General features: G+C 43.3%; 1 protein-coding gene across 1 annotated transcript; it reads left to right on the top strand.

Moving 5' to 3' along the window:
• Positions 1–24,469: 24,469 nt before the first annotated feature.
• Positions 24,470–68,230, top strand: LOC124777729 (UDP-glucosyltransferase 2-like). Its single transcript, XM_047253227.1, has 7 exons — positions 24,470–24,582; positions 28,522–28,706; positions 36,694–36,875; positions 49,357–49,816; positions 52,036–52,258; positions 62,961–63,180; positions 67,457–68,230. The coding sequence occupies exons 2-7, from the start codon at positions 28,530–28,532 to the stop codon at positions 67,734–67,736; spliced, it is 1,542 nt and encodes a 513-aa protein (XP_047109183.1). The 5' UTR covers positions 24,470–24,582; positions 28,522–28,529; the 3' UTR covers positions 67,737–68,230.
• Positions 68,231–72,089: the final 3,859 nt, after the last annotated feature.

The raw sequence follows: 72,089 nt of genomic DNA, 5'->3' as shown, positions 1-72,089 counted from the left end.
AGCTACCCTGCACCGAACTGTCACGATAATTGGAGAAGATGTTGACTTTATTTTTTTACTGACATATACTTAACTAACATATACTTCATGAAACCTGGTAAGTTGTTGTGGTCTTCAGTCCTGAGACTGGTTTGTGCAGCTCTCCATGCTACTCTATCCTGTGCAAGCTTCTTCACCTCCCAGTACATACTGCAGCCAACATCCTTCTGAATCTGCTTAGTGTTTTCATCTCTTGGTCTCCCTCTACGATTTTTACCCTCCTCGCTGCCCTCCAGTACCAAATTGGTGATCCCTTGACGCCTCAGAACATGTCCTACCAACCGATCCCTTCTTCTAGTCAAGTTGTGCCACAAACTCCTCTTCTCCCCAATTCTATTCAATACCTCCTCATTAGTTATGTGATCTACCAATCTAATCTTCAGCATTCTTCTGTAGCACCACATTTCAAAAGCTTCTACTCTCTTCTTGTCCAAACTATTTATCGTCCATGTTTCACTTCCATGCATGGCTACACTCCATACAAATACTTTCAGAAATGACTTCCTGACACTTAAATCTATACTCGATGTTAACAAATTTCTCTTCTTCAGAAACGCTTTCCTTGTCACTGTCAGTCTACATTTTATATCCTCTCTACTTCGACCATCATCAGTTATTTTTCTCCCCAAATAGCAAAACTCCTTTACTACTTTAAGTGTCTCATTTCCTAATCTAATTCCCTCAGCATCACCCGACTTAATTGACTACATTCCATTATCCTCGTTTTGCTTTTGTTGATGTTCATCTTATACCCTTCTTTCAAGACACTGTCCATTCCGTTCAACTGCTCCTTTGCTGTCTCTGCCAGAATTACAATATCATCGGTGAACCTCCAAGTTTTTATTTCATCTCCATGGATTTTAATAATATCTACTCCCAATTCTTCTTTTGTTTCTTTTACTGCTTGCTCGATATACAGATTAAATAACATCGGAGAGAGGCTACAACCCTGTCTCACTGCCTTCCCAACCACTGCTTCCCTTTCATGTCCCTCGACTCTTATAACTGCCATCTGGTTTCTGTACAAATTGTAAATGGCCTTTCGCTCCCTGTATTTTACCCCTGCTACCTTCAGAATTTGAAAGAGAGTATTCCAGTCAACACTGGCAAAAGCTTTCTCTAAGTCTACAAATTCTAGAAACGTAGGTTTGTCTTTACTTAATCTTTCTTCTAAGATAAGTCGTAGGGTCAGTTTTGCCTCACGTGTTCCAACATTTCTACGGAATCCAAACTGATCTTCCCCAAGGTCGGCTTCTACCAGTTTTTGTATTCGTCTGTAAAGAATTCGCGTTAGTATTTTGCAGCTGTGACTTATTAAACTGATAGTTCGGTAATTTTCACATCTGTCAACACCTGCTTTCTTTGGGATTGGAATTATTATATTCTTCTTGAAGTCTGAGGGAATTTCGCCTGTCTCATACATCTTGCTCACCAGATGGTAGAGTTTTGTCAGGACTGGCTCTCCCAAGGCTGTCAGTAGTTCTAATGGAATGTTGTCTACTCCCGGCGTCTTGTTTCGACTCAGGTCTTTCAGTGCTCTGTCAAACTCTTCACGCAGTATCATATCTCCCATTTCATCTTCATCTACATCCCCTTCCATTTCCATAATATTGTCCTCAAGAACAGCGCCTCTGCATGGACCCTCTATATATTCCTTCCACCTTTCTGCTTTCCCTTCTTTGCTTAGAACTGGGTTTCCATCTGAGCTCTTGATATTCATACAAGTGGGTCTCTTTTCTCCAAAGGTCTCTTTAATTTTCCTGTAGGCAGTATCTATCTTACCCCTCGTGAGATAAGCCTCTACATCCTTACATTTGTCCTCTAGCCATCCCTGCTTAGCCATTTTGCACTGCCTATCGATCTCATTTTTGAGACGTTTGTATTCCTTTTTGCCTGCTTCACTTACTGCATTTTTGTATTTTCTCCTTTCATCAATTAAATTCAGTATCTCTTCTGTTACCCAAGGATTTCTACTAGCCCTCGTCTTTTTACCTACTTGATCCTCTGCTGCCTTCACTATTTCACTCCTCAAAGCTACCCATTCTTCTTCTCCTGTATTTCTTTCCCTCATTCCTGTCAATTGTTCTCTTACGCTCTCCCTGAAACTCTGTACAGCCTCTGGTTCTTTCAGTTTATCCAGGTCCCATCTCCTTAAATTCCCACCTTCTTGCAGTTTCTTCAGTTTTAATCTACAGTTCATAACCAATAGATTGTGGTCAGAGTCCACATCTGCCCCTGGAAATGTCTTAAAATTTAAAACCTGGTTCCTAAATCTCTGTCTTACCATTATATAATCTATTATTATATAATCTATCTGAATCCAAATTGTTTTCAACGAATAAACTCCAGCAACTTCCATTTACTGAAGCCATCCTCCACTCCATGCCTTTAGCGGGCGTGACACAACCTCCGCCATTTACAACAAAAGCAAAGGGGAGATGGTTAAGCTGTTCAAAAAGATCCCGAGGCAAATGCGACATCTTCAATAACCCCTCGACACTAGCAGAGGATGTCGCACAGGCTGGCGAGAAAATATTTCAAGAAATGTATCAAGCGAATGAATATCACCAAGATTTAAATAAGCTCCGATATGATGCATTCTTAAAGGCATCAACGAAGCCAAAACCAGACCTTGCCTCACTATCACGAACTATAGGAGCTGCACACCAGAGATTATTTACAGGTAAATTAATTTTATTAACTGTCTGTTTTTACATAATTATTTTTGCAGTAGTATTCCTTATTACTTACTGATGTTTGGTTACTTACTTACAGATACAACAATGGCTCAATAACCCCCTACTGCCGACTGAGTGGGAATGGCAGCGCTCCATCCATTGACTACCAATGACCCAGTAGCACCTGAAGCTATGCTGAAAAACATCTTTGGCCGACGTTCTGCTGGGTGTATAGATCATCATTCAATGTAAATGCGTCAGACAGGAGTGTTACAGAAAAATGTTGAACGAGTAAACGCTTGAAAAAATTAAATATCCATCGTACATCTGCTTTGAGAAATCCAGAATGTCTTTTAAATAGTGCAGGTGATGATAGCTTGGTGAGTGTCAGTTGCAGTGAAATTCTCTAGGGGTAGTGTTTACTAGGGGTAATGTTGCCATAAAAAATCGTTTGCACATGTCTGCTATCAAAACACTTCATATCCAAACCCGTTACCACAGATTATGAACATTCAGAACACTTTCGGGGAACGCATTCAGTTTAGGTACCACATTCATCTCAACATTTCGACAACAGCATCGACCTCAACATTTCGACAACAGCATCGCCTACCCACGAAACTTCCAGCATTGTTTGGCTGTCAGTGGCTAACAGTTATAATATTTGGTAAATGAAAGTCGCCAACCATCTGGGATGTGGGTACTAAGGGTTACCTCCTAATATCGTTTCCAGGCATAGCGCAGCAACTCGACATGGCAAGGACTCAACAAGCCCTTGGAAGTCTCCTGCACAAATATTGAGCCATACTGCTTTTATAACCGTCCATAATTTGAAAGTGTTGCCGGTGCATGATTTTGTGCACGAAATGACCTTTGGTTCATGTCCCATAAATGTTAGATGTGATTCATGTTGGGTAATCTGGGTGACCAAACCATTTGGTCGAACTGTCCAGAAAGTTTTTCAAACCAGTCATGGAGCATCTGTGGCCCGGTGGCTTTTTGGTAACATTGTAAGGTGGCAGAATAAATGACATTAAACATGTCATTTCAAATTACACAGTTGTCTTCAATCCTAGAATAAGTAAACCAGAAATATTGCACCTTACAACATTAAGTCCATGAATGGTTGAAAACGGTCTCCAAGTCTTCAATTGTATCAGAAGAGCCGGCTTGGACTTTCGCCGGCCAGAGTGGCCGTGTGGTTCTAGGCGCTACAGTCTGGAACCGAGCGACCGCTACGGTCGCAGGTTCGAATCCTGCCTCGGGCATGGATGTGTGTGATGTCCTTAGGTTAGTTTGGTTTAATTAGTTCTAAGCTCTAGGCGCTTGATGACCTCAGAAGTTAAGTCGCATAGTGCTCAGAGCCATTTGAACCATTTGTATCAGAAGACACATGAAAACACAGCCCACAGCCACCAGCTTTGAGCTTGGGTCCATGGCTCCGTGCGGTCAGCGCCACACTCGAAACTTACCATTGCGGCGGCGCGGTTTCTTATGTCTATTTACCTGCACTTACCTGTGAACCCCTTGCAGCAGATAGCTGGCAGGAAAACCGAGCAGAAACCTACCGGGCTGCAGCTCGCACCAGGCTACGTACAACGTAACTATTCCATTAATCGTCCATGTTTCACTTCCATACATGGCTACACTCCATACAAATACTTTCAGAAACGACTTCCTGACACGTAAATCTATACTCGATATTAACAAATTTCTCTTCTCCAGGAACGCTTTCCTTGCCATTGCCAGTCTACATTTTATATCCTCTCTACTTCGACCATCATCAGTTATTTTGCACCCCAAGTAGCAAAACTCATTTACTACTTTAAGTGTCTCATTTCCTACTCTAATTCCCTCAGCATCACCCGACTTAATTCGACTACATTCCATTATCCTCGTTTTGCTTTTGTTGATGTTCATCTTATATCCTCCTTTCAAGACACTATCCATTCCGTTCAACTGCTCTTCCAAGTCCTTTGCTGTCTCTGACAGAATTACAATGTCATCGGCGAACCTCAAAGTTTTTATTTCTTCTCCATGGATTTTAATTCCTACTCCGAATTTTTCTTTTGTTTCCTTTACTGCTTGCTCAATATACAGATTGAATAACATTGCGGATAGGCTACAACCCTGTCTTACTCCCTTCCCAATCACTGCTTCCCTTTCATGCCCCTCGACTCTTATAACTGCCATCTGGTTTCTGTTCAAATTGTAAATAGCGTTTCGCTCCCTGTATTTTACCCCTGCCACCTTCAGAATTTGAAAGAGAGTATTCCAGTCAACATTGGCAAAAGCTTTCTCTAAGTCTACAAATGCTAGAAAAGTAGGTTTTTCTTCTAAGATAAGTCGTAGGGTCAGTATTGCCTCACGTGTTCCGATATTTCTACGGAATCCAAACTGATCTTCCCCGAGGTCGGCTTCGACTAGTTTTTCCATTCGTCTGTAAAGAATTCGCGTTAGTATTTTGCAGCCGTGACTTATTAAACTGATAGTTCGGTAATTTTGAAATCTGTCAACACCTGTTATCTTTGGGATTGGAATTATTATATTCTTCTTGAAGTCTGAGGGTATTTCGCCTGTCTCATACATCTTGCTCACCAGATGGTAGAGTTTTGTCAGGACTGGCTCTCCCCTCTATAGCCGGCCGGAGTCGCCGAGCGGTTCTGGGCGCTACAGTCTGGAACCGCGCGACTGCTACGGTCGCAGGTTCGAATCCTGCCTCGGGCATGGAGGTGTGTGATGTCTTTAGGTTAGTTAGGTTTAAGTAGTTCTAAGTTCTAGGGGACTTATGACCACAGCAGTTGAGTCCCATAGTGCTCGGAGCCATCTGAACCATTTTTTTCTGCCCTCTATATACTCCTTCCACCTTTCTGCTTTCCCTTATTTGCTTAGAAATGGGTTGATATTCATACAAGTGGTTCTCCTTTCTCCAAAGGTCTCTTTAATTTTCCTTTAGGCAGTATCTGTCTTACCCTTTGTGAGATAAGCCTCTACATCCTTACATTTGCCCTCTAGCCATGCCTGCTTAGCCATTTTGCACTTCCTGTCGATCTTATTTTTGAGATGTTTGTATTCCTTTTTGCCTTCTTCATTTACTGCATTTTTATATTTTCTCCTTTCATCAATTAAATTCAATATTTCTTCTGTTACCCAAGGATTTCTACTAGCCCTCGTCCTTTTACCTACTTGATCCTCTGCTGCCTTCACTACTTCATCCATCAAAGCTACCCGTTCTTCTTCTATTATTTCTTACCCCCATTCTAGTCAATTGTTCCTTTATGCTCTCCCTGAAACTCTGTACAACCTCTGGTTCTTTCAGTTTATCCAGGTCCCATCTCCTTAAATTCCCACCTTTTTACAGTTTCTTCAGTTTTAATCTACAGTTCATAACCAATAGATTGTGGTCAGAGTCCACATCTGCCCCTGGAAATGTCTTACAATTTAAAGCCTGGTTCCTAAATCTCTGTCTTACCATTATATAATCTATCTTAAACTTGTCAGTATCTCCAGGCTTCTTCCATGTATACAATCTTCTTTTACGATTCTTGAACCAAGTGTAAGCTATGATTAAGTTGTGCTCTGTGCAAAATTCTACCAGGTGGCTTCCTCTTTGGTTTCTTAGCCCCAATCCATATTCACCTACTACATTTCCTTTGCTCCCTTTTCCTACTGACGAATTCCAGTCACCCATGACTATTAAATTTTCGTTTCCCTTAACTATCTGAATAATTTCTTTTATTTCATCATACATCTCTTCAATTTCTTCGTCATCTGCAGAGCTAGTAGGCATATAAACTTGTACTACTGTGGTAGGCGTGGGCTTCGTGTCTATCTGGGCCACAATAATGCGTTCACTACGCTGTTTGTAGCAGCTTACCCGCATTCCTATTTTCCTATTCATTATTAAACCTACTCCTGCATTCCCCCTATTTGATTTTGTGTTTATAACCCTGTAGTCACCTGACTAAAAGTCTTGTTCCTCCTGCCATCGAACTTCACTAATTGCCACTATATCTAACTTTAACCTATCCATTTCCCTATTTAAATTTTCTAACCTACCTTCCCGAGTAAGGGATCTGACATTCCACGCTCCGATGCGTAGAACGCCAGTTTTCTGTTTCCTGATAACGACATCCTCTTGAGTAGTCCCCGCCCGGAGATCCGAATGGGGGACTATTTTACCTCCGGAATATTTTACCCAAGAGGACGCGATCATCATTTAACCATACAGTAAAGCTGCATGCCCTCGGGAAAAATTACGGCTATAGTTTCCCCTTGCTTTCAGCCGTTCGCAGTACCAGCACAACAAGACTGTTTTGGTTAGTGTTACAAGGCCAGATCAGTCAATCATCCAGACTGCAACTACTGAAAAGGCTACTGCCCCTCTTCAGGAACCACACGTTTGTCTGGCCTCTCAACAGATATCCCTCCGTTGTGGTTGCACCTACGGTACGGCTATCTGTATCGCTGAGACACGCAAGTCTCCCCACCAACGGCAAGGTCCATGGTTCATGCTATATGCATTCTAAATCTCCAAGAGAAAAAACGCGAGAAGAATACTCCGTTCTGATTGGTCAGTTTTCTTTAAGGCCAATAGTAAACATTATTCTCCCGCGTTAATCAGCGCTTTTCATGACTAACCAATCAACAAATAACGCACTTTCGAACTGTACTTTTTCCCGAAATAAATAGTTTTCTAATATTTTGTTTATGCTTTACGTTATTAACTATTTTCATTTACACTCGGATTAAGTTTCCTTTTACCATAAACTTATTTACCATATTATGATACAAAATTCCCCATCGTCTGCATTCACACTGTCTTAAAATTCGTACAGCGTTCTCAGTAGAACAATGATCTACATATTTACTTTAGACCACTTCACGCATCATTCACACTACTAAAAGCGTATACAAAACTGTACAAACATAAATAAACCAAAAAAATCCTTCAAGAAATAAACAGAACAATTCACAAAAACATTCTAATGACCTGTTTCTTGAATGTCTCTGTGCATTACTGTGCTCTGGTGGATGCAAATTAGAGCTACGTACTCGACTGAACCCGCTTCAGACCATCTGTCGCTGTGGACCCATTAGTCATTCTCCCGATACACAGGCTCTAAACAGGAGCCCTGCAGAGGCGCGTCCGGAGACGTGGTGTTAGCAAAAGCACTGTCGGCGGTCGTCTGCTGCCATAGCCCATTAACGCGACATTTCGCCGCACTGTCCTACTTCGTCGTACTTCCCACATTGATTTCTGCGGTTATTTTACGCAATGTTGCTTGTCTGTTAGCACTGACAAGTCTACGCAAACGCCGCTGCTGTCGCTCGCTACATGAAGGCAGTCGGCCACAGCGTTGTCCGTGGTTAGAGGTAATGCCTTAAATTTGGTATTCTCGGCATACTCTTAACACTGTTGATATCGGAATATTGAATTCCTTATCGATATCCTAAATGGAATGTCCCCTGCGTCTAGCTCCAACTATCGTTCCGATTTCTAAGTTTAATTCCAGTCCTGCGGTCACAAAGACGTTGGAAAACTTCTCAGTGAATCTCCTGAGTATAAATGGTCCGTGCACTATCCTTTTATGCCTTGTGTACGCGATACTTCCGCCATCTGTAAATGTGCATATCACTATCCCATCACTTTCGTCATCTCAGTGTATATTGGAAAGGTATGTGTCTCCTGCTGCCTGCGATGCCGGTATTATACGCCACGAGTAATTCCGTTGCCCGAAGTGCGAGGGGCTCAGCATGAGTAAAGTGGCCAGTACACAAGTGCAGCACGAGTAGCCAACACTTCGCGACGACCGTCAGCCGTCACAATGTGGTAAGTTGGCCAGTGTTTGTAGTTCAGGCTGTAGCGTCGGCGATGACTGACATGAATACAGATTGCTACGACTTCGGCTGGCTCAGGGTTGCAGGTAAGTGTCGTGTCAGCGCCCAGAGAGATCGAGAGAACCCCGGAATTTGCTATAGCTGGAGGAGAAGTAAGCTGACTAGTAAGGCATCCGGCGAGTTGTTACCGGTGAACAAGAAAAGTCGCAGAAGCTTGTAGGCATGTCAGTTAGCGCCGACACTACAGCCTCAGCTGCAAACAGTGGCCTCTATATCTCAATGAGGTGGCTAGTGTTGACGGACGAGTTTCGTTACAGAAAACAGTGGAAAACAAAGATTTGCTTCATTATAATTCCAATGCTGGAGCACAACCTTCATTTGTTATCATTACCAACCTAATTAATTACTTGATTCCAAACAAACATTGTGTTCCAAGACGGGAATTATAATTGAGCAAAAAGTTTCCAGGATCGTTTAAAACTTTTTAGTGGCAATGTCACAACTTGCAAAACGATAAATTACTTGGAACTCTTCTCTTGTTGAAATGTAAAATTTGAGACCTCCAACGACAAACGTCCTCCTTTCTTCTGCAGGGAGACATATTTACTTATTTTTATTGAAAAATAAGTCAGTTCTTGAGGACAATATCATAGAAATGTAAGAGAATGTAGAGCAAGATGAAATAGGAGATATGATACTACATGAAGAGTTTGACAGAGCACTGAAAGACCTAAGTCGAAACAAGGCCCCCGGAGTAGACAACATTCCATTAGAACTACTGACAGCATTGGGAGAGCCAGGTCTAAGGTGGAAGGAATATATAGAGTGTCTATACAGGGGCGATGTTCTTCAGGACAATATTATGGAAATGGAAGAGGAGGTAGATGAAGATGAAATGGGAGATATGATACTGCGTGAAGAGTTTGACAGAGCACTGAAAGACCTAAGTCAAAACAAGGTCCCGGCAGTAGACAACATTCCATTAGAACTGCTGACAGCCTAGGAAGAGCCAGTCCAGACAAAACTCTACCATCTGGTGAGCAAGATGTATGAGACAGGCGAAATTCCCTCAGACTTCAAGAAGAATATAAGATTTCCAATCCCAAAGAAAACAGGTCTTAACAGATGTGAAAATTACCGAACTATCAGCTTAATAAGTCATAGCTGCAAAATACTAACGCGAATTCTTTACAGACGAATGGCAAAACTGGTAGAAGCCGACCTCGGGGAAGATCATATTGGATTCCGTAGAATTGTTGGAACATGTGAGGCAATATTGACCCTACCACTTATCTTAGAAGAAAAATTAAGGAAAGGCAAACCTACGTTTCTAGCATTTGTAGACTTAGAGAAAACTTTTGACAATGTTGACTGGAATACTCTCTTTCAAATTCTGAAGGTAGTAGGGGTAAAATACAGCGAGCGAAACGCTATTTACAATTTGTACAGAAAGCAGATGGCAGTTATAAGAGTCGAGGGGAATGAAAGGGAAGCAGTGGTTGGGAAGGGAGTGAGACAGGGTTGTAGCCTCTCCCCGATGTTATTCAATCTGTATATTGAGCAAGCAGTAAAGGAAACAAAAGAAAAATTCGGAGTAGGAATTAAAATCCATGGAGAAGAAATAAAAACTTTGAGGTTCGCCGATGACATTGTAATTCTGTCAGAGACAGCAATCGACTTGGAAGAGCAGCTGAACGGAATGGACAGTGTCTTGAAAGGAGGATATTTAGAGTAGGAAATGAGACACTTAAAGTAGTAAATGAGTTTTGCTACTTGGGGAGCAAAATAACTGATTATGGTCGAAGTAGAGAGGATATAAAATGGAGACTGGCAATGGCAAGGAAAGCGTTTCTGAAGAAGAGAAATTTGTTAACATCGAGCATAAATTTAAGTGTCAGGAGTCGTTTCTGAAAGTATTTGTATGGACTGTAGCCATGTATGGAAGTGAAAGGTGGGCGATAAATATTTTAGACAAAAAGAGAATAGCAGCTTTCGAAATGTGGTGCTACAGAAGAATGCTGAAGATTAGATGGGTAGTTCACGTAACGAATGAGGAGGTATTGAATAGAATTGGAGAGAATAGAAATTTGTGGCACAACGTGACTAGAAGAAGGTATCGGTTGGTAGGGCAAACTCTGAGGCATCAAGGGATCACCAATTTAGTTATGGAGGGCGGCGTAGAGGGTAAAAATCGTAGAGGGAGACCAAGAGATGAATACACTAAACAGATTCAGAAGGATGTAGGTTGCAGTAGGTAATGGGAGATGAAGAAGCTTGCTCAGGATACACAGGATAGAGTAGCATGGAGAGCTGCATCAAACTAGTGTCTGGACTGAAGACAACAACAACAAGTCAGTTACGTGAACGATTTTAATGGGCTGTTTTAGATAGCGCATAACGTTGCTGTACTTCAGCATTTGTACTTCTTATCTCACCCAAACCGCAGTGCAGTGTTGCCAACGACGTGCAAATGATGCAAAAGAAAGCAGTGAGTGCAAACCGCCTATTACGTACTAATGTGCACCTTCAAAACTGCTTCCTCAGGCACACACAAAAAAGTGCAATACATTAAAAACCGACATGTGCCTTTTTAAATACTTCATTGCAATGTATTGTACTGACAAAGACGCAACCATCAAAGTCTGCTTTCTACTTTACTTTGAACATACAGGCTCAACTGCATTGTGTTATATTGTTCTTGTCAACTAGCAATGTATCTTGATAGTCAAGCGGTATAACATTCCATAGGCTAATATATTTACTTTATCGTAACTGGCGAACCCGAAATGTACTGCACAGTGTGACGCGACAGCACGTGCAAAGTGGATGACTTCCAGACTCGCCCGTCACTTCAGGGTCACTGCCCAATCTAGCCGTCTGCGGCGGCGCTGCTACAGGCCGTCGGATGGAGGCCCTGCAAAGGCGCTCGGGCATACAGCTGCTGGTCCTTACGGCACTTCGTACTAGATTGAAGCGTCAAGGAAACTGGTATGGGCATGGGTATTCAAATATACACAACTGGCCATTAAAATTGCTACACCACGAAGATTACGTGCTACAGACGCGAAATTTAACCGACAGGAAGAAGATGCTGTGATATGCAAATGATTAACTTTTCAGAGCATTCATACAAGGTTGGCGCCGGTGGCGACACCAACAACGTGCTGACATGAGGAAAGTTTCCAACCGATTTCTCATGTACAAACAGCAGTTGACCGGCGTTGCCTGGTGAAACGTTGTTGTGATGCCTCGTGTAAGGAGGAGAAATGCGTACCATCACGTTTCCGACTTTGTTAAAAGTCGCATTGTAGCCCATCGCGAATGCGGTTTATCATATCGCGACATTGCTGCTCGCGTTGGCCGAGATCCAATGACTGTTAGCAGAATATGGAATCGGTGGGTTCAGGAGGGTAATACGGAACGCCGTGCTGGATCCCAACGGCCTCGTATCACTAGCAGTCGAGATGACAGGTATCTTATCCGCATGGCTGTAAAGGATCGTGCAGCCACGTCTCGATCCCTGAGTCAACAGATAGGGACGTTTACAAGACAACAACCATCTGCACGAACAGTTCGACGACGTTTGCAGCAGCATGGACTATCAGCTCGGAGACCATGGCTGCGGTTACCCTTGACGCTGCATCACAGACAGGGGCGCCTGTGATGGTGTACTTAACGACGAACCTGGGTGCACGAATGCCAAAACGTCATTTTTCGGATGAATCCAGGTTCTGTTTACATCATCATGATGGTCGCATCCGTGTTTGACGACATCGCGCTGAACGGACATCGGAAGCGTGTGTCATCGCCATACTAGCGTATCACCCGGCGTGATGGTATGGGGTGCCATTGGTTACACGTCTCGGTCACCTCTTGTTCGCACTGACGGCACTTTGAACAGCGGACTTTACATTTCAGATGTGTTATATCCAGTGGCTCTACCCTTCAATCGATACCTGCGAAATCCTACATTTCAGCACGATAATGCACGACCGCATGTTGCAGGTCCTGTACGGGCCTTTCTGGATACAGAAAATGTTCGACTGCTGCCCTGGCCAGCACATTCTCCAGATCTCTCACCAACTGAAAACGTTTGGTGAATGGTGGCCGAGCAACTGGCTCGTCACAATACGCCACTTACTACTCTTGATGAACTGTGGTAAACTGTCGTATCTTGTTGAAGCTGCATGGGCAGCAGTACCTGTACACGCCATCCAAGCTCTGTTTGACTCAATGCCCAGGCGTATCAAGGCCGTTAGTATAGCCAGAGGTGGTTGTTCTGGGTACTGATTTCTCAGGATCTATGCACCCAAATTGCGTGAAAATGTAATTACATGTCAGTTCTAGTATAATATATTTGTCCAATGAATACCCGTCTATCATCTGCATTTCTTCTTGGTGTAGCAATTTTAATGGCCAGCAGTGAAGAAATATGCAAAGCAGGCAGAATACGGCGCTGCGGTCGTTAACGCCTATATAAGATAAGTGTCTGGCGCAGTTGTTAGATCACTTACTGCTGCTACAATGGTAGGTCATCAAGATTAAGTGAGTTGAAGGTGGTGTTATAGACAGCGCACGGATGTTGCGACACAGCATCTCCGAGGTAGCAATGAAGTGGCTATTTTCACGAGTGTACCGTGAATATCAGGAATCCGGTAAAACATCAAGTATCAGACATCGCTGCGACCGGAAAAAGATAGTGCAAGAACGGGACCAACGACGACTGAAGAGAATCGTTCAAAACGATAGAAACGCAACCCTTATGCAAATTGCTGCAGATTTTAATGCTGAGCCATCAACAAGTACTAGCGTGCGAACTATTCAACGAAACATCATCGATGTGGGCTTTCGGAGCCGAAAGCCCACTCGTGTACCCTTGATGACTGCACGACAAAAAACCTTTACGCTACATCAGAGCCCGTCAGCACCGGCATTGGACTGTTGATGACGGAAACACGTTGCATGGTCGGACGAGTCTCTTTTAAAATTATATCGAGCGGATGGATGTGTACGAGAGAACCTCATGGACTCTGCATGTCAGCAGGGGACTGTTCAATCCGGAGGAGGCTCTGATGGTGTGGGGCGTGTGCAGTTGTCGTGATATGGGATCCCCAACAGCAAGTGCTGTTCAGAAGAGATGTCCGCCCCCTCATACTCTTACGGATTTATGGACAGCTCTGCAGGATTCATGGTGTCAATTCCCTCTAGCACTAATTCAGACATTGGTAGAGTCAATGCCACGTCGTTTTGCGGCACTTCTGCGTGCTCGTGGGGGCCCTAGACGATGTTACGCAGGTGTACCAGTTTCTTTGGCTCTTCAGTGTCAGAGTCGTATCTAGACGTATCAGGGGTCCCATATCACTCCAACTGCACAAGCCCTACACCATTACAGAGCTTCCACCAACCTGAACATGGTTGTAAACAACACTTGACAGGGCACGGTCAATTTCCCTCCCCATCCATCCCATCCCTAATCCAATGGAACCGGTGACCTTGCTGTTTGGTCTCCTCCCCCGAATCAGCCAACCAACCAACATATTTGGATTTAGCACGCAAATAAACAAAAGTTCTGAGGGCAACCTGTTCGTGGCACAACCCTCTTGGACCCTACCTTCATTTCATACACTACGTGATTGGTAGTAGATTTCTTTCTCTGTCTGAGTAATAGTTTATCTAAGGTAGGCTATCTTCACACATGTTACTGAGGATAGATACATTTCACACAGTCGTTGGAAAGTTATTACATCACGTCTTCGTGATGAAAGATCTAAAAGCGCATACCACACTCCAAGCTTTCGTCGTCTGCACCTAACTACCCGTATATAGTAGGGGGAACATGGACGCTAAAACGTTGTGATATCAAATGATGTGGGCGTTTTCACGAGCAAAAGCTAAGAGCAGTTCTAAAGATCAAGTGAGAGGACCGTCCTACCAACAACCAAGTCTTAGGAAGACCACATGTCAGCAGCTCAGAAGCCACCAACGTCCGACATCAGGACTACCGGTAGATGTCCACGATATGAGTGGTGCGACGTTCCCCCGCGATGTTGTTTACAACGAACTGCACTCTGGTTCGAGACCTCATGGAGCTCCAATTACGTGTGTCAGACATCAATGTTAGCGCCTCGTGAAGAAAATGCAAATCAATGCACGATCCTGAGACGAAACTGTACAAGGTTGTTAACCCTTTGACTTCCATCGGGACGTATGTGTCCCACGACAAGTTATCAGAGAACCAACTGGAATTTGTTACATGTTGTTACTATGTACCAATAGCTGAGTGGTCAGCGCGACGGAATGTCGTACCTAACGGCCCGGGTTCAATTCCCGGCTGGGTCGGAGATTTTCTCCGCTCAGGGAATGGGTGTTGTGTTGTCCTTACCATCATCATTTCGTCCCCATCGACATGCAGGTCGCCGAAGTAGCGTCAACTCGAAAGACTTGCACCAGGCGAACGGTCTACCCGACGGGAGGCCCTAACCACACGGCATTTCCACTATGTACCAATGTCCCACAGGTGAACAGACTCCTGCTAATGGTTAGCACTTCCAGGTTGTGCTGTCCTCAAGTTTCATTGTTAACCTTCGTCTCCACATATTCTCATCGAATTAGTTTGCACCTCTAGACAGGCAACTCAGTTACCAGATTCGCAAAGCGGACTGCCTTCATGGCTTCTCGGACACATCGTGTCAACGATTTGCACCTATGAATTGGCGCTTGCCACATCACAAACAATGCCCATATTGAACAACTGTAATGTGAGTTACTAACTTGGAGAAATGCCTGGTCCACTGGTGTGTGTCTGTTTTCAGTATGTCTTGTAGTTTTTGTGCAGTCGTCTCCTGAAACCTTCGAGCTGCTCATGAAGAAACCAGTATGTCGTAACCCCACACCGCCACCCAATCCCAGCGGAAAAAGGAAACGGCGGGAAATATTATTTTCGTTTTGTTAGTTCTGTCTAAGACATTAATGGAGTTGGAATAAAACTGGTAGTCGAAGGGTTAATGCTGGCGGCAAACTGTCTACATCTGTAGTGCATTTGAAGAGCAACGCCGCAGACGGCGTACATGGAAGCTTCACAAAACTCAACTACATCGACCTCTATCATCGAGTTCGCTGCATAACAGCGTAAACTTTCACGTAAAAATCGGTCAGCGCATTCACTTAAGATATACACGCAGTGTGAACTGAGTATAACATCATGTAATGGAAAACGCGTATACGAAGAAAGGAATGATGGCCGAAGGCGGCGATATTTCTAGAAGGGGCCATGCACTCTGCAGCTGAATAAAAACTTTCAAACATTAAATACTTGCAACTTTACGACCTTGATAACTCAGTTGGGAAGGTCTTCACAGCGAAGACGAGACGTAGATTCGATTATTGGCCCAGTACATTGTTCTAAGCTGTATGGATGATTCAATACTGCACTGGACACTCAAAGTAAACGACCTTTATGCAGTGGCTAGGCCGTTTTCCGTCGTATTCTCCCTGCCAGGATTGCTTCTTGAGGCAGGCATGCAAGTGAAATTTCTAAAGCGGAAGTGACGCACAGATAGAGACGCAATATTCGTGTCTGGCCGGGGAGCACGCTTGGTGACAGCATTGTCCACCATGAGCACCAGTCCGCGTTCGAGCCCCAGTGTGGAACACATTGTTAATCTATTAAGAAATTGGAATATTGTCAGTTGCGCCCACATTTGTTAACAGTTACTTAAATCGGTGTGATGTTTAAATTGAAGTCAAAGTAAGGAATACTACAGTAAACAGGTAACTAAAGAAATAATTATACAAGACAAATCCATTTTCAACTTTCCGCTGCGTAATGAATAGTCTAGCGGAAGAAGTTTTATTTGTACGGTTGCATGGCCGAAATTTAATGGAGAAATCCATTTGTTTAGCACAAAATGGGCAACTACTTGATGTCGACATATGCAAGAAAAAGGCCAGAGCTTAGAAGTTCGAGTGAGGTGTAAGGTGGGTTAACAATGTCAAGAGGCACCAAATTTCATCACAGTTTTGTCCTAGTGCCACCGTGCTCGTTTCGCACGATGGGAGGGCTGTCACACGCCTCCCCTCTTACCAGCATTTCACTCCTTTCCTTGACGCCACTGCGATGGAAGTCAGAGCTGAGGCACTCAGCGTAGAAATCATGCGTCTTTCTTATGGGTGGCCGAAGAAAACATCTGAGACACACCGCCGCTCAGAATCGATACGGAAAGTCACGACCGAGCGAGGTGGCGCAGTGGTTAGCACACTGGACTCGCATTCGGGAGGACGACGGTTCAATCCCGTCTCCGGCCATCCTGATTTAGGTTTTCCGTGATTTCCCTAAATCATTTAAGGCAAATGCCTGGATGGTTCCTTTGAAAGGGCACGGCCGATTTCCTTCCCAATCCTTCACTAACCCGAGTTTGCGCTCCGTCTCTAATGACCTCGTTGTCGACGGGACGTTAAACACTAACCACCACCACCGGAAAGTCATCAGGGGGTGGCGTAGGTAACGTCAATGGAACCACCCATGCCCTAGGAGCGTTTATTTACACTTATTTGGCAGTCGAAAATAACATTTTCCATTGGAGCGTGCAAAAGAACGATCACCTTGACAATCTTAGGCACTGCTGACTCCCTGTGGACAATTTAGGCCTCCTCTAAGGATATCGTGGGACAGCGACACCATTCAACGTGGTCTGATCCCTTTGGAGTGGAGCGCGAGCGCAATTTTTATTCTCATATACAGGAGGAATCCATAGGAAACGCTCAAAACCATTCGACGAAATTTGGATGTGATCCGAAACAGCAAAGGATGTTTATACGTTTTCATCCCCAATGTTCCTCAGAGGGACTTTTTGCTCTGCGTGCTTTTCAATGTTTCACTCCCCCGTGATCTCGCCACATGAGAGCGCGAAACGGAAGTGCTGAAAAAGCATAAAAATCCTCTGCTTCTTCGCGTCGCGTTCAAAGGTCGGCAGTGGTTCCATCCTGTACACCAGAACAAAAATTGCGGTCGCGCTCTGCTCCAAAGAGTCAGCCCACGTTCAATGCTGGAGCGGCCTCACTATTTCCTTAGAGAAAGGTTGAATCGTCCAGGACTTGTCAGCTGTGTCTAAGGTTCTGAAGAACGTCGTTCTGTTGCTCAATTAACAGCAAACTGTCGGCCGTGGAGTGTGCGTAAGTGAAAGCCCCAAGGGAATGGGCGGTTTCATTGACGCCCCCTACGCCAGTTCCTGAGACGTGTTCATGTGGATTTTGAGTAGTGCTCTGTGTGAAATATTTTCCTCAGCCACCCAGAAGAAAGCCGCGTGATTTCTACGCTGGGCGTTGTGGTTCTGACTTCCATCGCAGAGGCATCAAGAGAAGAGATGAGATATTGATAAGTGTGGGATGGGGGGACACGTCCACGGTGGTGTTACGCAAAATAGTGGTGAAATTTGGTGTCAATGCGACATCATTAACCCACCTTACAGTTCAGATGAACTTCTGAGCTCTGACCATTTTTTCGCATGTGTCGTCATCTTGCTGGTTGAAGATTCACCAAGTCCAAGGGTGATTTCTCAGGGCACCACGGTTTTGCACCATTACAGAGAAAAGTTGTAGGCAAAGGTTGTAGCCAAGTTTAGAATTCTGCGTCCCAATGGGAAAAAAAGTGATCCTTTAACTGTGTTGCCCAGTGTAGCTATGGCGAGCTCCAATATTAGGCACGTAATGGAACCCTTTAGGGAAATAGTTTTCAGGGCCAGAGAGAAATTCAACGTGCGTTTGGTGTGTCTGCCTGGAACCTCATACGAGATGTGGAAGAGGCCCTGCCTGAGGCTGTCGAGCACCGTAGCAGTCATCTGGAAGTTGTGACTCCTGTCGGCACCGAGAACGTCTGTCGCCTTGTTCTGAGGACACCCCAATCTCGTACGGCCGATTGGCGTAAGTAGTGAGGACTGCTGGCCTCGCTCGCGGTGTGCAAGCAGAGCTCACAACTTTCAGCATTGTTCCCAGAGTTGATCGGAGATTTGGAGCCGAGTGGAGAGTCTCAACCAAGGCTGTGACGGTCGCGGTTGCAGACTGCTAGACTTGCGTTATAGGATGGAGAATTTTAGCATTCCCCTTGATATGTCAGAGGTGCACTACACAAAGCAAGGACTTACTCAGGCAGCAGGCTACTTAAAGAGTAGGTTCTTTTGTCGGGTGTCGTTACTAGCCACTCGATTCCGCCGTGCCGTTTTAGTATCATTCAAAGAAAGTCTACGCTCAGCAGCGCGGAAATATCCAGAGTATGCAGTCTTAGTTGGAGGAGACTTTAACCCACTGAGTATAGTTTTGGACTCACTGCAGATGATACTCACAGACAGTCTTGTGAAGTAGGTTCGAATACGTCTTCGTAAAACTGTCTTGAGTAGCTAGTTGGGCAGCCCACACGCAATGGAAATTTGTTAGACCTTGTAGCTACAAACAGGCCTCACTTTATCCACAGTGTCAGTAAATTGAAAGGGATTAGTGGTGATGACGTCATCATGGCGACGATGGTTACTGAAATTAATAGGTCCATCAAGAGGACGAGGAGAGTACTTTTTGCTAGAAAGAACAGGTAATCAGTTGTTAGCACCCCATTTAGACAATGCATGGAAATCAGTTCCGTTATGACGGACGAAGAGGGATTATGGGCAAAGTTTAAACCGATCGGGCTCTGTAGAAGTACGTGCTGAATAAGTGGATTAAGTACGGAAGGAATTCAACATGATTTAATAACAAAATTCAGAGAATGCTGAGGAATCAGTCTGTTGCACTCTCAGTTCAAAACAGAGAGCGCAAACGACAACAGGCAAAAGTTGATAGAAATTCGAGCGTCACTAAAAAGGTCGGTGCGATATACATACTACTACAATTTACACCGTCATACCTTAGCAAAAAATCTTTTTCAGAACTCTGATCCTACTAAAATCGCTAAGCGGGTCGAGGGCTTCTATACTGTCACTCATTGAACACTCTATTGTGGCACTAGAAGAGAGCAAACTACGGGCTTAAGAAATCACACACGCAGGAGGATTGTAGTAACTCACTATCGTTTGACGGTCGTACAGATTCCCGTATGGAGGACGTGGTAATAGGCATCCTTGGCGTAAAGCAGCAACAGAAAGAGTTGAAAACAATTAAGGCGCCAGGTCCGGATGGAATCCCAACGAGTACGGTACTGGCCACTTACATAGCTTCATTTATCGCGAATTTCTCCCCCGCGCAAAGTCCCAAGCGACTAGAAAAAAGCGCAGACGATGCCTAGATATAAAAAGACTAAAACAACGATCCGCAAAATTACAGATCAATATTCTTAATATCGGTTTGCTGAAGAATTCCTTAACAAGACAATAAAGTGCCTTGAGACGGAAAAGCACGGATTTAGAAAGCATCGCGTGCGAAACTAAGACTTCTGTTTTCTCACATGATAACCAACGAACCATGAATGAAGAGCAATGGACGGATTCTGTATTCCTAGATGTCCGGAAAGAGTTTGGCACTGGGCCCCATAGCAAACTAATAAAGGAGGTCTTAGCATACGGGTTAACTTCCCAGATACGTGAGTGGCTCGAAGACTGCTTATGTAATATAATCCAGTACATTGTCTTCGCCGGCGAGTGTTCACCGGAGACAAGGGTATCGTAAGGAATGCACCACGGAAGTGTGACAGGATCACTCTTATTCAGTACATACAGAAATGATTTGACGGATATCGTGACGAGGAATCTGCAGCTGTTTGTTGATGACGTTTTGCTGTACGGGAAAATGTCGTCACTGACTGTAGGAGGATACAAGATGACTTAGACAAAACTTCTAATTGATGTGATGAATAGCAGCTTGCTCTAAACATAGAAAAAATAAGTTGATGCAGATAAGTGGGAAAAGCAATGTCCGAATACAGCATTGGTTGTATGCTGTTTGCCGGCCGCAGTGGCCGAGCGATTCTAGGCGCTTTAGTCTGGAACCGCGCGACCGCTACGGTCACAGGTTCGAATCCTGCCTCGGGCATGGATGTGTGTGATGTCCTTAGGTTAGTTATGCTTAAGTAGTTCTAAGTTCTAGGGGACTGATGACCTCAGATGGTAAGTCCCATAGTGCTCAGAGCCATTTGAACCATTTTTTGTATGCTGCTTGCCACAGTCACGTCGATGTCCAGGAATAAAGCTGCAAAGCGATATGAAATGGAACGAGCCTGTAAGAACTGTAGTATGGAAGGAGAATGATCGACTTCGGTTTCTTGGAATAATTTTAGGATAGTGTAGCTCATCTATAAATGAGACCGCGTACAGAACGTTACTGCGAACAGTTCTCGAGTACTGCCAGAGTATTTGGGATCTCCCCAGTTCGGATTAAAGAAAGACATCGAAGCAGGCTTGCAGCCAGATTTGTTACTAGAAGGTTCGATCAACACGAGAGTATTACGGAGATGCTTCGTGAACCCAGATGGGAATCCCTGTAGGTAAGGCGACGGTCTTCTCGCGAAACGTTATTGAGAAAATTTAGAGAACCAGCATTTGAGGATGACTGCAGAACGATTCTACTGCCACCAATGTACATTTTCCGAAGGTAAGAGGTATCAGCACTCGATGGAGGCATATAGACACTCGCTTTGCGCTCGCTCTATTATTTTCAAATGTAACAGGAAAGGAAATGACTAGTAGTGATATAGGTACTCTCCACCATGGATCATATGGTGGCTGGCGGGCCGGCCGAAGTGACCGTGCGGTTAAAGGCGCTGCAGTCTGGAACCGCAAGACCGCTACGGTCGCAGGTTCGAATCCTGCCTCGGGCATGGATGTTTGTGATGTCCTTAGGTTAGTTAGGTTTAACTAGTTCTTAAGTTCTAGGGGACTAATGACCTCAGCAGTTGAGTCCCATAGTGCTCAGAGCCATTTGAACCATTTTTGTGGCTGGCGGAGTATTCATGTAGACGCAGATGTACATGTATGGTACTCCACAACTTGGTTCACACCGTATTGCAGACGAAATGTACTTTCCCATCAGAGTGATTTTGAGAGTTGTTTAATTTTTTTGTAATTATTATTTTTAAAGACTTTTTTGCACCGCTTTTGCTCCAGTGTAAGATATCTCTGCTTTGAATTTCACAGTCTTGTGTCTGGGCTCATGAAAGCAGTTCCGTTTTCTTGTGTCATGCTTGTGCTGTGTGATTTTACGTCTTGTTCTGTCTTTTTTTAATGTAATACGAAGAAGAAACCAAAAATCCTCATTTAAAACTATTTAAATTGCATTTAACGTGTGATAGGAGTCACTTACTGTATAACAGAGAGTTGGCGCTGCAGCAATTCGTTCTGGTACATGTTCGTCACAGGATGTGAAACACATTTTAGACGATGTCAAGGATATGTCGAAGACTATGTATTTTCTATAGAGAAAAACAAGTTTATGTCAAATATCATTTTTAAAGGTGGTACTACGGTATCAACATTAGTTTATCAGATGTCTGAGATGGAATGATGCACCCAATTTCTTATTTCTTTATTTTTAGGATCTCTGAATTAATTTCAAACTTTTCATTCTGTACATAATTTCCTAATTTTTTTGGTGCTAACATATTTTTAATTACAATATTAAATGCCTTCTTTAACCTTAGTTTAACTGATAGAGTATCTTAAGACCTTATTTCAAGTCTGTAAATGGATGTCATGCATTGTGTAAGTGTGTGTGGTTATTGCAGATTTTGCGTGAGGAAGTTAAACGTGAAAGGCAGCACGAGAATAACACATGACTAGACAATCAGAAATGAAAATCTTTAGTAAAAAGCAACTGAAAATGAAAATGAATTCTCGAAACGCGTCATACCTGTCGAAATATAGCTGAGCCGTGGTAAAAACTGCTGTTTTGAAGAGCGCGCCGCGGCGCGTAGTGTGAAGCAGTCGCCCTGTTTCTGGCGGTGGCGCCGCTGTGGCAATCGCAGCTTTGGTATCTCTCTCTGGTGGGAAAGGGGAAAGGTTGCCTGTTCATGTGCATTTAAGGGGCGCTATGAGCTCGCCAGTCAGTCAGTCTGGGCCAGTCTCTCGTCCCCAGCTTGCTAGTCTGTCTCTCGTCCGCATTTGTTAGGCAGTTAGTGACTGTCTATCGTTCGGATCAACCTTTAAAGCCGGCAAAATGAGAGTCTTTCCACTCCGCCAGTAAGAGAACTCAGCGAGTGGTCGCCCGGTCGGGGCTTAGTTCCTGCATCTGAGTCTGCGCGTTAGGCCGCCAGTCTGCTCGAGTTTGCTCAGGCAATGCTCATGGGCAGTTGGATCGATCGGTTGGTCGGTCGCGCACTGAGACGCAAGATGACTTGTCCGTCTTGAGCGTCGGCGCATGTGACGTCGCCACATGAGTCCAGTGGGCCGCGGCGTATAGCGAGGGGTAGTGGCTTCGCTGTCGACACGAGAGCAACAGGAGTCAACTCACCACATCAGTCTGGCCGGTGCGAGCTGCGACGCCGTGAGACGGGAGATCAGCGCGCCTTCCTGCGTACGTTGAAGTGGCTGGCAGCGGACGGTTCGGGAGAGCGATTTGGGGGGTGCTGCGCCAGGTCTTCTCGAGAAATCGTAGTTTATTAGAAGTTAAGTGATTGGTGATATGTTGTTTATTCTTGTTAAATTCTACTTGTTTTCTTGGTGAGGTCACCACCCGTTTTGCTTTGGGGTCGTCCCACCATTCTTCTCCGTTTGCCCACCCGCGGGAAGGTAGTTGTTTATAAATTGGGTGGTCCGTTTTTCCCTTGTGGAGTAGGGGCGGTTTAGAGCAACCTGCGGTTCGGGTTGTTCGGTAATCTCCCTATCAATCTACCGTACATTAGTAGCTGCCTCTGTCATGTTTGCCGGATTTGGTGTGTTAACGAATTTATTGCTTGGAGTGTAACGGCCTAATACCTGAAATATGTTTTGATCTTTGGAAACTTTGATATTATTGCCTATGATCTTGAGACGCGGTATCTGTGTACTGTAGAGAATCGTAACTATTGTTTGGCCAACCTTGTAGAATTTTATATAAGATTGCATTTCATGGGCTTCTATTTAAATGATCATTTTAGTATATAAAGTATTCACACTTTTCTCAGAAGTTCAAATCAAGTTGCACCTTCAGTGGCAAGGTTAATATTTTAATAGTTAGTGTTTTGTACCATTTCCATCCCTCCTTCGGGGGGTGCATAGTTTGTGTGCTTGTATAAATTGTTAAAGTTGAAACTTGTCTGGCGTGTTGCAGATTTGCACCAATGTAGTCTTTCAGAGGCTGTTGTGAGCGGTCGTAACTACGGCCGTGTCAAAAGGGAGCGGCAAGGTTCTCTGCCCGAAAGCTCATACAGTCAAAACTTGTTTCCCTCTGCCTCTGAAAGAATTGTAACTTTGATATTTAGAGGCTGCTTTCTGATTATAATTTTAAATCTGTTTCTTTTAAAAAATGCTTTTAGGCGCTATTAAAGTGAATAAAATTCCCATTTGTTAAAAGGAATTTGGTTATGATTTCATCAGTTACTCCCTGTCAACTACTTCCGTGCTTACATAGTGTGATTAAATGCGTTAATGTTCTTGATGAATCGCTAGTAAATAAAATAAATTCTTTAGAATATTCTTTGAAAATAAATCACGGTTCAATAGCTGCAAAAAGGATTCGTTTTCTTTCTGAGAAATATCCTTACATCGCCACGGTTTGCTCACCTCTTATCGCCAGTCAAGTGGTGACTCGCTTCAGGCATGCAAACGGTGCTAGAAAACGAAAAGCTACTTGGCTTACCGGGCAATCCTGCGGAAGCTGTGACGACACATTGCACAACCTACTGCACGCCGTCGCGTGGCCGACCTTTTATCGCACCCGTCCGCAGAGTCGCCTCAGGGTCACGGCGGCTGCGGATGTGTATAATAGGGCTCTGCTACAGAGAGAGGCCAGTCAGGGACAGTCGGACTAGGCTAGTGGACGGAGGAAGACCGGCAGTTCACGGGGGACGTGCCTTCTCTCCTGCGGGTTAACGCCCCTCCCGTTGCTTTCAAACAGCTGCCAGATTTCTCGTGTAAGTTTCTTTGACCATCTGCCACACATTAGCCACATAATTGTGTGTTCCTAACATTCGACAGTGTTAGCGCCAGTAATCACTGGACCGTGCTTTACTACCTGCTCAACTACTGAGCACTGCTGACGTGTCCCTGGTGCTTACAACAGGTCGCAGAATATCTTTGCGTCTCATTCTGACGTTTAATTACAGAAATTCATGGAGTTATCAAACATAGGTATCGCCTACAGGGAACGCAGCGACCATTGTAACACAGCCACAGGTTCTGAATTACAGCATTTATTAGAGCCATCTCTCACCACTTTCTGTCGACGACGGTTCTGAGCGGTGGCTTTAACTTGTGCCTCTAGGCAATCAGTGTCTGAGCATGCCCGCATCTGATGAGCAAAACCGGCAAAAATAAATAAAATAATGCTGTGTTCTGTGCACTGATTTGTTGAGTGCTGACGCCATGAGATTACAGAAACTTTGCATCCTGACCGAGCTCTTATGTCTGTTCCATCACAGTGGCACATCACTTACGCTAACACTTCTACATTCTCCATATTGCCGAGTGCCTAATATCTACACCTATTTCCCGCAAGCACTGCTACGATGTGTGGCGGAGGCTACTTACGGTACCATTGTCATTTTACCTCTTCTATGTACCATTCGTGAATGGTGCGTAGGAACAATTGCCGATGAAAGTCTTATGAACTCTGATTTCTCTTATTTTTTCGTCGTGGTTGTTTCGCGAGACATACGTTGGAGGAAGTAATATGCTTCCTGATGTTCCCGAACCTTCTTCAGTCCACCTCCGTAGATCAGTGGTAAGTGTGTCTGACTGGTGTATGGAGTCCATTCCCGTAACTGCCAGGGATTTTTCCATGGTGGTGGAGGATTGGACTGCTGTGGGGTGCACTCAGCATCCTGATGTGAGCTGAAGAGCTACTTGACTGATAAGTAGCAGCTTCAAGTTCAATGTAGTCGACCTCATACCCCTCGTCACTACATTAAAATCAAGTCATTGCCAGAGGATGACATGGCGATCGGTCGGTTCAGATTGGTGCATCTGGGTGAGAACGCAGAGCCTTTTTTTTTGCCTTGACTCGCTTTCGAGCGTATGCTCTTTGAATTTCATCAGTAACCCTCTCGGTGATACATAAAGCTTCTCTTGTAGTGCCTGCCACTGTAGTTTGAGCATCTGTGTAACTGTTACTAAACGATCTCGTGAGGAAAGGCGCAGCTCTTAGTTGGATCTTCTCCATCTCTTACGTTAATCTTACTTGTTAAGGGTGCCGGACTGATGGGCAGTATTCAGGAATCTATCGTGTACGTTTTTTGTAAGCCATGTGGATGACAGAACACAGCATTATTTTATCTATTTACTTATTACTTCATTTACTATGACTTAACAAGGTCGAAATGATTCTCAGCCTGACAGATTCTCTTGGTATATTATATATATATATATATATATATATATATATATATATATATATATATATATATATATATATATATATATATATAATCATTTCACTGCAGGTCGCAGTACGTATTTTACGGCTGTTACTGTTTCTGTGAGTTTACACCCACATCGTAATCGAACAGTAGTGGACCTCTTTGCCTATTTACGCGCAATATTTTACATTTATTTGCGTTCAGGATCGACTGTCATTGCGTGCTGCAACAATCGACCCTTGCCCGTACGAGCCTGATCTCTAATTTTCAAAGATTTTCTCGTTCAAGAAGGGAGCTGGCGCTACAGACACAATGCAACAGAATGCACTATCCAGCATGACACTTCATGAGTGCATTTTATTTCCACACCAACTCGCTAGTAACGGCCTTAGCCCACTCTGCCTTCAACTAGATTCAGCTATGATGTCAAAAACCGAATGAAAACGGATATGGATAACGAATGGAGCAGGTATCAGGTTTTTCGAAGGTCGCGTTTTCAGTTTTTACAAAACACCATCAGATGGCGATAATGAGGTGCTACATCACTATTGTTTTAAAATTTGTGATTGATAAAATTATAATTCAAAACTTTTATTGATAGTTTGCTTTCAGTGGGCATTAAAAAAAAACAGATTGGTGAAGGAAAGAAAGATCACATGAAGATTTTTTTCTATGTCTCTTTTCTTTTTTACATGTTTCGTGAAGGCCTTAAAAAAACACCGATGAGTCAAATCACCCCGATCACCTTTCTGCAATGAAGCGCCTTCAGAATAGACCGTTTAAATGGCTCTGAAGGATTTCAGCACAAATTTGCTCCCATCAGCGACACCTTTCTTGGAGGTTGTTCCAAATCTCATCAAAGCTGCGCGCAACGTGGCTGGAGAAGGTCGGCATATGATTTGGCTACCGTCTTCTGTAAGATTTCGACCGCCGAAATGGAAAAGCCGTCACAGGGGACGAATCCTGGGTGTATTCGTAAGCTTAGGAAACTAAGCAGCAATTTGAGTGTTCCAGATGAACCGAAACCAACAAATATGGATCGTTCGCAATGCAGTTCGAAGAAAATTATCGCTTCTCGATTTGATTAGCCTTGTCATGTCGCAACGTTGCATTAGAGGGCCGAAGAGCAGTTAATTCTGAGTAATACAAAACAATGTATTTGTAAAATGTCTTCGAGGAGAACAATCGGACATTCTTCATCACGTTAGCAACAGCTGTCACAAAATTGATTATTTGACGAAAAAAACCATCGAAATAATACACCATTACCCATATTCAGATGATTTGACGTCTAAAGACTTTTTTGGTCCCCTTATGTCAAACAAAAGAAAAGGAACCGAATTTTAACACCTCAGGCAATTGTTGCATAATATCGAAGCAATGTTATTGAAGCTCTGACGTGAGAGTGGATAAATGTTTCCAGAATTCGCTTAAACGTATGTGGTGTGCATACTGTAAGACCTTCAGTTCACACGCCATCAGATTATTTGACTTGTCGCTCTAATGAAGTAGGCGAGTGTCAGCAATATGTCTCGTGGTCTTATCATGGCGTGTTTATCTTCTGCCGTTGGGTCAGACGATAGAAATGCCACTTGCACACTTAGAGTAGCAGATTGACGGTGACCAACTTTAAACAGAATTTGATTAATTTTCACACACATTTATTAAAATAATAACAAGCATAAAAATTACTTAACTTGGGTCTGGATGCTATTTACAATTGACAATCTGAAGTTCCTTTGGTATTGGTACGTTAATCTTATTCTCACATATATCTCTGATACTTGACAAAACTGCCTATACATTTATCTTCATGGCTATGTACAGGAATATGGTAATCTTATTAGGCGCAGACTGAAACTTGACTATAGACAGGTACAGACACATGTAGAACTCGTACCCACTGGTGCAGACAAATGCAGACTGACTAATCGAAGGTCTGTACACTCGTTATAATACCTCACGCGTTCATGTATCACTGCGCGAGTGTGATCGGCGAGAGAAAAGGTTCTACTAGTAGCAATCTCATTGGCTGCGTTACATATTAATACGCGGATCGGCGGAAGCAGAATTTGGTCCGTCTCTATGGTAGCGCCAACTCGTAGTGCGGAGATGGACGAGCGCTGCGTCTGCGCTGTTGTGCTTAGCGGGGCGCGCTGACTACGCGGAAGTATGTACACAACAACATATGAAAAATTTTATACATTTGAACGTGAAGATCTTGAGAAACAGTAAAGCAAACTGTGTTGAAACGGTCAGCCTCAGAACACATCGGTTGGTTTGGAATGGCTCACAACGCTCCTGTCGTACCCCACACATGATGCTGATGATGTCTTGTTTGGTGGACTAGTTGCTGTAGCTTAAAAAAATAACCAGATACTGTTAGCTTAATATTAACATTGATATTTGAACAGTTGGCCCACATTACCCCTACATGTATGTTACCCAAAAAACATCACCTACGTATCTGCTGAAAGAGGAGATTGTTTATTGCAGGAGGAACCATGTTGCGAGTGGTTGCAGTGTGGCTGCTGGCGCTGATAAGCGCCTCGTCGGCAGCCAAGATCTTGATGATCGCACCAACTCCATCCATCAGCCACCAGCTGCCGTTCCACATCCTGTCCAAGGCGCTGCTGCAGAGAGGGCACCAGGTCACCCTCATGACAACGGACTCCCTTAAGGTACTCTAGCCAAATGTTCATAATCAACAAGACGAAGTAGTACATTAGCGTATCAAGCATTTGAATCCATTATGCATTATAATTATTTCTTCCATACATAGATCATACGGTAATTGCTAATCAAAGTTATACACTACTGGCCATTAAAGTTGCTCCACCAAGAAGAAATGCAGATGATAAACGGGTATTCATTGCACAAATATATTATACTAGAACTGATATGTGATTACATTTTCGCGCAATTTGGGTGCATAGATCCTGAGAAATCAGTACCCAGAACAACTACCTCTGACCGTAATAACGGCCTTGATACGCCTAGGCAATGAGTCAAACAGAGCTTGGATGGCGTGTACAGGTATAGCTGCCCATGCAGCATCAACACGATACCACAGTTCCTCAAGTGCCGTCAGTGCGAACAAGAGGTGACCGAGACGTGTAACCAATGGCACCCCATACCATCACGCCGGGTAGTACGCCAGTATGGCGATGACGAATACACGCTTGCAAAGTGCGTTCACCGCGATGTCGCCAAACACGGATGAGACCATCATGGTGATGTAAACAGAACCTGGATTCGTCCGAAAAAATGACGTTTTGCAATTCGTGACCCAGGTTCGTCGTTGAGTACACCACCGCAGGCGCTCCTGTCTGTGATGCAGCGGCAAGGGTAACCGTAGCCATGGTCTCCGAGCTGATGATCCATGCTGCCGCAAACGTCGTCGAACTGTTCGTGTAGATGATTGTTTTATTGCAAACGTCCCCATCTGTTGACTCAAGGATCGAGACGTGGCTGCACGATCCGTTACAGCCATGCGGATAAGATGCCTGTCATCTCGACTGCCAGTGACACGAGGCCGTTTGGATCCAGCACGGCGTTCCGTATTACACTCCTGAACCCTCCGATTCCATATTCTACTAACAGTCATTGTATCTCGACCAACGCGAGAAGCAATGTCGCGATACGATAAACCGCAATCGCGATAGGCTACAATCCGACCTTTATCAAAGTCGGAAACGTGGTGGTACGCCATTCTCCTCCTTACACGAGGCACCACAACAACGTTTCACCAGGCAACGCCGGTCAACTGCTGTTTTTGTATGAGAAATCGGTTGGAAACTTTCCTCATATCAGCACGTTGTAGGTGTCGCCACCGGCGCCAGCCTTGTGTGAATGCTCTGAAAAGCTAATCATTTGTATATCACAGCATCTTCTTCCTGTCGGTTAAATTTCGCGTCTGTAGCGCGTCATCTTCGTGGTGTAACAATTTTAATGGCCAGTAGTGCACTTTGTACAAAGACAGTACTCCTCTGCGAACAAAAAAAATCACTGCAAACAGCATACGTTTCACGCTTACGAAAGCGAAGTATACATTTGAACATTTTAAAAGTAGATTCGGGTCTATTTCTAGTGTACTAAAAAGAGATCTTAACAACAGTTTCATTGGAAGCGAAGGAGCGGAAAAATGATAGCTACAAACTCAGTGGTAACTTGAAAGGTTGAAAAAAAGGGTCTGTTGCTGTTATTGTGTTTACATTTTAAAAAACTGAAATGTGAACAACTAAAATCGAAAATGTGAAGGGAGTGTGTCCAATAATATCGCAGGAAAAATGAGCGCGACTTGATTATAACACACAGTGCATTTTGATAGATTAAAAGTACTGGGATGCTTTAGTATTTCAAGGAATTATATTTAGACATATGGGTCTCTTTCAGCGAAGAACATATTCAGCAAAAATTGATTAACTCCTCTACACAACCTCACAGTTATCCCCAGTAAATAGACCTTATCACTCTCACAGGAATCTATAACCAAAAAATTAATATACATATAACTGCAAAACACTTGATGTTGGCAGCAGGAAGCCGAAACGTGTCGTGCTGACACATATTGCAGCTGCGTGCTTAATTAGTGAATATCCACTCCACTTGTTAAAAAGTTCTTTATATTAATCTATGACCGGTTCCGATTTCTCTACTGAAGCCATTTTCTAGTGGAATTTGAAACAAATTGTAAATCCCTAATAAAGCGAATGGTTAAATACTTTACGTAACAGGAATGTAATCGGTTCGCAAGAGAAAGAAAAACAAAGAACGTAGCTTACATTTTGCTGTGGTGAACCAACGCCTGGCGATTACGAAAGTAAAAGTCGGGTAGATTCAAAGAGCACCGTGGGACTTAACATCTAAGGTCATCAGTCCCCTAGAACTTAGAACTACTTAAACTTAACTAACCTAAGGACATCACACACAGCCATACCCGATGCAGGATTCGAACCTGCGACCGTAGCGGTAGCGCGGTTCCAGACTGAAGCGCCTAGCACCGGATTCAAAGATGATGTGCCCATTATTGTCGTAGGAAAAATCAGAGTGACATAACAATAAAAAAATTATACACTTTGATATATCATTAACTACTGGCGAACTTCAGTATTAAAAGGGATTTTGTTGTGACATGTTCGAAATTTTTAATTGCAAGCTTTTCCAATGACAAGCTGCAGCTAGTTGCTTAGATTTAACGAAATTCTAAATTTTTTCCGGGCTACAGGGTATCCAGGTCAAGCTTAAAGTTACGCCGTTTCGTGTGACCGGACATAGTCACAACACATGGTGTTGTAGAGACCACTAGCATGTCACTCACGCAACGTGGACTGTTTTTACACAAAGGCCATTAAAATAGCTACACAACAAGAAATGTGACCGAGACGTGTAAACAATGGCACCCCATACCATCACGCCGGGTGATACACCAGTATGGCGATGACGAATACACGCTTCCAAAGTGCGTTCACCGCGATGTCGCCAGACACAGATGCGACCATTATGATGCTGTAAACAGAACCTGGATTCATTCGAAAAAATGACGTTTTGCCATTCGTGCACCCAGGTTCGTCGTTGAGTACACCATCGCAGGCGCTCCTGTCTGTGATGCAGCGTCGGGGGTAACCGGAGCTATGGTCTCCGAGCTGATAGTCCATGCTGCTGCAAACGTCGTCGAACTGTTCGTGCAGATGGTTGTTGTCTTGCAAACGTCCCCATCTGTTGACTCAAGGATCGAGACGTGGCTGCACGATCCGTTACAGCCATGCGGATAAGATGCCTGTCATCTCGACTGCTAGTGATACGAGGCCGTTGGGATCCAGCACGACGTTCCGTATTAACCTCGTGAACCCACCGATTCCATATTCTGCTAACAGTCATTGTATCTCGACCAACGCGAGCAGCAATGTCGCGATACGATAAACCGCAATGCTACAATCCGACCTTTATCAAAGTCGGAAACGTGATGGTACGCATTTCTCCTCCTTACGCGAAACTTCAGACAACGTTTCACAAGGCAATGCCGGTTAACTGCTGTTTGTGCATGAGAAATCGGTTGTAGGTGTCGCCACTGGCGCCAACCTTGTGTGAATGCTCTGAAGAGCTAATCATTTGCATATCACAGCATCTTCTTCCTGTCTGTTAAATTTTGCGTCTGTAGCACGTGATCTTCGTGGTGTAGCATTTTTAATGGCCAGTAGTGTAAGATAAGAGCATGTTTATTAACAAATGAACGCAGTTACTTTTGCCCGCTCACGCTGGGTGAAATTTTACGCTCAACTTGGACGTACCATCTACTGTAACCTGTAGCTTTTCGTTGGTAAAGCATGTAATATAAAATTTCGAACATGCCGAAATACAATTCCTTACAATAGTAAAGCATCCCAGTACTTTTATTCTATCAAAATGCACTGTGTGTTATAATCAAGTCGCGCTCATTTTTCCTATGATATTATTGGGCACGTCACTTTTCAATCAGCACGACATTTGCTTTCATAATTATCTGACGTTGCTTCACCACAGCACCATGCTTGCATGAATGCATGCATGCATGCGTGTCCAAATGTACTTTGGATAGTAATTCAGAATAACAGAGGCACTCAATATCGTATTTTCCCGCTGACGCCGGGCTAGCTGCCTTCAAGTAAATTGTCTCACCTGTACGCAAATATACATAATGGATGCACGAGAAAACAGGTTGTAGACCCATGGTTGACGATATATGGAAGTTTTGGGCTAGCCATGACTCGTGTACGGATTCTGTTTTACAGCTGACAGTTGTCCACATTCGCAACTGCGAACACATAAATGTATGTAAACGTAAATTTTTCGTGTCGAAACTCCTACATTCCTGCTATGTAGAGTATCTAAATACTCATTGAATCATGTATTTACAATATCAGTTTCAAACTACACTAGGTTGGTTGGTTGGTGTGGGGAAGGAGACCAGACAGCGTGGTCATCGGTCTCATCGGATTAGGGAAGGATTGGGAAGGAAGTCGGCCGTGCCCTTTCAGAGGAACCATCCCGGCATTTACCTGGAGTGATTTAGGGAAATCACGGAAAACCTAAATCAGGATGGGCGGACACGGGATTGAACCGTCGTCCTTCCGAATGCGAGTTCAGTGTCTAACCACTGCGCCACCTCGCTCGGTACAAACTACACTAGAAAATGGTTTCAGTAGACAAGCCGAAACCGGTTACGAAGTCAAATACCGTTAGCACTCTAGTGGGGGTGGGTATTCACTGATATCCATAAACTAATTATGTTTCATATAAAACAACTGCCTGCCTCATCGTCGTTAGTGTCGCTGCCTTGAGAAACAACACACAGTCGCCTGTGTCTTGTACTTCGTGGAGTTTACTCCTCTTCACAGGTCATGACTAGTAATCGAAGCTGCAGCATTACTCTTCGCATTAAGCTACAGACGTGTATTTATTGTATCGTGCAACAGGATGTAGTGCCCGGAAAGCCAATCGAATGAGCAGAGGAAAATTTCGAGACATCACAATTGGGTAACACTTACGAATTCATCCGGAGACAATTAACTGGCACTCAGATGCAGCTAAGAAGTACACCCACTAATACAAATCATAACAGTTCATTCACAGTGCACTGAAAATTGTATTTTAAGAAAATTACGTCAAACAAGTAACAGCAATTCGCAGTGGGTAGTCCTGACTAGTTAGATAAGATGGCGACCCAGTGAGAAAATACCGTTCGTTAAACGTTAGTACGTTGCCGACATTATGAAATACATGGCGGCATAATAAAATATAGCTGTGCAGAATTATGTCATATAAAACTGAATGCTGCATAAAATTTAAGCTATACTCTTACGTTAAATCACATTCCTCGCCACCACGTTGGAAATCGGGACATTCTGAAAATACTCCACAACGTTATTGAAGCGATCAGTGTAAATCTGGCTGCTGCGAGTAAACGACCATAAGTGTCGCATTTCAACTAAACATAGACCTCGGGTTATGCAAAAGATCTGTTAGTCACAACAACCTATTTTCCTACATTCGCATTCGTTGGCTTCGCCAACCTCACTTGACCTCATTTAGAACTTGGGCTACGATAGATATCCGTTTTCCACCAGAGTCAATTTTCTTTCATACACAATCGTTGGCTTCGCCAACGCACAACCGAACTGTCACCCTTCCAGCCTAACCTAGACCTCGGGCTACGTTACAGGTCAGTCTGTTACCACAGCCACTCTTCCTCCAATTTGCGCATTTACCAAAAGAGGAGCTAATACCATCGGTTGGTTAAGCTAGTTCGTATATAATCCACAGGAGCAGTTGCTACAACTCCCAGTTACAGTTGCGGACTTTACTCTAGATCGGACTCATATTTAAGTTTAACCTTCTAATTTGAAGCAGTTCATCGCTGTGGATATAAACTTAACACGTAGGTCTATCTGATAGTTCAAGAGCCGGAGAACAGGCCAAAGCTCTCGACCAATGTCGGGAGCTTTGGACAGTAAAATGTACAGGGTGAGCAAAAAGTCTTGCCCTGATTATAACAATTTATTACAGAATAACCGTTTGACATAATAATTTACATTTGATGCCGTTGCATACGTTAGTGTTACTAATTTTTTTAAGACCACTTACGTTAGTAAACCACAACGTGTGCTCCCTTGGTAGCTCGGAGAATATCGAGATGGTATTCCAGTTCCCGCCAGGTGTTTGGTAACATGTGTTCTGTCACAGTACCCACAGCCTTGTATCCTAGCCTTCTGTTCGTCGACGTATCAACTGGTGTGACGAAGACTTTGTCCTTGATATAGCCCCAGAAAAAAATTCAAGGGGCGTAATGTCTGGAGAGCGGGGTGGCCAGGGTGTTGGACCGTTTCTTCCAATCCACCGATCCGGAAATGTTTCATCCAAGAAATCACGCACAATCAAAGCCCAGTGGGGGAGGGATGGGGGCAGGTGGGGGGGGGGGGGGGTTGCTCCACCTTGCTGGAAAAGTATCCATGGTTGATATTCTTCTAACTGTGGGGCAATAAACTTGTGCAAAACGTCTAAGTAAACGTTAGCGGTAATGGATTTTTCCGCGAAAAAAACGGCCCAAAAACCATATTATGCATGAGGCCACACCAAACATTCACTTTTTCGCTGTCTGGTTGTAGCTGCAGAGTAGTATATGGAGACTCTGAACCCCATATACGATTATTATGCCTATTTACCATTCCACTGCCATGAAAGGTGGATTCATCGGTAAAGCATATGCGATTTAATTAATCGTTAGCGCCATCAATCCTGTTGAGAGTCTCAATTGCAAATTCAGCACGTGTCAGCAAATCATTCGGTTGCTAGGCCTGCACGATTTGCACTTTGTAAGCATTCAACCTAAGCCTTTCATGAAGAACCTTCAACACCCTTGCTTTCAGTATTTGAAGTTCACGTGATGCTTGACGAGTTGATTTAGACGGACTCCGTTGAAACGATTGACGAACACGATCAACAGTTGCATCACTCACACGAGGCCTGCCACTTTGAGGACGATCTTCAATGCTGCCTGTTTCGTTAAACCTTGCGTACCATCGCTTTATTGATTTAACGTCAGGAGGGCTGCGTCCATAAGAAACCCGAAATTTACCCTGAACCCTGATGGGCGATTTCGTTTCGTGAAACCAAAGCACACATTGCGATTTCTCCTGCTTCGACGCCATTTCGCCAGCAACTAACGTGACCTAATAGACCGCGTCGGTGTTGTGGAGCACTGGTGCCATCTATTGGTCACAACAACTAGTAACACTAACCTATGTAACGGCATCAAATGTAACTTATTATGTCAAACGTTTATTCTGTTATAATTTTTTTATAATCAGGGCAAGACTTTGTGCTCATCCTATATATCGACTGGATATTGGAATGACAATAATGAAAATTTGTGCCAGAACGGGACCCGAAACTGGATTTTCCGCTTTACGCGATCGATCACCTTAACCGCTTCAACTACCCGTGCACAAATTTCGGCCAGATCCAAATTTCCGTATGTCATTCAACTGTCATGAACTGCACTCGTACGTTTCATATATTACCGTCCAGGAAGGACATATTTATTGAGAGTCGAGGGCCTTGTATTGGCGAATAAATACGAAATATCAGACCGAAGGAACATTGCATCGTACTCCTTAGTAACACAGGCACTGATAATTCGTATCACTTATCAAAGTCATCACTTTGTATTTCTCTACCATCTTTACAATTTGTCCATAAGGCTTTGGAACACCTGTTGGTAACTATGTCGCAATGGATCCACAGTCGAACTTTTCTTGAAACTAAATAAAATTGCACAGAAATTATTTAAGATGCTAATAGTGAAAATCACTTTGTCCATTATTTGTAAAATTACTATTCGTTTGATAGCTGCTATGTGTACTTACCAACCGTGTACTATTCGTTTGATAGATGCTCTGTGTACTTACCAACCGTGTAGAGTAGTCCTCATAAATGCCAGTCTGCAAAAGTCCTGCGATATTTGCATTAACCACAGCGAATGTGAGGGTAAAAATGTTCGAAATCTCATTACAGATTAAACAACGTATTTTCGAGACTTTGAAATTTTTTTGATCCCGGAGATGAGTACCATCTTGACGCATTTTTTTTATCTTTTAAGTTGAATCACTGAGACTGTAATTATCGTTTCAGATATCCCACGAGAACTATACAGATATTGACTTATCGGTAGCTTACAGCTACATAAGGGGAAAGTATGATTTTGTGAAGACATACGAAGAACCGCCGACGCAGTCGATGACAATGATGCGTGACATTGCCCATGCCTCAGTCGACATGCAATTCAGTGAGCCGTCGGTTCAGAAATTCATAAGGTAAATATATTATTTAGGTTTAACTATTGTTTCGTTGAAATTAATATCGATTTCAGTGTGCCGACGAATAGGTATCTCTATATCTACGTGATTAGTCTGCAATTCACAGTTGCCTGGAGGAGGGTTCATCGAAACACCGTCAAGCCATTTGTCTATTGTCCAACCGTCGAACAGCGCGCGGGAAAAACCAACACAAAAACCTCCCCGTGCGAGCTATGATTCCCGTCATTTTTTACAATGATTATTTCTCCCTATGAATGTGTGAGTCAAGAAAATATTTTTGAATTCAGGAGAGAAAGTTGGTGATTCAAATTTCATAAGAAGGTCCTGCCGCAACGAAAAACGGCTTTGTTTTAAGGATGCCACCCGAATTCGCTTATCATACCGATGGCACTCCCTCCCCTGGTTCGCAATAAGACAAAATGAGCTTCCTTTCTTTGAACATTTCCGATGTTCTCTGTCAATGCTGTCTGATGCAGATTCCACACCACACAGCAATACTTCAGAGAAGGACAGATAATCATAGTGTAGGCACTGTCTTTAAGTAGACCTGTTGCATCTTCTAAGTGTTCTGCCAACAAAACGTAATCTTTATTTTGCCTTCCCCGCCAAATTTTCTATGTGTTCACTCCAGTTTAAGTTATTTGTAATTGTAATCTCTAAGTACAAGGGTTGCCCAGAAAATAATGCACCGTATTTTTTTCTTCAAAAATTCTTTCTTGAACATAATGAGAATTACACACAAGAGATAATGGTGTTTTACCTATACACCCTATTTTTCCACGTAATCTCCATCCCGTTCTATGGCCTTCCTCAGCGAGAGCCAAGGGCGTGTGTGCCCTGTCGGTGTCAATCCCTGTCCTGGTGGCGGAGCCAGTGGTTCATTGTGTGAATCACCTCAGCATCCTCAAAATATCTTCCACGAATGGGATCCTTTAGTGGCGAATGACAACACCAGCTCGCTGAAACATGTCAGGTGTGAGAGCCGTGGATGGTCTCCATGACCGCTGCAAATTGTGGAGTTCCGCCGAGTGGCCTTCTCATGATCTCACCCTCCGTGCCCAGCGACTAAATGTACTTCTGTCGACATCAGATGATCCACAGACTTTTCACACGCGTTTGTGAATATCCCCCACAGTTTCTTTCTCTGCAGTGAGAAATTTAATGGCGGCACGTTGCTTGTAACATTCGACCATAGATACAGGGCTATTACAAATGATTGAAGCGATTTCATAAATTAACTGTAGCTCCATTCATTGACATATGGTCACGACACACTACAGATACGTAGAAAAACTCATAAAGTTTTGTTCGGCTGAAGCCGCACTTCAGGTTTCTGCCGCCAGAGCGCTCGAGAGCGCAGTGAGACAAAATGGCGACAGGAGCCGAGAAAGCGTATGTCGTGTTTGAAATGCACTCACATCAGTCAGTCGTAACAGTGCAACGACACTTCAGGACGAAGTTCAACAAAGATCCACCAACTGCTAACTCCATTCGGCGATGGTATGCGCAGTTTAAAGCTTCTGGATGCCTCTGTAAGGGGAAATCAACGGGTCGGCCTGCAGTGAGCGAAGAAACGGTTGAACGCGTGCGGGCAAGTTTCACGCGTAGCCCGCGGAAGTCGACGAATAAAGCAAGCAGGGAGCTAAACGTACCACAACCGACGGTTTGGAAAATCTTACGGAAAAGGCTAAAGCAGAAGCCTTACCGTTTACAATTGCTACAAGCCCTGACACCCGATGACAAAGTCAAACGCTTTGAATTTTCGGCGCGGTTGCAACAGCTCATGGAAGAGGATGCGTTCAGTGCGAAACTTGTTTTCAGTGATGAACAAACATTTTTTCTTAATGGTGAAGTGAACAGACACAATGTGCCAATCTGGGCGGTAGAGAATCCTCACGCATTAGTGCAGCAAATTCGCAGTTTACCAAAAGTTAACGTGTTTTGTGCAATCTCACGGTTTAAAGTTTACGGCCCCTTTTTCTTCTGCGGAAAAAACGTTACAGGACACGTGTATCTGGACATGCTGGAAAATTGGCTCATGCCACAACTGGAGACCGATGGCGCCGACTTCATCTTTCAACAGGATGGTGCTCCACCACACTTCCATCATGATGTTCGGCATTTCTTAAACAGGAGATTGGAAAACCGATGGATCGGTCGTGGTGGAGATCATGATCAGCAATTCATGTCATGGCCTCCACGGTCTCCCAACTTAACCCCATGCGATTTCTTTCCGTGGGGTTATGTGAAAGATTCAGTGTTTAAACCTCCTCTACCAAGAAACGTGCCAGAACTGCGAGCTCGCATCAACGATGCTTTCGAACTCATTGATGGGGACATGCTGCGCCGAATGTGGGAGGAACTTGATTATTGGCTTAATGTCTGCCGAATCACTAAAGGGGCACATATCGAACATTTGTGAATGCCTAAAAAAACTTTTTGAGTTTTTGTATGTGTGTGCAAAGCATTGTGAAAATATCTCAAATAATAAAGTTATTGTAGAGCTGTGAAATCGCTTCAATCATTTGTAATAACCCTGTACTAGTAGACTGGCCTTGCTGTGCAAAAGCTGTAGGGCTGGTGTGGCTCCAACATAAATCACGTGACTGTTGGCAAAACGTGGCGGGGTTTCAAATCAGCTGTCTGCCATCTTATGTTTGTATCGTATTTAACCCACATTTCTCAATTGACTGCCAAACGCTTCCAACAAAAATTAATTTTTTATTTGCGAAAAATTTTGTCAGAACTACATTTTACTTGGATTTGTTCACAGTACCATTTATAAAATCTATCAAATACATCGAACGCCCCTCTGGTGGGCAGTGGGACGAAACTACTATAAACTATCAGTTAAAGTAAAATGTCGTTAGAATTCTTTTAAACAGTAAGAGTGGGCTCGTGTCAAAACTTTAAACATTGGATTCGCCGCGTTTTGAGCTTTAGTCACTTATAAAAGAAAATGGGATATGGGAATTATGTCAACTATAGGTGCCAAAATTGTCGACTTTAGGAGCAGGTCCATTTTAGAGTATCAATTTTAGGTGCACTTCAAAGGTTCAGTTCCTACTATTTTTACAAAAGTTTAAACTATCAGTTTAAAAAAATGATATTTTAGATGAAAGGTGAGACTTTGAAATTTCAGAAAATAATTTTGGAGCCTACATTTATTTAATAGTATTAGAAGGTAGAAAAAATTCTCTTCATGCGTCGACTATAGGTGCTCTTACCTTATTATAATCTCACTTGTACATACAAAAAGGCGCGTATGTGCAGATGGCTTAAAGTTTTTCCGTTTCAGGGCCTGTCTCCAAAGCTGCCTTCGGTTTTCATCCTTAGGGAACCTATGAGTAGGAACGAGAAACAGTTACACTTACTTCTGTAACCGAATTATCACAGATACTTTCCAAAATGTAATATGAGTCTGACTTTACTGGCATCACTTTCAACACTTTAATTTACGTGATACATTATTTCAAGTGCAAAAAAACATATAAAAGTCACGTCAGCAGATTTCAATAAACGCATCTGCACTAACATAGAAACAGTTACACGTGAAATGTAATGCCATTTCCCTCGACAAAACACTGAATACAGCCATAAGCGCAACACGAAACAACCATGTTTTGCCAACATTCACGTGACTTTAATCCAGAGATGTTGGAGCCATGGAAATGACGTCAGGGCCAGTCTAATATATTTATGGTCGAAGCTTGTAACGTACATCACGTACAGACGCCATTTTGAAACTGTCCTGCAGCTACGCTATTGTCGGGAGTAACAGAAACCTGGCGCACGCATTCAGGTGACTTCAAATAATACATACGTAAGGTTTCGTATTCGTAGCATTGTTTTCGGCTGAAAAAAAAGTGCGATGAATTAGTTTCTCGGCAACCCTCGTATTTAGTTGATTTTCAGTCTTTAGATTGGCGTGATTTATCATGTATGCTAACCGAAATTTAAAGGATTCATTTTAGTACCCATGTGGATAATTTCACACCCCATATTATTTACTGTCAACTGCCAATTTTCGCACCATGATTTTGCAACAGGTTCCTAAGAGACTTGTTCAGATTTTCCTAGATCGTTTGTCTATATCAGAATAGCAGAGGGCTTATAACACTTCCCTGTGGAGCGCCAGAGGTTTTGTTTCACTCTATGACTTTCTGTCACTTACTACGTACTGTGATGTTTCTGACAGCAATTCACGAATCGAGACGCACAACTGAGACGATACGCCGTAGGCACGCAATAGTTATTTTCGATGTTACTCATAATGTTCAGATACAGTACATGTCCCAAATTCCTACTGCAAATAGACATCAGTGGCATGTGTCTGTAATTCAGCGGGTTATTCCTATATGCTTTCTTGAGTGCAACTTTCCAGTCCTTAGGTACGGTTCTTTTGTCGAGCGATTGCTAATTAAGGAGTTAATTGTATCAGCCTTGTCTTTATAAAATGGTTTAAGCTTCTTCGCTACACCGACGATATACACTTCTAAGTTGCTCATGATGGCTGTTGTTCTTTAGTCGAGTTCTTCGATGAAGGAATTTCGGAAAACCTTGTTCAGTAACTCCCCTTTAGTGGCACTGTCATTACCGTTTCTACCACGCAATGAATGTATTGATTGTGTGTTACCGCTGACGTTCTGTACATACGACTAGAGCTTCCTTGGATTTTCTGCCAGGTTTCGAGACGGTTTCGTTGTGCAAAAGCATCTTGCATTAAAGTCCACCCTAAGTTTCAAGCTTATTTCGTGAGATATTTGGTCCGGTCACTATCAATGGACCACCCCGTATATCGTTAGCCTGTAATGGGAGTCACGGCGTCACAAACTTGAAACCGTTGTCCACCTTGTCAGTTGCCCCAAACATTAGCTTCTGGTAGAAGGGCTTTATAAAAAAAAAATACCAATAGGGTGTACAAACCACTCTGATGACAGCATAAAATATAAAGGAATAACATTCCATACGTTAGTGGAGTTGTTCATAGATATTTTCTTGTAGATGAATTTCAGATACGCAGTTTACTTTTAACCTGCTGGTTTTATATCTGTCGTTTTACTTTAGATTTCTTATCAGTCCAGATCTAAATTCTGTCTGTGTAAACGCTCTGAGAAGGAAAGACTGGGAACCGGCCAAACATAGCAAATTATATTCTCAGTATTTTTAGGAAGAGAACACAGACTGAACATTAATTTCCCCCATCCGCATTGAGCAAAGTACTGGATTGCTAAATCTGCCTCTTTGCATAACTTACTTCTTCTGTTTGTTGTTATAAACGTATAAGAAAAAGAAAGTTACTGCAATGAGAACAAATATGTATTATTACTGGATCAAATATGCATGTAAGACCATAAAATGCCATCCTGACACTATGTTATTCACGAAAGCACTGTAACATTTACTATTTTAAACAACTGTTGCGTGCTTACAACAGAAATTAAGAATGTGATGCAATTGTAAAGAGTTGTCTGCTAATGTTTTGGGGCATCGAACATGGCGGCGCCAGCTTCAAAGCAATATACACCGCAACTTTGTAGCACCCAACCGCCTCGGTAGCGCCATCTCCCCTCATTACACCTCCATGTCGTCCGCAGAGCTTGATGTACTGTCCTTCCCTACACCCGTTGTTTTTCTTAATAATCTGGATCATTATTTGCTTATATATGTTTACAAAGGTATTTATTTGTATGCATCACTATTTTTGTCTAAATATACCATCGAATCGTCTGAAAAAAAATACTGATTCACTTAAAATTTTCATTTTTATTTAAGTCATAATATTTTTGTTGATTCCAATATAAACGCGATTGTAGGGAGAAGACCAGTGTTGTACAAGCAGGCACAAAAGCATACGGTCTTGAAAATCGGATAGTTCTTTTGGAAATAAAAACTTCGTGTTCTTCTGCAAAACTATTCACCCCAAGTGTCTGTCTTCATTCATGTACAAAATCTGAAATCGGCTGAATCTTTTTTGAACATCCTGTACAGAGTGTTTAAAAAAGAGTCACATATTACTACAGGAGGTAACATTGGCCAGAACTAAAAAAAAGTTCTGATAATGGCACATCTGAAAATCAGTACCAGTCTGTCTTCTCATTCCCATATGTGTGTTTACGTAGAAGCAACAGTATAGGCAGTGTTGCATGGGGTGACCATGCGTCCTGGTCCGTCCTTCAGCTCTTCTTCACAGTTAATGACGCACCCTTTCAGATTACCTGGCACCATTCCAGCTGCATCACATGCGTTAGTCACGCACTCTTGTATCGTCTGTACATCGTCGATGGGTTGGGCATACACCAGTGCCATCAGTCTCCTTAGTCCTAAACTTAGATTTTTATGAATCAAAACTTTATTTTTTTCAGTGCATTTTTCTGGGCAAAATAAGATTAAAATACTGAATTTAAAAAAACCGGTGTGATTCGCCAAAATTTTAGAACGTGTTTAGAGCGGACACTATTTGTGTAATAAAATAAATGTGTGCAGTTCTGTAAAACTCAATACCAAGCACCAGTATTTATCGTTGCCGAATGCAGTGCTGCATAGAAAAACCTATATCACGTTACTGTTGTGCTGAAATTAACTATCACTTATTCGATAGTATGGGACGTATTAGCCTATCCCAGCACGTTCTAAACACATTCTAGTACAAAATTACAAAAAAACTAAGAGAAATCACCTTTATTTCCCGAAGACGTGCTGACACTGATATAAACAGTGTGTTTTAAGCAGGGGCTGCGACCTGCCCGGAACATGCAGAAATGAAAAGAAACGATGCACTGAAAGCACATGGTGAAACGTATACGCTACAATCAGGTAATCTGGATGTAACATATAAGGTACAGAGGGGCTATTCCGTTCATTTCACCTGTATGCCCTGCATAGTATGGCATGAAACATCTTAAAAAATTTGTCAATGTGATACAATTATGGTATTTGAATTCTGTGAACATTCCAGTATATAAAGAGTCGAAATGCCTTAACACGTACAAAGTCTTAAACAAACATATGAAGAAGGCAGAAAACACAATGTATAAAAATTGTGGGGCTATTCCACCCAGTCAAGAAGCTCTTTTGAGCAGTATTTTTCACTGTCAAAACGTCCGCCCCCGGTAGCTGAGTGGTCAGCGCGACAGAATGTTCATCCTAAGGGCCCAGGTTCGATTCCCGGCTGGATCGGAGATTTTCTCCGCTCGAGGACAGGGTGTTGTGTTGTCCAGATAATCATCATTTCATCCCCATCGATGCGCAAGTCGCCGAAGTGGCGTCAAATCGAAAGACTCGAACCCGGCGAACGGTCTACCCGACGGGAGACCCTAGTCACACGACATTTACTGTCAAAATCACAAGAATTTACCACGAGTAAAACCTTTTCGTCCTTTTGCACGCCACACACTTCGTGGAACCATGTAGCACATTGCGTGTACTTCATCCAGAGGAACTGCCTGTAACACTTGTTAATGCTTGTTTCATATTTTCCTCGGACCATGAAGAACTTGGTTGTTTCCTTTTGTATGTACGGACCACCTGATGAGAAACCAAGAAAACGTGTACTCTATAATTTCGCAGTAAAGCACCAATCACTCTAATAACTTGATTGAGTGGAAATAGCCCCATATGTACAGGGCGAAACAGCTCAAAGTTCAGACGGTTAGAAAAACGTGACAAATCAGATCTTTGTGAAAAAAGCCATCAAAATTTGTTGACACACACACTGAATAACCTGTGTTCTTATACAAGCTCAATAAGAGTTTAAAACTTTACGTTATTGTGCACGGTACACCTTAATTTGTTAGTTGTATTCTTTAACTACGGCAATAACCCTTTACAATTCATTTACCTCTAGAGTTTGTTCTTCTGTGCTGACAACAGTGTAACAGAAAGCGCCCTTACTAAAACCACATGCGCTGACACAGAGGTACTAGCGTGCACTGAAGGCAAAACGACCTTGACGCTGTGGGGAGCTAGCGCACTTCTGCAGTAGTTCTTATTTCAGGCTGATTAACTCCTTGAGCGGACTGAGAAGGTTAAATGTCCTCATAGTCAGATATCCAACGGAATCAGGTCCGTTGAACGGGGAGGCCATACTACCGGACATGTTCGACCGATACGTAGCCAATGAAACGTTGCGGTGGGGTACTGTCGCAGGATCCGTAGAAAATGGGGCGGTTCCAAGTCATGCAAAATGACAGGTGTTGCAAGGGCAACATTCCCCAATAGCGGTGGATATACAGAGCCCAGAAACTGTAATACGCAGCACCTGTTAAGCTGGCTTACACCAGCCATTGCGGCCGGCCGCTGTGGCCGAGCAGTTCTGGGCGCTTCAGTCCGGAACCACGCGACTGCTACGGTCGCAGGTTCGAATCCCGCCTCGGGCATGGATGTGTCTGATTTCCTTAGGTTAGTTAGGTTTAAGTAGTTCTAAGTTATAGGGGACTGATGACCTCAGATGTTAAGTCCTATGGTGCTCAGAGCCATTTGAACCATTTTGAACCAGCGATTACGGTATAATACTTGCCACAGTGTCCCATATCTCAACAGGTACTGATTTCCGGACGTATCATTATAGGAACTTTTGTTCTAGTTTTGGCCGATACTACCGCCTGTAGAAATATGACACTTTCTTTATAAGACTTTCCATCCTCCATAGCGGGTCTTTCACTGGGCAGAGAAGTGTGTACTGTTTTGAAAATCCCTGGCAGGCAAACAGTGTGTGCTGGATAAGGACACCAAATTTGGAAGGGAAGAGAATTATCTGAGGGTGGGTCATGATTCTTGCCTGGGTAGCTCAGGCGAAAACAGTGTTAATCTGCCAGGAAGTTTCAACCTATATATTGTTTCTTGGCAGCACTTGATTAAAAAATGTGTTTAATGAAATTCTGCAGTTGAGATAACACCGTAACAAGGGTCACCTCAGTTCCATGGTTGTACAGGGTGAATCACATAAACCTTGCACCGTAGATATTGCGGAAATGGAAAGTGCTACTGATGTGCGATTTTCATAGAATTGATTGGTAATCATGATCTCGTACTGTTAGCCAACAAACAGACTGTAATAATACTTAGAAAACGTATTTTTTGTTCAAACATGAACTTTTTTGACATGAACAACCTAAAACTACCGTTAATTAGAATGTCAATGGTGTTTGTTGGAGGATTTTAGTGCGAGTCGTTTACGAGATATGGTGTTTCGAAAAGTTTCGATGCCGCCACTTGTTTGTGCCATTCAGCCTGCGTAGTTGCTAGGTACGATGTTGTCATGTATGCTTGCAGTATGCTTGTGTGAGCCTTGAGTGCACTGCGACTCGCGAGTAATTTAGTGTACGACAGTCCAAGCAGTAGAGCTTGAGTGGACGATGGGATTCACTCCGCAGAAAAGCCGAATGAAGGAAAAATGCAGCTCCTTTTTGCGCGGTGTTTGCGGCAAGATATCCCAACAGATATCAACCACCTCGTCAATTACTTACCAACCTCTTCAGTCAGTTACGTGAGAGCGGTAGTGTAACACCTAGACAACGTAACAGAAGGTAACAAACGACGACAGGAGAGGGAGAAATCAATGTCGTTGCTGCTGTTGCAGTTGAGCCACATGTTAGTTCCCTCGCAATAACACGAGGAAGTGGCATGAGTCAGGCAAGTGTTCTACGCATTCTACATCCACATAAGTTCCATCCCTAATCACATCTCTCTCCATCAAGAGCTGCCTGGAAATGATTATGAGAATCGTGTTAACTTCTGTACATGGGCACTAAGGCAGGATACTGCAGATGTATCTTGTATCGTTTTTAGTTATCAAGCCACATTTCGAGGGGTCTAAGGCGCTGCAGTCATGGACTGTGCGGCTGGTCGCGGCGGAGGTTCGAGTCCTCCCTCGGGCATGGGTGTGTGTGTTTGTCCTTAGAATAATTTAAGTTAAGTAGTGTGTAAGCTTAGAGACTGATGACCTTAGCAGTTGAGTCCCATAAGATTTCACACACATTTGAACATTTTTTGAAGCCACATTTAGCAATCATGGCAAGGTAAACCGCTGAAACGCGCACTATTGATCTGCTGACAATCCCCGTTGGCTTCGTCAGGTGGAACGTCAGCGTCCATGTAATGTAAACATGTGGTGTGGGATAGTGAACCATCAGCTCGCAGGCCCGTGTGTAATAGACGGAGCAATGAACGCGCACAAGTTTGCAGTCTCCTAACAGACCGTCTTCCACAGATGCTGAAAGACGTTCCTCCGCAGACTAGGAGGAACGCGTGGTACCAACATGATGGCTGTCCAGCCCATAGCCCACAGACTACTGCAGCATGTCTTCACGAATTGTTTCCAAATCGTTGGACTGGACGCAGAGGACATTTACGTAGGCCGCCCCGGATCTGACGCCTGTAGACTCATTTCTGTGGGCAAAGCTGAAAGACGCTGTCTACAAGGACATACCAACTGCACCCGATGATATACATCGACATATTACTGCGTCCTGCTCGGACATCTGCTCTGAAATGCTAGCACTCGTGCAGCAGTCGTTCCATAGTAGACTGGAAGCATGAACTGCTCCTACCAGTGAACATTAAGAACACAACCTGCGATAGTAGACTCCCTCATTACAGGTCAGTATCAACATAACTAGTGTATACATTTGTGTTATTCAGTAGTGTGTGCTGCCTAAGGTACTGTACAACAGTCGGTGTGGGAACTTTTCAAAATACGGTGTCTTGTAAATGACTCGCACTTGAATCCTGCAATAAACACCACTGACACTCTGATTTACCCTACTTTTAGTTTGTAAATGTCAATAGGCATTGCTGTATTAAAAAAAGTGTATGTTTGCACAAAAAATACTCTTTCTGAGTATTATTACAGTCTGTTGACTGGCTAACAAAACGAGCCGCTCTCTACCAATCCATTCTGTCAAAACCGCACACCAGTAGCACTTTCAAATTGCGCAATATTTGCGGTGCAAGTTTTATGTGATTCACCGCGTAAATAATCCTATGGTAGCGTGTTGTGCGAACCGCTATTACTACACTGCTGGCCATTAAAATTGCTACACCACGAAGATGACGTGCTACAGACGCGAAATTTAACCGACAGGAAGAAGATGCTGTGATATACAAATGATTAGCTTTTCAGAGCATTCACACAAGGTTGGCGCCGGTGGCGACACCTGACACGAGGAAAGTTTCCAACCGATTTCTCATACACAAAAAGGAGTTGACCGGCGTTGCCTCGTGAAACGTTGTTGTGATGCCTCATGTAAGGAGGAGAAATGCGTACCATCACGTTTCCGGCTTTGATAAAGGTCGGATTGTAGCCTATCGCGAATGCGGTTTATCGTATCGCGACATTGCTGCTCGCGTTGGTCGAGATCCAATGACTGTTGGCAGAATATGGAATCGGTGGCTTCAGGAGGGTAATACGGAACGCCGTGCTGGATCCCAGCGGCCTCGTATCACTAGCAGTCGAGATGACAGGCATCTTATCCGCATGGCTGTAACGGATCGTGCAGCCACGTCTCGATCCCTGAGTCAACAGATGGGGGCGTCTGCAAGACAACAGCCATCTGCACGAACAGTTCGACGACGTTTGCAGCAGCATGGACTGTCAGCTCGGAGACCATGGCTGTAGTTACCCTTGACGCTGCATCACAGACAGGAGCGCCTGCGATGGTGTACTCAACGACGAACCTGGGTGCACGAATGCCAAAACGTCATTTTTTCGAATGAATCCAGGTTCTGTTTACAGCATCATGATGGTCGCATCCGTGTTTGGCGAAATCGCGGTGAACGCAAATTGGAAGCGTGTATTCGTCATCGCCATACTGGAGTATCACCCGGCGTGATGGTATGGGGTGCCATTGGTTACACGTCTCGGTCATCTCTTGTTCGCATTGGTGGCACTTTGAACAGTGGACGTTACATTTCAGATGTGTTACGACCCGTGGCGCTACCCTTCATTCGATCATTGCGAAACCCTACATTTCAGCAGGATAATGCACGACCACATGTTGCAGGTCCTGTACGGTCCTTTCTGGATACAGAAAATGTTCGACTGCTGCCCTGGCCAGCACATTCTCCAGATCTCTCACCAATTGAAAACGTCTGGTCAATGGTGGCCGAACAACTGCCTCGTCACAATACGCCAGTCGCTACTCTTGATGAACTGTGGTATCGTGTTGAAGCTGCACGGGCAGCTGTACGTGTACACGCCATCCAAGCTCTGTTTGACTCAATGCCTAGGCGTATCAAGGCCGTTATTACGGCCAGAGGTGGTTGTTCTGGGTACTGATTTCTCAGGATCTATGCACCCAAACTGCGTGAAAATGTAATCACATGTCAGTTCTAGTATAATTTATTTGTACAATGAATACCCGTTTATCATCTGCATTTCTTCTTGGTGTAGCAGTTTTAATGGCCAGTTGTGTAAGTTAGACGAGCACTATCTGCGTTTTCGGCCATTAAACGGCCCCCGGCGTCTTCTTGGTTGCAGGTCTGGTGAAACGTTTGACCTCGCAGTACTGGAGGGTTTCGCCTTCATGTCGTACTACGGACTCTTACACAGAATGGGTTCACCGCCTGTGGCGAAGCTTCTGACTCTCACGGCTCCATCGTCCGTCTACTACAACTTCGGAAGCCCCATGGAGCCGGCATACATGCCGGACATGTGGCTCGGCTACTCGGACCGCATGGACTTCTGGCAGCGGCTGTACAACACATACTTCTACCTGCGGCTGATGTACATGTGGTTCTACCAGGCCATGCCTTTACAAGAGGAAGTCATGAGGAAGTACTTTGGTCCAAATCCTCCGTCTGTCTACGAAGCGGACAAGAACGTCAGTCTGCTCATAACAGTCAACCACTTCGTCTTGGAATATCCTCGCCCGCACCTGCCCAACATCATCGAGGTTACCGGAATCCATGTGGCCACAGAACAGAAGCCTCTGCCAAAGGTACTGTTATTCATAGTCTCTCTCCAAGGTTTGTTCTGCTGAGGCTAACGTTGCTGTGTTTAATATCTACAGTGTTACAAAAAATGTTCAAATGTGTGTGAAATCTTATGGGACTTAACTGCTAAGGTCATCAGTGCCTAAGCTTACACACTACTTAACCTAAATTATCCTAAGGACAAACACACACACACACACCCATGCCCGAGGGAGGACTCGAACCTCCGTCGGGATCAGCCGCACAGTCCATGACTGCAACGCCTCAGACTGCTCGGCTAATCCCTCAAGGCTACACTGTTACAGTACAATTCCTTACACAGTAGTGGAAATCAGCATAAAAGCATGGATGTTTGCAGGAAAATTAACATTATCCATTGGAATAGTTGTGGTCAATGGCCATGCAGTAGCATGAAACCCAGTATACCGACATATGCAGTCAAATAGCATCGCATTTGACGTCAGTAGTACAATATATGACAAGATAACAACGATTCAGATGTTAGAGGATGGAACTCGGTATAAAGGCAGTGAGCTCTGTGTGGTTTTAGTGTGTGCGTACGTGCCTTTACTGCAGATAGGAAACAGACGCCGTTAGTGACAATGAATGTTGTATACATAAACCACGATTGTGACAATACCACGCGGAAAATAGTTACAGTGTGATGTGCAAGGAAATGGGACTCTCTAATCCTCAAATTGCCAAGAATATGAACTGGTCAAGTACAGTTACCGATAATTTCTTTGGACTGAGCGCGGGATGTGGACAAAACCAAAAAATATGGGCAGAGTAAAAAATTATCTGAGGCATAGACAGAGTTACTTTAGCGCAAAAAGGAGCGCTAACCGTTATTCGCATCAACTCGTTGCTGATTTACAGTTGCCAGTAACTGCCAGACGTGTAGGACACATGTTGTCACACGACAAACATCTTGCATTCAGGAAACGACTGCAGAAAACCGCATTAACACTCAAACAAAAAAAGGTTAGATTGGAATTTGCTGAAAAATATATGTCACGGACTTCAGAATTGGATAAAGTGGTCTTCAGTGATGAGACGACGTTTAATTTAGGTGGGCAGGATGGATTTCAGTATTATTGGCATGATCCGAGGGCAGAGCAGCAGATGAGAATGAGGAGAAGTTTTGATGATGAAAATATTATGGTTTCGGCAGCCTCCTGCCCTAGAACTAAATCACGCATTGTTTGGCTGAGCGCTTGAATGAACTCTGTGTATACTGAGATGCTGCAAACAAAATCGATAGAATATGAGAGGACCTAGGAAATGAAAGTCTAATGTTACAACAAGATAATGCATCTGTATATGGTTGTGCTAGAACAAAAAAGTGGTTTGAAGATAAAGATATCGATGTCTTGCCCCGGCCTGGAATTGAACCCCGTGGAAAGGTTTTGTGGAATACTTGCAAGGCGTGTTAATCACAATGGAAGGCAGTTTGAGGCCGTATGTGAGCCGAAAAGAGAGGTACGAGAAGCGTGGGCAACAATTACGTGGAAAGAATTGCAAACCTTTACAAAAGCGATGCCAAAGAGAATTTTTGAAGTAATTAGGAAGAACGGAGGTTGGACAAAGTACTAACAATGCAATAACACAACAGACCGGTGAGTGCCTTTATCCCAATTTCCATCCAGGAAGTGTAAACACTTTAACTTGTTACTCGTGTCTTGAAAGAAACTTTGTAATTCCATCATGATTGTTTATGTCTTTTATGTATCTACGATTCGATACATGTATGCTTCAGACATTGTACTGTTACTTTCACGTAACCTTGCCTTACATGATTTCCACTACTGTATGAAACAAGGGGTTACTAGGTCGTCTTTCGGGTTTTATACAAAACTAACGAAAGAAAACATTTTTGGGTCAATTTGTTTTATTCTTTCCCAAAACATTCGCTTTTAAAATTTAAACATTTCTGCATGTGTTCGCAACAGTTGCGAAAATATTTTTACGCTCTGATGTTGGCATGTCAAAAACGTTGTTTTGGAAAGCTTGAGCCAATGAAAATTGCTGTTCAATCAATTTTTATGTGACATATGAGGGCAAAAACAAATCGTTAAGCAATAAATCGGGAATCTGTGCCTAACAAGGCTGTACCGATACTACATTTGCCTCAACAAATTCGTGCAGCAGCGCCTTCCCATCTCTCGGCATACAGGATATACTCACATGTGCGGCTGACAGTTTGTATGTGCATTGTCTTCAGGACATCAAGAAGTTCCTGGACGAGGCGGAAGACGGCGTGATCTACTTCAGCCTGGGCTCCAACGTACGCAGCAATGCGATGCCAGAGTGGAAGCGACAGGCGTTCATCGAAGCATTCCGGGAGCTGCCACAGAGGGTCCTCTGGAAGTGGGAAAACGACTCCCTTCCTGGTCAGCCAAACAACCTCATGGTCAACAAGTGGCTGCCGCAGCAGGACATACTAGGCACGTAGCTTGCTATATTTGCTGAAAAGGGACCTTACCCCCCCCCCCCCCCCCCCAGCGATTTGATTCATATTGACAGGGTGTTTGGACGTGATTAGGACTTCACCATATATAACCAAGAAGACGCAACTCTCAACTGTTTTCGAGAAAATCAAGTTTGGAAATTTTAGTCTTCATTATATATTTTGTATGACCGGTAACATCCAAGGAACCCACAACTGGGCGAGTAAGCTGTTAGTTTCATAAGTGCTGAGTCGTACGTTATTCTGACACGTCATTCCCACTTCTTCTGACAAAGTACGTGGTATGTCGCTAAACTGTGTGATGACTAAGAACCATTGTTGTTGTTGTTGTGGTCTTCAGTCCTGAGACTGGTTTGATGCAGCTCTCCATGCCACTCTATCCTGTGCAAGCTTTTTCATCTCCCAGTACCTACTGCAACCTACATCCTTCTGAATCTGCTTAGTGTATTCATCTCTTGGTCTCCCTCTACGATTTTTACCCTCCACGCTGCCCTCCAATACTAAATTGGTGATCCCTTGATGCCTCAGAACATGTCCTACCAACCGATCCCTTCTTCTGGTCAAGTTGTGCCACAAACTTCTCTTCTCCCAATCCTATTCAATACTTCCTCATTAGTTATGTGATCTACCCATCTAATCTTCAGCATTCTTCTGTAGCACCACATTTCGAAAGCTTCTATTCTCTTCTTGTCCAAACTATTTATCGTCCATGTTTCACTTCCATACATGGCTACACTCCATACGAATGCTTTCAGAAATGACTTCCTGACACTTAAATCAATACTGGATGTTAACAAATTTCTCTTCTTCAGAAACGCTTTCCTTGCCATTGCCAGCCTACATTTTATATCCTCTCTACTTCGACCATCATCAGTTATTTTGCTCCCCAAATAGCAAAACTCCTTTACTACTTTAAGTGCCTCATTTCCTAATCTAATTCCCTCAGCATCACCCGACTTAATTAGACTACATTCCATTATCCTTGTTTTGCTTTCGTTGATGTTCATCTTATATCCTCCTTTCAAGACACTGTCCATTCCATTCAACTGCTCTTCCAAGTCCTTTGCTGTCTCTGACAGAATTACAATGTCATCGGCGAACCTCAAAGTTTTTATTTCTTCTCCATGAATTTTAATACCTACCCCGAATTCTTCTTTTGTTTCCTTTACTGCTTGCTCAATATACAGATTGAACAGCATCGGGGAGAGGCTACAACCCTGTCTTACTCCCTTCCCAACCACTGCTTCCCTTTCATGTCCCTCGACTCTTATAACTGCCATCTGGTTTCTGTACAAATTGTAAATAGCCTTTCGCTCCCTGTATTTTACCCCTGCCACCTTCAGAATTTGAAAGAGAGTATTCCAGTCAACATTGTCAAAAGCTTTCTCTAAGTCTACAAATGCTAGAAACGTAGGTTTGCCTTTCCTTAATCTTTCTTCTAAGATAAGTCGTAAGGTCAGTATTGCCTCACGTGTTCCAGTGTTTCTACGGAATCCAAACTGATCTTCCCCGAGGTTGGCTTCTACTAGTTTTTCCATTCGTCTGTAAAGAATTCGTGTTAGTATTTTGCAGCTGTGACTTATTAAGCTGATAGTTCGGTAATTTTCACATCTGTCAACACCTGCTTTCTTTGGGATTGGAATTATTATATTCTTCTTGAAGTCTGAGGGTATTTCGCCTGTTTCATACATCTTGCTCACCAGATGGTAGAGTTTTGTCAGGACTGGCTCTCCCACGGCCGTCAGTAGTTCCAATGGAATATTGTCTACTCCGGGGGCCTTGTTTCGACTCAGGTCTTTCAGTGCTCTGTCAAACTCTTCACGCAGTATCATATCTCCCATTTCATCTTCATCTACATCCTCTTCCATTTCCTTAATATTGTCCTCAAGTACATCGCCCTTGTATAGGCCCTCTATATACTCCTTCCACCTTTCTGCTTTCCCTTCTTTGCTTAGAACTGGGTTTCCATCTGAGCTCTTAATATTCATACAAGTCGTTCTCTTATCTCCAAAGGTCTCTTTAATTTTCCTGTAGGCAGTATCTCTCTTACCCCTAGTGAGATAGGCCTCTGCATCCTTACATTTGTCCTCTAGCCATCCCTGCTTAGCCATTTTGCACTTCCTGTCGATCTCATTTTTGAGATGTTTGTATTCCTTTTTGCCTGTTTCACTTACTGCATTTTTATATTTTCTCCTTTCATCAATTAAATTCAATATTTCTTCTGTTACCCAAGGATTTCTACTAGCCCTCGTCTTTTTACCTACTTGATCCTCTGCTGCCTTCACTACTTCATCCCTCAAACCTACCCATTCTTCTTCTACTGTATTTATTTCCCCCATTCCTGTCAATTGCTCCCTTATGCTCTCCCTGAATCTCTGTACAACCTCTGGTTCTTTTAGTTTATCCAGGTCCCATCTCCTTAAATTCCCACCTTTTTGCAGTTTCTTCAGTTTTAATCTACAGGTCATAACCAATAGATTGTGGTCAGAGTCCACATCTGCCCCTGGAAATGTCTTACAATTTAAAACCTGGTTCCTAAATCTCTATCTTACCATTATATAATCTATCTGATACCTTTTAGTATCTCCAGGGTTCTTCCATGTATACAACCTTCTTTTATGATTCTTAAACCAAGTGTTAGTTATGATTATGTTGTGCTCTGTGCAAAATTCTACCAGGCGGCTTCCTCTTTCATTTCTGTCCCCCAATCCATATTCACCTACTATGTTTCCTTCTCTCCCTTTTCCTACACTCGAATTCCAGTCACCCATGACTATTAAATTTTCGTCTCCCTTCACAATCTGAATAATTTCTTTTATTTCATCATACATTTCTTCAATTTCTTCGTCATCTGCAGAGCTAGTTGGCATATAAACTTGTACCACTGTAGTAGGTGTGGGCTTCGTATCTATCTTGGCCACAATAATGCGTTCACTATGCTGTTTGTAGTAGCTTACCCGCATTCCTATTTTCCTATTCATTATTAAACCTACTCCTGCATTACCCCTATTTGATTTTGTGTTTATAACCCTGTAGTCACCTGACCAGAAGTCTTGTTCCTCCTGCCACCGAACTTCACTAATTCCCACTATATCTAACTTCAACCTATCCATTTCCCTTTTTAAATTTTCTAACCTACCTGCCCGATTAAGGGATCTGACATTCCACGCTCCGATCCGTAGAACGACAGTTTTCTTTCTCCTGATAACGACATCCTCTTGAGTAGTCCCTGCCCGGAGATCCGAATGGGGGACTATTTTACCTCCGGAATATTTTACCCAAGAGGACGCCATCATCATGTAATCATACAGTAAACCATTAACGAATGTAAACCATGTAAACCATGCCCTTGTAAAAATTCGGCGTTCATCACACGTTCGGTATGCCGCAATAATTATTGTTTTCCATCTTTCTTCAATCAGTATCATCCTGATTCGCGCAATGTCCATAGGTTACATATTACACTTGTCAGGAATGTACATAAAATAATATAAATGAAATGACGATACTTATTTGATAGAAAGTCTCGTGTATCATATTCTTTTTTTCCAATCTGCTTATGAAAAACAAAATTCTCCTTTTCAGGATAGATATAGTTTAAATAAAAAAAGAATCATTAAATATTGATAATTTTCACAGTCGTAATAAATCTGTTGTTAGAATTACGTGAGAATGGAAAAAAGTGTCATCAGCCAGATTCGATCCAGAGACCTCATTCTTATGAAGCTATGTGCTTAATTGGTTGGCTGCGAACTGGTTTTATATTTGTGAGTAGACAAAGTGTATAAACACTCCTAAAGTTTTCACACTCGATCTCAAAAACAGTTGAGAATTGCGTCTTCCTATTTACATATGCTGCAGTACTAGTCTAGCCTTGCTCATCCAGTGAATCTGAATCAAATCGGTGATTGGAAGTTTGTACAATCCCCTTCTGAGTCTGTCTTAGCCTAATAGTAACTTGATAGCCTTCTAGATTATGATGCGACTATTTTTCAGTAAATAAAATGTTTCTTTATTTACACTTTATCAGTTCTCACCCTATGTTCTTGTTTTTATTGACGTTGATAGCACTCTCAGTCTGCAGCACCTCAGTTGCAATGGTCCACAGTGCTCTTATTGACAATTCGAAGACGGTAAATCCAAAATTACTGCTGTTGTTACTCTTCACACAATTTTGGTCTCCTACGGACCACGTAAATAGCTACATCTGTTTTAACTTCCGGTTTTTCCAATAATTTTTCATTCGCGTCACAGATCTGTTGTTTGTGAACTTCTGAAAACTTTGCTCCAATTTCTCTTTTTGGTTTTCCCTGGAGATTGGAATCCAAAACGTTCTTTCGAAAGCTATCACTGTTGTGAATTCCATGTTCTACGGTCTTCACCTCTTTCAGATCTCATTTCTTGGAGCCACTTACATCCTGGATATTTTTGGCGGTGGGCGTGTTGAAAATCTCTCTTGCATGTGCTGTTGTTATTCACCCGTACCAGATGGCAGTAAAACATCAGTCTACGTTTACTCATCGTTAAATTTATTTCTTCAGTTTTCTTGTACAGCTCGTCATTCCTTCTGTTTCTGTGTTTATTGCTTTGTTTCATTAGTGAAACCCGAAATTATAGATGAGGGGGTGTAAGGCAAGAAGTCAGGGCCCATGTACCGTCATGTATGGTTTTCTGTTACCACTTTACTGACACAAATACCTCTGAAACAGGTAGGCCTTTGGCAATCACAATTTCAGTTACTTACAACCTAGACTGAGTAAGATATCAGATTTCAATAATAGGGCAATAAAAACAAGTAGGCCTTGATTAATAAGAGTTTCGCAAAGTTTTAAACATGGCAGCTTGGTTCAGTGACCGTTTCTAAATTAGAATTGAAACAATTGAGCCCTCGGTCACAATTATTTTTAGTCTTATTGACTAAGTTTCAACACTTCTAAGAGTACCTTTATCAGAATTGAAACAATTAAAATGGCCTATAACATAGTTACAAAATTATAGGAAAAGGTATTTTTATATAAAAAGTGTAAGTACTGTCTAACAGTAAAAGACAGAGGCAGTACTTACATGTCACATATAAAATAGTTAACAGGCCAGAAGGGCTTTAGTCACAAAATATATAAACAGTAATGCGTGAAAGCGAGCGACTATTGGCAGGTACGAACAGCCCATTGTGAGCGAGAGCGCATTTGTTTCAATTTTAATAAGAGTTTCAGCTAACCTTTATTATGAAACAACTCTCAATATAATTAAAAGGGAACAGGCAGGCTTCAATAATTGCAGCTTAAGTTGAGTAAAATTATCAAGTAGAAAACAGACAGGCTTTCAATAACAATAGCTTCATTTACGTAGAATTGCCGAATAGAAAACAGGCAGGCCTTCAATCAAATCAGCTTCAGTTAAGTAAAATTACCAAATACAAAACAGGCGGGCGTTCAATAAAAACAGCTTCAGTTAACTAGAATTACCAAAAAGAAAACAGAAGGCGTTCAATGTTGACAGCATCAGTTAACCAAAATTATCAAATGCAAAACAGGCAGGCCGTCAGTAATTACAGCTTCAGTTAAGTAAAATTACCAAACAGAAAACAGGCAGGCCTTCAATGATAATAGCTTCAGTTTAGTGAAATTACCAAATAGAATACAAGCAGGCTTCCTTTAATAACTGCTTCAGTTAAGTAAGACTACAAAGTACAAAACAGGAAGGCTTCCATGAGTAATTCCTTCATTAAGTTACCAAGAGTTTGAATTGCCTGCTCACACGGGATGCACCAGAAGGCTTATAGCAAGGAGCACAAGACTACACCAAATAGGAAGGCCAAGAAAGGTTACAACGAGAGGACCGAACTTCCAAGGCCCTTTTCGTTGGGTACAGACCGGCTAAACAAATATTAACACAGCAAGGTTAATAACGTGAAAGCAACAACTAGCCAGTTTGTATACCCGTGTCACTGCAAGATACCACTTCTAGGACGACGATGAAATGCCCGAAAGAAAACTAGGCTGCCAAACCAAATTACATAGCCTCAGCAATTGCAAATTTTGAGACCCAGGCACCTCCTAATCCAATATAATTAACAGAGCGATGACGTCTGCAATGCCCGAAGGTATCCCGAAACCGGCACCCGGCCATATTTAAGATATCCTGTTAACAAACAACCCAGGCCAGTATCGACCCAGGAAAAGCACACAACAGCCACAATTCAAGGAACCAACTAGTGGCGACACAGAGCAGCTAAGAAATCGCAGTGATCCCAACAGACCTTTAGGTAGCAATAAGAAAATAACAGTTAAGACCTCAAAATCCAAGGCACTTATCTGGTGTTCGAAGCCGTTTGGCAGGAAGGTCGGCCAAAACCCAACCATCTAGGTACTGCAACACAATGGGGTGGGGAGGAGGGGGGGGGGGGGGTTCCGCCACAGCATAGAAAAAACTCGTCTCATCGTTCCGGCTCTAGAAACACCAGCGGCTGACACAGTTTAAGATATCCTGTTAACAAACAACCAAGGCCAGTATCGACTGAGGAAAAGCACACAACAGCCACAATTCAAGGAACGAACTAGTGGTGACACAGAGCAGCTAAGAAATCGCAGTGATCCCAACAGACCTTTAGGTAGCAATAAGAAAATAACAGTTAAGACCTCAAAATCCAAGGTACTTATCTGGTGTTCGAAGCCGTTTGGCAGGAAGGTCGGCCAAAACCCAACCATCTAGGTACTGCAACACAATGGGGTGGGGAGGAGGGGGGGGGGGGGGGTTCCGCCACAGCATAGAAAAAACTCGTCTCATCGTTCCGGCTCTAGAAACACCAGCGGCTGACACAGTTTAAGATATCCTGTTAACAAACAACCAAGGCCAGTATCGACTGAGGAAAAGCACACAACAGCCACAATTCAAGGAACGAACTAGTGGTGACACAGAGCAGCTAAGAAATCGCAGTGATCCCAACAGACCTTTAGGTAGCAATAAGAAAATAACAGTTAAGACCTCAAAATCCAAGGTACTTATCTGGTGTTCGAAGCCGTTTGGCAGGAAGGTCGGCCAAAACCCAACCATCTAGGTACTGCAACACAATGGGGTGGGGAGGAGGGGGGGGGGGTTCCGCCACAGCATAGAAAAAACTCGTCTCATCGTTCCGGCTCTGGAAACACCAGCGGCTGACACAGTTTAAGATATCCTGTTAACAAACAACCAAGGCCAGTATCGACTGAGGAAAAGTACACAACAGCCACAATTCAAGGAACCAACTAGTAGTGAAACAGATCAGCTAAGAAATCGCAGTGATCCCAACAGACCTTTAGGTATCAATAAGAAAATAACAGTTAAGACCTAAAAATCCAAAAGTTAACTGAAGTTCACGAATCGAAGCTGAAGCCTGGCGGCTCCAAAGAGGGCCCAGAATTCAGAACACCGAAACTGGCTTCAACTGTCTCATTAGTGTGTGACGTCCCACAGCTGGCTGGCCAGGCTATGCGCGAAGACGGCACTCCAAGTCAGCCACGGATTCAAATTGGACCGCAAATACGCCCAGCAATCACTCGCCAGACTCCGTGCCCAAGGCGCTGAAGCCAGTGCCCGCCATACTCGCCGGGCGGACCTCTCACACCGTACTCCTCCCTCCGTTACCACGCCACAACAACCCATTCCCCATCAACAACCTCGAGCAAACATCTTAGTGGCCTCAAACAAGAGGAACATCACACGACAGATTGAGCAAGTGTCGTCAGGAATTCGCAAGGCGGCGCCAGAAACCCCGCCACGGCTCAGTTAGCCTCGATATTTTCATTTTCTATTCTTATCTTTCTTTTCCATGTTTTTTATTCACCCTGTGTTATTTAAATTATACTGTTATAAATAGTTTATTTTATTTTCATTTATGCATTTTTTACAGATAACATCGTTAGGGCGTTCAGGCTTTCTCTTATTTCTTAACTATTGGCGCCCGAGAGTGTAGCAAGAGGCGGTGCTCGTCCTCTTCTGGAATCTGATTTGAGTACAGATTTTTTTTATTCATCTAAGGATTCTGGCGAACTGCTAGCAGTCTGCGACTCTAGAAAATTGCAGATTTTACATTGCGCAGAGCGAGGGGAAATGTTGCGACATTAGGAATACCTATACAGGGTGTTACAAAAAGGTACGGCCAAACCTTCAGGAAACATTCCTCACACACAAATAAAGAAAAGATGTTATGTGGACATGTGTCCGGAAACGCTTACTTTCCATGTTAGAGCTCATTTTATTACTTCTCTTCAAATCACAGTAATCATGGAATGGAAACACACAGCAACAGAACGTACCAGCGTGACTTCAAACACTTTGTTACAGGAAATGTTCAAAATGTCCTCCGTTAGCGAGGATACATGCATCCACCCTCCGTCGCATGGAATCCATGATGCGCTGATGCAGCCCTGGAGAATGGCCTATTGTATCACAGCCGTCCACAATACGAGCACGAAGAGTCTCTACATTTGGTACCGGGGTTGCGTAGACAAGAGCTTTCAAATGGTTCAAATGGCTCTGAGCGCTATGGGACTCAACTGCTGAGGTCATTAGTCCCCTAGAACTTAGAACTAGTTAAACCTAACTAACCTAAGGACATCACAAACATCTATGCCCGAGGCAGGATTCGAACCTGCGACCGTAGCGGTCTTGCGGTTCCAGACTGCAGCGCCTTTAACCGCACGGCCACTTCGGCCGGCTAGACAAGAGCTTTCAAATGCCCCCATAAATGAAAGTCAAGAGGGTTGAGGTCAGGAGAGCGTGGAGGCCATGGAATTGTTCCGCCTCTACCAATCCATCGGTCACCGAATCTGTTGTTGAGAAGCGTACGAACGCTTCGACTGAAATCTGCAGGAGCTCCATCGTACATGAACCACATGCTGTGTCGTACTTGTAAAGGCACATGTTCTAGCAGCACAGGTAGAGTATCCCGTATGAAATCATGATAACGTCATCAATTGAGCGTAGGTGGACGAAACTAAAATGAGCTCTAACATGGAAATTAAGCGTTTCCGGACACATGTCCACATAACATCTTTTCTTTCTGTGTGTGTGAGGAATGTTTCCTGAAAGTTTGGCCGTACGTTTTTGTAACACCCTGTATATAAAGGGCAGTCAAATGAAAACGAGACAGATGAAAAAATTAAGTAAATCGTTTATTATTTCAAAAGTCATCGCCATAACTGCTAATGCATTTGTCGCAGTGTGAGACAAGATGGTCAGTGCCTTCATGGAAAAATGTTTGCAGTTGCCTGCGAAACCATATTGTGCCCCGGCGCCCATTTCTTCGTCCAAAGCTAATCGACGGCCACGAATGTTTTTGTCCAGGGTTCCAAAAATATGGAAATCGCATTGTGAGAAATCGGGACTATATGGAGGATGTATAAGGGCTTCCCAGCGAAATTTCTGCAGCATAGTCGAACCAACAGACACGCCAGCTCCGGTAAAGTCATCATGACCATTTTCTTCGACTGCAAGACCCCGCTGCTGATTGACTTTCTGGAACACGGCTCCACAACTAATGCACGGTGGTACTTGGACAGTTTGAAAAAACTGAAGCGCGCCATCGAGTCCAAACGCGTAGGAGTGTTGACGGGCGGCATTTTTCTCTTCCTGGACAGTTCAAATGGTTCAAATGGCTCTGAGCACTATGGGACTTAACTACTGTGGTCATCAGTCCCCTAGAACTTAGAACTACTTAAACCTAACTAACCTAAGTACATCACACACATCCATGCCCGAGGCAGGATTCGAACCTGCGACCGTAGCAGTCGCGTGGTTCCTGGACAGTGTCCGTCCACATGTTGCCAAGGCTGTTTCGGTTACATTGTGGAAGTTTCGCTGGGAAGCCCTTACCCATCGTCCACGTCGCGATCTCTGCCCACTCGAGCTCTGTAGATAGACATTCATGGCCGTCCATTTGCTTCGGACGAAGAGGTGCACGCCCGGGTATAATCATGTGTCTGTTGACAACCACAAACATTTTTCATGAAGGCATTGAGCTTTACTTACTTTTTACCATCTGTCTCATTTTCATTTGACTGACCCTTGTATTTTCAGTTTGTTTGGTTGTCACACTATTTACGGGAAATTAAGATGGTTACTCGATGCGGCGGCGGTTCCGACACTTATCTATAGTCAGGGTGAAAGGTGAATCTTTACAGAACCGCGCAGTTACGGAGCCCTAATCCTTTCTCTGTCGTTTCCTCGAACAGCATTTACCAAGCTACAGAAAGCGACCGGCCCAAGTCATTGGCGCGCGGTCCAACTGCCGCTACAACGTAGACATGGCAGCGCTTTAAGTGACCGTCCTCGTTCCACGATTAGCATATGGGTGCCCGTCCCCTTGCTGCACAGTGGAATCACAACAGTAGTTTAATGTTTGTCGACTAGCTGAAGACACTGAGATGACAAAAGTCACGGGATAGCGATATGCACAAATACAGATGGCGGTAGTATCGTGTACACAAAGTACAAAAGGGCAGTGCATTGGCGGAGCTGTCATTTGTACTCAGATCATTGATGTGAAAAGGTTTCGGACGTGATTATCACCGCACGACGGGAATTAACAGACTTCCAACGTTGAATGGTAGTTGGTGCTAGACGCATGGGACATTAAATCTCGGAAATCGTTATGGAATTTTCAGACTTGTAATAACGTTTTGGTTGTTTTGTTGTTACAGCCCATCCAAACGTGCGGCTCTTCATAACGCAAGGCGGCCTGCAGAGTCTCAATGAAGCCACGTACCACGCCGTGCCGCTGCTCGTCATCCCGTTCTTCTCCGACCAGGCGCACAACGCCGCCAAAATACAGCAGGCGGGAATAGGAGTCTGGCTGGAGTACAGTGACGTCACCAAGGACACCCTGCTGAGGGATTTGCGGAGCGTCCTGCACGACTCCAAGTAAGTCAACGTTTACGTGTTTTTCTCATACTTGACGACCTATTGGATTATTACAATCAAATGGTCTTAAGCTTCATGACTTAAAAAGCAGTATTAAAACTCAGATCGGATCAGTAGGTCCTACGAACTCAAGTGCAGTATTGATGGTTTGAAGCCTGTGAGACCCGGATATCACTTGTCTGTGAAAACGTGAGTATAAAATAATACATTCAAATACAGGTTGTAGCTCATCAGGTTTAGAGCTCTTTGTTACATTCTTGCTGTTTGCAGAGGAAAACACTCTATCTCATCATCATCAGTTGGCTTCCGAATGTTTTATGTGACAACTCTTAAAGCTTTTTAGATAATACAAACTTTATCAACGATCTACGTCTTTACCATTCATGTCAAGATACTTTTTTCTCGGCATAGTCACCCTGGCGACGAACACATTTCCGTCAGCGGCCAGTTTGTTGTTACCATCACTGTAGAATGTTTGACATTGCTGACGGAGCCACAACCTCACGTCCGCTTGCACCGCAGCATCACTGTAGAAGTGAAGTCCTCGAAGGCGTTCTTTAAGTTTTGAGAACGCTCCGAGCTCTGAGATACACGTTGAGTTTAGTACCCCCGTTTCCTTCATTACGAGTACGAGCAACCCAACGTCGCACATAACTGATTTCCATACAATCATCGCCGTACACAGCTTTCATTCCTCAATGGATTGCTATTGGAAGCACGTTTTCTGCGGTTAGAAAAAAAATTGCTCTGAGCACTATGGGACTTAACATCTATGGTCATCAGTCCCCTAGAACTTAGAACTACTTAAACCTAACTAACCTAAGGACATCACACAACACCCAGTCATCCCGAGGCAGAGAGAATCCCTGACCCCGCCGGGAATCGAACCCGGGAACCCGGGCGTGGGAAGCGAGAACGCTACCACACGACCACGAGCTGCGGACAAACACTCTATCTGATCTATGCTCCATGTAATACTAAAACACTCGTAATCAACGTATTTAGCTGCGTTTATGAGCTTGTCGATACAGAAAACAACACATGTTCCCTGACGAACGTGCATGTGACATTTTTATGTGTTATCCTTGTTCCAAATAACATACTATTTGTTGATTCACAGACAGAAAACGCTCTACATTTCGAATAAATTGGCAATTTCAACTCTTTCTTCGTCGAGGATTTTTCTCTCCACTCCAATATCTGGAATATCAGCATCACGTAAAAGGGGATGCCAGCCAGCTGTTTGTAACCTTGTATTACTTTTCGACGGAGTGCGAACCAGACCTCAGTTCGCACTACGAGAGTGTTGCTACTTAAATTGCCCTCTTAGTCCCAACAAAATGGCCCATATCTCAACAAGTATTTGGATCTGAACATATACCACGCAATCCATCTTTTATACATAAACTAGTTAGACTTACGTCACAGTGTGTTGCAGATATTTAATCGTGTGAAAGAAAGAAACAAAATGGTCAATTTTAGTGGTCGATGATATGGAGCATTTATTAGAAAAATGATTTTTAAAATTCATATCATTCATGACGTTCCTTACTGAAATGGTCATACTGGAAAATGTATGCTTTTGCCTTCTTGTACCAAAGAGAATGGCCTGCAAAATATGTTGTGAAAGACTAAATCCAAATCACGACTGAACATTTTTCGCGATGCACACATACTGCATCAAAGTCTTGTTGAGTGATACGAGAAACGTTAGTATGAGTAGAGATCGGGTCATAATCCATTTCTACACTTTTTCTCACTTCCATCAAAGAACATAGTGGAGAAAATTAGGCAATATAATTCACACTGAGTTCAACGTGCGCAAATTGCTACTAAAAATGGCGCTTAAATAGTACTGAAGGTGAAAGTGATAACCGCGCGTAGTAGCCGCGCGGTCTGAGGCGCCATGTCACGGACTGCGGACCCTCCCGCCGGAGGTTCGAGTTCTCCCTCGGCTCGGGCATGTGTGTGTGTGTGTGTGTGTGTGCGTGTGTGTGTGTGTGTGTGTGTGTGTTGTTCTTAGCATAAGTCAGTATAAATTAGTTTATGTAGTGTGTATGACTAGGGACCGATGACCTCCGCAGTTTGATCCCTTAGGAATTCACACGCAGTTGAACAGTTGAAAGTGATACCTTTGTAATTACCAGTATGGAATATGCCTGCAAACATTTGTTTCTGAAAAATACTGCAGAAGACTGAGGATTAGCGCCCCGAGCAGCGGTTGGCAACCGGAAGTAATGCTCTGGAATTCCATTTCATTTCATAGCAGGACCACATTGGATGTTATTCGTGGCAGCCTTACAGCACAGCCGTATGTCGACGATATTCTATGCCACGTTTTGTTGCCCTTACATTTCAAAAGGATAATACCCTCTCGCACACGGCGAGTGTTTCTTTTGTTTGTCTTCGCGTTTACCAAACCCTACCTCGGCCTACAAGCCGGATCTCTCCCCAGTTCAGAGTCTTTGGAGCATTATGGGAAGAGCCTTCTAACCAGCTCAGTATTATGACTATCTAACGTGCCAACCGGACATAATCTGGCGCAATATCCCTCACGAAGATATCCATAGACTCTGTCAATCAATGCTAAGCCGAATAACAGCTTCCATAAGGGCAGAGGTGGGCCAACGCGTCATCGACTTGCTCAATTTATGAAACTCTTTCTCTTGAATAAATCATCCAATTTTTCTGTAATTCTAATCATTTGTTTGTCTGTATATGCACGTCACATCTAAAGATTTATGTCCTATTCGGATAATTCCGTTGTGGTGCATCTATCTCTGAGAAGGTTCACACACATTTATTCCACGTATGTATAAGACAACTTTGAAAATACCAATGGTATGCTATAAGTTCTACTAGGAAACACACAAAGAGCATCTCTTGGGCTTTCACAAGATCTTTATTTACTGACTGCCATGTGCATTTAAGAACATTGTATAACTCGTAATGGTTCAAATGGTTCCAAGCACTATGGGACTTAACGTCTGAGGTCATCAGTCCCCTATACTTAAAACTACTTAAACCTAACTAACCTAAGGACATCACATACATCCATGCCCGAGGCAGGATTCGAACCTGCGACCGCAACAGCAGCGCGCCTCCGGACTGAAGCGCGTAGAACAGCTCGGCCACAGGGGCCGGCAACTCTTAATGGCTGCGTAAACACAAGCAACGAGTCAAATGCAAGGATACTATAAGCCAATCACTGCGAAATGATATTCGAAATGAGACGTCACACTCATTGATCAGAATACATGGCAAAGATTAAACTGGAGTGAGATGTTACTGCGAAAACTATAAACTCCACTAATAAAACTGAAAACTAAATCAGGACGACTTCAGTTGAACACATCGTTATCTGCTCGATTTCATTTATGCCCCGATAGTTACATATTTGAACTTAATGGAACAATCGAAATGTCCAGTTGCATGCTGCCATACTCACTCGTTGTTGGCAATATCGGCTCGTTCGAATACCCACAGAAGAATGTCGTTCCACCTGCTGCCCCGCGCTGACAGAATTATGTTTGTCACGTCATCCCATTGACTTACAAAAACTAGGTGCCTTCCCACACAATCGATGCCAGCCGCACCGTCTTTTTATGCAAGTCACGTCTTTTCACGCAAGTCAGAGGTCCTGCACTTTCCATCAAGATGAACTCCTGCTTAGGACAAAATCTACTAGAGAATGAAAAAGAGATGTATATATATATATGTGTGTGTGTGTGTGTGTGTGTGTGTGTGTGTGTGTGTGTGTGTGTGTGTGTGTGTGTGTGTGTGTGTGTGTGTGAGTGAGTAAGAAAGAGAGAGAGACCATGCAGTGGTTCACAAAATTTTAAATCACTGTCGCATTTCTTGTATGTTACAGGACACAATTTTGTTTATATTGTTTGTATCTGTAACGATGAAAAGTTGCGGAAGAGAACAGGTACCGTTCATAGGTAACAACATATACTTCTGAAGTTTCAGAGAACAAGCATGTAAACAAATGTATGTGTAAAGTTATATTCCAAACCTGAATTTCTGAAGTGGTTTACACACTGACCTTCAGCCCGAAGTCTTCTTCCAAAAAGAAAAGAAAACACGCGCACGTTCACACAGGCAACCGTACCTCACGCATGCATGACCTCTCTCTCTCTACATGACCTCTCTCTGTCTGGCCACTATTGCCATTCTAGCTATAATTTGACGAATTTCCTGTTTCTGCATTTCTCTTATTGCGTTACTGTACTTACGTGTAAGGCCCAATGATGTAGCGTTCTTTTATTTGTAGGTACAAGGACAACATGAGGACATTGTCGTCGATATTCCGCGAGCACAAGGCGGAGTCTATGGAGCGTGCCGTGTGGTGGCTGGAGTACGTGATACGTCACAAGGGGGCCCCGCACTTGCGCAGTGCCGCCCTCGATCTGCACTGGTGGCAGCGGCTACTGCTCGACGTCATCGCATTCGTTCTACTAGTCGCCGCCATCGCAGCCTATGTACTGTATCTGTCTGCTCAGGCGATCGTCCAGTTCCTCGCAGGACGTAGAGTGAAAGTCAAAGCCGAGTAGACGCTCAGTTACGTAGTAAAGCACGACTGTGATACTGAGTCAGAATCTGTATATGAAAACGTCTGTGATGTGAAAATGTGGCAGCACCTTGCTGCATGTAGGTATGGAGAAAGATGTTGAGAAATGTTTCGTTACTTTGGAATTGACGAAAAGCGTGTCTGTGATACATGTGCACCTTTACTTGTACAAAAAATACTCTGCTGAGAGACTTTTCACAGAACTCAGAAAGGTAATGCGGTAATTTCTGCAACGAATAATGAGGGACGAAATTAAAAACTCTGTGAATACCATGAAACTATTTAGACTCTTGAAAACAGCAGCGAAAAGCTGCTATGAATTTCGTTGTAATCTCCGTTAGCAAATAAGAATTTTATAAAATTTATAGCTAGTATGAGACGATTATGTCAGTAGATTTTATAAATTTGTTGGAAACAGTATTATAAATAATGAAAAGTATTACAATTGCATTAACAATGTGAGGTTGTAATGTGCTTGTTTTTAGTAGTATGACATAAACGTCTTCTGTAACTGAAAGTGCTTATCATTTTATTCGTGAGTTCTGTCTAGTCCTGTTTCCCCATATTCAATAATAGTTTTGCCTTCATTATGTTTCGCCAAAGTGCCATATCTTCCTTGTTTTAATTCTATCAATTCCAGTAAATGCTGTAGTAACTTCTTACTGTTCCGAGCGGGAAGGAGAACCGGTCCCCGGCACGAATCCGCCCGGCGGATTTGTGTCGACGTCCGGTGAGCCGGCCAGTCTGTGGATGGTTTTTAGGCGGTTTTCCATCTGCCTCGGCAAATGCGGGCTGATTCCCCTTATTCCGCCTCAGCTACACCATGTCGGCGATTGCTGCGCAAACAAGTTCTCCACGTACGCGTACACCACTATTACTCTAGCACGCAAACATAAGGGTTACACTCGTCTGCTGTGAGACGTTCCCTGGGGGTCCACCGGGGGCCGAACCGCACAATAACCCTGGCTTCGGTGTGGGGCGGCGGAGCGGTGAAGTGGACTGCGGCAGTCGACGTGGGCTTGTGGACCACTGCGGCTGCGGCGGGGAAGGAGTCTCTCCGTAGTTTCTAGGTCCCCAGTTAACATAACATACCATAACATAACTTCTTACTGCATCACTGTATTGTATTTCAATTACCTCGTTGAAAAAAAGATACCACTTTCCAAACATTATACTAACAGCATGATACTCCTTCAATAACTGCAAGTATTTATGCACAGTGAAAGCTTTCTTTCTATTAAGTAGCAGATATTCATGCTTATTATTCTGATTTTTATTCGATTGTCCATTCTAGTATCCTTTCCTTCCTCTGCACTACATTCCCTATTCTTGCAGTTCTTCTTTGCCTTGTAAAATAATTTAATAAACTGCTTGGTCTCCTTTTGTAACATAAGACACTGTGTTTTCACGTGTTCTTCTACTTTCTTCAGGTATGCTGGGTTAGTAATTCTTTTCTTAACATTATTATTTTCTTTTATATACGAACTTGTAATTACCTTGTTTCTATGTTACATACTCTTCTCAAATACCATTCACTTAACAGAAGCAGCGACATCAAATGAAACTACAAGAAACGCCAGTGCTATTTCACCATTGCTCTTTGTTAGGTCATCACTGTCTTATACTTTTTGGTACAATGGTGATCTACAAACATCTTCCAACTTCTGCTATTTCAACTGTTAGGACAATCCAGCAGTTAAGCAGTCTGTTCCCGCTAGCCCAATGGGTATCCAACAGATTGTGACTAGTGACTGGTAGTGGAAATTTTTCTACATCCAACAAACGTTCTTTGACTCACAATACCTTCCTTTACCTGTTTAAGACAATTCCCTCAAGAGTGGATAGACTTCCTGGAATATCGATGGCTTTCACTGCGTCTTCCGGCAGCCTTATCTTTGATTATGAAGCTTAGGATTTCTTCTTCGACTCTTAGCGTGTGTCATACAACAGTCTTTGTAGGGAGGCACCTTTTCTTCTCTTTGAAACGAGTCTAGCTAAGTTAGCGACTATTCTGTTTAAGTAAATATGTCGTACTCCTAGCAAATCACAATGAAGTTAGAAAGAATAGACACCATTGCGTCAATCCGCAACTGTATCAGTATGCATGCGTACCTAATATGTCCCAGAACGCGGCGCGAAAGAAGACGTTTTTACAGTGCTCATACCCCGGATTCTATTGGTGATAAAACGCCCTTGGGCTAGGGACCATTTGTACATCCAACAGAAGGATCGTCTTAGTGTCACTATCGTACAGTACAAGGTCAAAGTATGAATATTACACACTTTCTCCTGCTTAGACAAATGGAGCAAATCGGTTGGTCCTTTTTGCATTAAGATGTGGTCTACAGCGGGCTTGATTCGACTTACGGAGGCGCCGTTAGTTCACGGACGGTTCCTCGGAAAATCGCACAAAAAGGTTTTTACTATATTTTCGCCGTCACCCGCGGACCAAAACACAGCCGAAGATTCCAAGCGGCTACTCACAGCAAGTGGCTGAAATTTTTAGTCTTATTCCTAAGACCCTGATCTCGTATAACCTTGAAATTTTATCCGTTTCCGAGGTAAAGAGGTTCAAAGTTACCCTACTTGTAAACGTAAAATTCACACGTAAAATCCGGTGTTAGGCGAAAACATAGTTTATAAAGTGGCGTAGAACGGATGTATACTGTAAAGTGTCTCCGTTATCATCCGGTAACCCCATGTTATAGTATTGAAGCACACGCAAAATTTTCTTGCAGATAAAATCCGGTCTGAGGTGTCAAATTAGCTTTCCGTCATTTCAGTTTCACATAACTGAACTATCTAAATTTTGCAGACCAAAACATTTCTTTTCATATGAATACATGCCCTGTTGCAGCAGGGAAACGAAGGAAACCAGCGGAAAAATGCTCCTACTGGAGCACTAAAATGTGAATGTGTTCCTGTTTCCGTAAATTTTCTGGGTTCCATCGTTCCTTAGTAGTCAGAAAATTCGTGGAGGTATTTTCCGTCTATGCAACTAATTGAAGGCAGTTTGTTTATTGCCATATGCGTTTCGCTTCTTTTATTTGTGAAGCGTCTTCAGTGGCGATTTCCAGCGCTGTTACGCCATGTGTGTGGTTCTGGAGATGTGTTCATTAGTCTCCATGCTCAAGTTGGACGACTTCCGGCGTTCTTTCACCCATATTTGATTCAACACATCGCATACATCACGTTGGGAAAGCCTCGTGCAACACATTCTGGAACTATTTTCGCACATTATGTTCAGTTTTCTGTGGTTTGTACTCGTGAAAAGGTTTTAGTTTTCGCACGTTTGTTGTGTATTTGATGTACCTAAATTTTTCTCCAGTTTACGAGTGTCAGTCAGAAAGAGGTGCCTCTTATTTTGTGTGTCAATAATTTCAGATGGAATTAAATAGGCTGAAAGTCACAACAACCACGATTAATTTATCATTTTTCAATATAATGTCCGTCTATTTTCACAGTTTTGTTCCAGCTTTTAACGGGGGCATGTACTGCAGCGTGGTAAAACTGACGGCGCTCCTTCCAAAGCCATTGACGCACAAACGTTTTCACAGCTCCCTCATCTTGAAAGTGAATCCCATGCTTTTTTTAGCAGCCCAAACAATGGAAGTCTGATGACGACCAGGTCATGGCTGTATGAGGGGACGAGCCAAGACTTCCCGTCCAATTTACACAATCTCTTGAGCGGTGTGATGACTGGAGTGTGGCCATGTATTTTCGTGGAAAGAAAGAAAATCTACCATACCTTTTATTGGGCGAATTCGCTGAAGACGTACTTCAAGCTGTCTGAGACTTGTGAAGTACTGGAGAGAATTTATTGTGCACCCCAGTTCCAAAAAATCAATCACAATCACACTTTCTGCCCAGCCTGCTGCTGCTCCGTGTTTCGTCAGCCAATAGTGTTTGCACTTCAGTTTCATTACAGCGTCGAAACCATCGTTTAACAGCGCTGATGTCCAATGTTACATCACTGTATACATTTTTCAGTCTTTCATGAATGCGAATGGGCGTTTCACCATCGGCATTCAAGCTCTCTTATCACACAACGCTGTGTCAGCAAGCATCAAGTTCGGCCAGTTTGCAAGTGACTGCTGTGCTGGCATCTGCTGACGCAGAAAGCTACTGGTGCAGTGGATTGGAGAAGAAGTCCTGCAGAATTGCGCCAAAATCAAATTTTCCCTAAACAAACTTTATTTAAGGAGCAAAAAATACAAGTTATTACTTTTTACTGGCCCTCGTACTTTTGATTTATTGAAGTGAAATAGAACTACGTTTATTTCGAAACTACTTCTGACCAACAGGGGCTATATTGGTAGTTTTATTTCAGCCTCGG

The sequence above is a fragment of the Schistocerca piceifrons genome, chromosome 2 (genome assembly GCF_021461385.2).
Source record: "Schistocerca piceifrons isolate TAMUIC-IGC-003096 chromosome 2, iqSchPice1.1, whole genome shotgun sequence".
In the NCBI taxonomy this organism is placed as follows: Eukaryota; Metazoa; Arthropoda; class Insecta; order Orthoptera; family Acrididae; genus Schistocerca; species Schistocerca piceifrons.
Note: the sequence above shows the minus strand (reverse complement) of the source record. Positions and strands in the feature narration are given on the sequence as shown.

Coding starts and splice junctions, on each gene's coding strand:
- LOC124777729 (XM_047253227.1), top strand. CDS start 28,530: ATGTTGCGAGTGGTTGCAGTGTGGCTGCTGGCGCTGATAAGCGCCTCG. Junction 28,707..36,693: donor TGACAACGGACTCCCTTAAG/GTACTCTAGCCA, acceptor TTATCGTTTCAG/ATATCCCACGAGAACTATAC. Junction 36,876..49,356: donor TCGGTTCAGAAATTCATAAG/GTAAATATATTA, acceptor TCTTGGTTGCAG/GTCTGGTGAAACGTTTGACC.